This window comes from Papaver somniferum, chromosome 7, assembly GCF_003573695.1.
Source record: "Papaver somniferum cultivar HN1 chromosome 7, ASM357369v1, whole genome shotgun sequence".
NCBI lineage: Eukaryota > Viridiplantae > Streptophyta > Magnoliopsida > Ranunculales > Papaveraceae > Papaver > Papaver somniferum.
Genome location: NC_039364.1, coordinates 94,536,807 through 94,608,895, shown reverse-complemented (window position 1 = coordinate 94,608,895; position 72,089 = coordinate 94,536,807). Strand labels below are relative to the sequence as shown.

The following is a 72,089-nucleotide window of genomic DNA, read 5'->3' as shown; positions in this document are numbered from 1 at the left end:
ATTGGATTTCCAATTGATGATCACAAACGCAAAACCTATATTATTTCAATTATATAAAATATAATGCGAAAAAGAAATAACACAGACACCAGAAGCTTTTTTAACGAGGAAACCGCAAATGCAGAAAAACCCCGGAACCTAGTCCAGATTGAATACACATTGTATTAAGCCGCTACAGACACTAGACTACTGCAAACTAACTTCGGACTGGACTATAGTTGAACCCCTATCAATCTTCCACTGATACAAGGTACAATTGTAATCCTACGCCTCTGATCCCAGCAGGATACTGCGTACTTAATTCCCTTAGATGATCTCACCCACAACCAAGAGTTGTTGTAACCCAAAATCACAGACTTGATAATAAACAGATATGTCTCACACAGAAAAGTATATAAAAGGATAAATTTGTCTCCCACAGATAAACCCTAGGTTTTGTTCCGTTTTTAGATATAAAATCAAGGTAACATGAACCAATTGATAATCCGGTCTTATATTCCTGAAGAACAACCTAGATTAATCAATCACCTCTCTACAATCCTTCCTGACTACACAAGCAGATTGTCGAGGAATCACAAACAGTGAGACGAAGATGTTTATGACTTCTTTATATTGCCTATCGGAGAACTCTCACGATCTCAATCCAATCAATCGATTGTACTCGTACGATAGAAGATGCAAGATCAGATCACACAATTACGATAAAGTATTATCGGTCTGGCTTCACAATCCCAATGAAGTCTTTAAGTCGTTAACCTAATTTTAGAGAAGAAAATCAAAGGTTAATGGAGATTGACTCTAGCGGGCGCACTAGTAGAACACAGACGTGTAGGTATTAGTTTTGCAAAATGCTAGATGTCTCCTTTATATAGCCTTCAAATCAGGGTTTTGCCTTAGTTACAAAGCAATCCATATTCACCGTTAGATTAAAACCTGATTTAGATTCAAGCTAATATTTCTCAACCGTTAGATCGAAAACTAAACTTATCACACACATTTGGGTAAACGTTTACTGGGTTCGTGAAAAACATGCCCAAACGTGTTCGTGTATGTTGGTTCAACATAGTAACCCAAAAGGTTAACCATATGAGAATTTCATATTAACCTTGTTCTTCTTCACCATAACTAGTTCAATTGACTCAAATGAACTAGTTACAGAGTTGTTCAATTGCTATGAGATCTTATGTAACTACACAAGACACAATTGAAGCAAAGATGATTCGATTCGATTGATTCGGCTCATGAACATTATAGCCACGGTTTGCATAAAGCATTCCTTAGTAATTTAATGTTTCATGTTCAGAGCACATCTTTAGATCATAACCTCTTAAGTTCACAAACAAGTTCGCGGACTTAAGTTAATCGGTTGAGTTTTCCAAACTCATCAGAAATTCTCGGGATAAGAACTTCCGCCAGTTCGCGGACTGGGATCGCGGACTGAGTTCGCGGACTAAGCACACAAACGAGTATTTGGAAAATTCCAGCATAAATTCCGGTCGAGAACTTCCGACAATTCGCGGACTGAGTCTGCGAACTAGGTTCGCGGAATTGGCAAGCCAATTCCACAATCCTCCCGATTTCTCTTGATCAACAAAGTTCGAAAACTTCGGTTCAAGGAATACATGGTTATGTAATCTAAACTCTCATTTCAATCATTGAGACATTTTCAGAGGACGCTACGTAGCCGTTATTCATAGACCGATTCACGTCAGAGCAATTCTCAAAGTGAGTGAAACTTTTCATGACTTTCGTCACTAGGTGAAGATAAACTTGATCAAAGCGAAACGCTTTACCAACACACGGTTTCGAGATAAAAGATAAGCAATGAATGCTCAGCTCGAAATGTCAAATGTGTATGATATAGTCTATATAGCATATGACTTTTGTCTCATAAGAAGTAGGAGATAGAAGAGATAGACTTTTGAGTGAAAGATAAGTTCAAGTATCCACATACCTTTTTGTTGATGAAGTTCCACGGTTCCTTGTATAGATCTTCGTCGTTGTATGATGAATCACCATGAAGTCCTTGAGCTCAACTACACTTTTATATCCTAGTCCGAGACTTAAGTATGTAGGATAGAAATCAAGACTTATAGTTTTGATCACTAACATTGACAAACATGCTTGAGATATCAACGCATGCGAGGTTGACCGAGCTATGCTCTAACATTTGTTTTCTCTCTTCTCTGTGCGTTTGCATTTAGTGGTAAAACTTTCATTGATTAGTAGATGTTCTGGTGAATTTACCCTGGTTGTAAGTTGCCTGATGAATCTCAATGTTTGTTTGTGACTATTCTTTGGTCTCTATGTAGTAGTAGGAACAATTTAGTTTATCAAAACACTAAGGAATCCCATTTAGCTGTTCTGAATAAAGCTAGACCATGCTTCTAACTAGGAAACCTAAAATACACATTAGCACCTCTATTTGCATTGGTTTGTTTGATAAATGGATGCCTCTCCTGTTGGTTGGAAAAATGTAATACTGATGGTGCCTTTGATAATATCTCTTTGGATAGTGGAGCAGGCTATGTGATGAGAGACTTTACAAGTAAAACTTCCTTTTATGCTGTTGTGGTTTTTGAAGTCTAGTATGTTGTTGAAGCTGAAGCTAGAGCGATTTGGGTTGTGTTAAAGAAAGCGATGAAACAGAAATCTACTCATATTATTATTGAAAGTGATGCTCAAGATCTTATTAAACTTTTCTCCTCTGACCAGTTTGATGGTGATATTAGAACATACACGATCTTTAAAGACATTCAGTTATTTTCTTCTAAGTTAGAGGCTTACACTTTTACTTTTCAACCTAGATTATGTAATCATGTTGCCATAAGCTTGCTCAGTGGGCAAAAAAACATAAGTCTACTATGTCAAGCGTTGTTATCTCAAGCTTGTTGTCAAGTTTAGTTGTCAAAACTCTAAGTCTTAATTTCTAGTCTACTTATAGCTAAGTCTCGGATTAGGATAGAAAGTGTAGTTGAGCATTAGACTTCACGGCGTTCATCGATTGATGACGAAGAACTACTAAGGGGAGCTTGTGGAACTTCATCAACAAAAGGTATGTGGAGACTTGAACTCATCTATCACTCAAAAGTCTATCTAATTTATCTCATATCTGAGACAAAATTCATATAGTTATATAGACTTCAATTATACACATTTGATATTTCGAGTTGAGTTTAACTCGCTTACATATTTCTCGAAATATGTGTTGGCAAGCTCTTGCTTTAACCAAGTTAATCTTATATTCTTGACGAAAGTCAAAAGATGATCATGTGAAAATCGCCTTGTAACATCTTACATGATTTGTGTGAGACAGTCATTTGATGTAGACGCGGAATGTTTCGTATTGATCATTCGATCACTTGAAAATTGCTTTGAAGCTAATAGTTTATGTGAGACAGCTATTGTCATCTTCCAAGAATGTTTCAATGGTTTAAATGAGAGTTTAGAACAATTAAATATAAGCATAGTATGTGTACTTGCATATATGTAATCCAAGTCCGGGAACCATGGTATGCATACTCGTATGCGTACTGGTTGGTTTAGTGAAAGTACGGGAACCTTGTACGCATAACGTTACGCGTACTGGCATGAGGTTTAGTTCCGGGAATTTCTGCTGAGTTTGGAAGGTATGCGTACCAGTTTGCGTACTGGCGAACACAAACTTAGTCCGACCATTTAGGTACGCATACCCGTTTGCATACCTAAGCTGATAATGTTCTAAAATCGGTTTGTTCATGAACTAATACATTTATATAATAAGGAATGCAATCTTTTGCAAACCATGGCTATAATGTTCATGACTTGATTCGAGTGAATCAAAATCGATTTTGTTTCAATTGTGTCTTATATACTTATATGAGAATATAAACAATTGAACAACTCTAGACCTAGTTTCATTTGATTCATTTGAACTAGTTATAGTTAAGATGAATATGGTTGATATGAAAGTGTTCATATGGCTAACTTCGGTTAAATATTGTTAAGACAACAAAGGTGCGCACATTTAGGTACGGTTATTCATATCTAAATGAAGTCACTTTTTATTTGTGTAACAAGCTAAGTTTGATATAACAGTTGAAAGATATTACCTTGAATCTAATCAGGTTTTCATCTAATGGTGAATACTGAATTCTTTGTTACCAAGGTAACATTGATTGCAAACCCTTATTTGAAGACTATATAAAGAATAACTCTAGCAACTGGGAAACCTAATCCCCACACCTTATGTGTGATATTAGTTGCGACTAGAGTCGATTCTATTTTAACCTTAGTTTTTTCACGAAACCATGTAGGTTAACAACTTGAAGACTTCATTGGGTTTGTGAAGCCACACCCAACTATTTTCTCTGTAGTTGTGTGTTCTGATCTTGCTGTGTTTTATCGTGATTGAGTACTATCTTCTCTAAGATCTGCTTGAGATTTAATCTCCGATAGGCAAGATAAAAATTAGTCACAAATATCTTCGTCTCATTGTTTGTGATTCCATAATATCTTGTTTCGCTACCATACGATTAAGATTATTATGAGGTGATTTATATTTCTAGGTTGTTCTTCGGGAATATAGGTCCGGTATATCAATTGGTTCCTGTTCATCTTGATTTATCAAAAGACGAAACAAAACTCATAGGTTTATCTGTGGGAGATAGATTTATCTATTCTATATATTTTTCTGTGTGAGACAGATTTTTTATCAAGTCTTCGACTTTGGGTCGTATCATCTCTTAGTTTTGGGTGAGATCAGCTAAGGGAATCAAGTGCGTAGAGTTCTGCTGGGATTCAGAGACGTAAGGAGCGCAAATATACCTTGATTAGTGTGAGATTGGTTAGGGCTCAACTATATTCCAGTCCGAAGTTAACTTGGAGTAGGCTAGTGTCTGTAGCGGTTTAATACAGCGTGGTGTTCAAATCTGGACTAGGTCCCGGGGTTTTTCTGCATTTGCGGTTTCCTCGTTATAACAAAATTTCTGGTGTCTGTGTTATTTCTTTTCCGCATTATATTTGTTTATATAATTGAAATATCACAGGTTGTGCGTAAGTTCAATCAATTGTGAATCCAACCTTTGGTTGTTGATTACATTGATTGACACTTAAACATTGGTCTTTGGTACCTCTCAAGTTGTTTCACATAATAATCAGGCTCGCGGATTTCTATCTGTTTGATTTGCTGATTACATTGTGAAAAATAGATACAACTCTTGGATATATTTCCATTGATTGAGTTTGACTGTCTAGGTTATTCTCTTGGAATTATATTGGAGTTGTCCATACAGATTGCTAAGAGAAATATTGGGTGTGGTTGTTGGACCCCCGCTTTTTCAATTGGTATCAGAGCAGGCAAACACGTTTAAGACCTTATAAGTCTGTATTTGTGGCAATTTGATTTGTGTGGATAGTTGTGTATCTCAAACTCGCACGCATAAAAATGAGGTCTAAAAGTGTCTTGGTCTTTCCTCCAAGGATAACTCCTTTGTTGATTCTTCTGAATCCCGAGGTAGGAATTGTTTGCTATCAGATTCTGATAACATTCCCTCTGACGAGACATTTAGCTCCATGTCTAAAACTGAAATAGAACTCACCAGAAATAAATAAATTACTGCTGAGACTATTGTTTTTCAAGATGCTAAGATAAAATATATTGAAGAAAAACATGATCAGCTTATTGATGAACTTGAGAAGTCTCTCGGTCGAGAACGGGAACTTTATAGCATCATTGTGTCCTTCTCTAACAATATCGAAAAACTTGTTCAAGAAACTACTCTACAGCGTGAAAAGATTAGTACCCTTGAGGATATTGTTAGACAAGGATCAATCAGAGAAAAACGTTTGATCGAGACTCATTCATCTGATATGAACAACTTTCGTTTTGAAAAAGAGAAATTTGTTGCCTCCCTTCTTCTAGCCCAGGGACAGTGTAAATCCTTGAAAAAGGAAAACTCTGCTTCAATGAGAAAATCTTCTGTACCAACCTCTAATTCTCAGTCAGAGTTACAGTACATGAAGAAAAGTTCTCCAAAGGAATTCCCTGCTAAGAAATGTTTACATAACTTGCAGTCATCTAATAGGGCCATGAACTTACAGGTTCCTTCCATTGTTTTTCTTCCACAAACCTGTTCTTTCTGTGGGAAAAAGAATCACTTTGCTCAACATTTTTTTTTGCTAGAAAGAAACAGATTTCTGATCTTCAAAATCTACTTCTTTTTACAGTTAATAGAGTAAATTATCTGACGGCATCTACAATGGATTTCTTTCCTGCAGAAAACCAGAACTCTCATAAAAGGGACTTCAATGGTAACTCATCTCGAAATCTCTACGGGGATCGTGTTTCTCCTCATGGTGTAAACTCTTACACCACAAAAGTACGTTTCCCAGTGTTTAAGAGAATATGTCTGGTAGATCTAAGTCTAGAAGGTGGAGACCTCTTTCATCTAATCCTCTGGAACCGATTTCTAGAGTACCTAGACTTAATCCTCAGAAAATTCTCTCTAATGGATTTTCTAAAAAGGCTATGTCAAATTCTCCTGGAATAAGAAATATCCAAAGGAAGGTAAGGAATACTAGGTTCAAACTCTCAGATGGAATTCACATCTCATCTCTCAATACTCATGGTGGGATTACTCGTCACTTTACTACCCAGTTCTAGGTAATTTCATCCTTGTATCTAACTTGAGAGTTGCAAGGATGATATTTGCGAGATGCTCAAGTCTACTGTTGGTTACCATTTGTCTTGTGTTTGATTGTGTTGTTTTCCCTTTATGTAAAGGTTGAGTCCTTTTTTGACTCCTTGTTGCTCATGTATCTCTTCTACATGCTCTGATTAAATCCTTTAGTTATTGAGCCATGCTGATAAGAGATATTTGAAATTAGAGAGTATTTCTTTTTGGATCTTTTCTGATCCATTAGACCTCCACGTCTAGTCCATGAACGTCTGTGTCTTACTTGTTAATTTTAGGATTTTCTCAACAAGGGTGTCCCTCTCTTGTTTGTAAATACACACACACACAAACACACACACACATATATATATATTATATTGTTTTGCCTTCCCTAATATATAAAAAAAATGGGGGAATGGAGAACTCCTCAAGACCTCAAGAAGTGGTGAATCTTGAGATGGAAGAAGACATTAAAGGATGCGATTATGTTCAAGAATGTGTCTTGAAAAAGATGATTGAAAGGAAAGAGTACAACTCCTGGATTGGTGAATCTGTCAAGGATTTAATTCTTTTTCAGAATGACTCTAGGGTCGAATTTGCAAATTTACAAATACAAATAAATCAGCTTATTGATGGTCAGACCAAAATCCCTGATAAGCAAAAGATTTTGATCAGGAATCAGTATAAACTCATCATGGACTGTGTGAAAGCTAGGCATATGGCCCACATTGTTGATCGGAAAGTTAATGTTCTAACTCATGAACATGGAGTCTCAACGGTTAAAAGAATCAAGGATATCAGTGATACCTTTTATGATGGTCCCTTTCAAAGGTATGATGTTATCAAAGAAACTTGATTTTTGTCTAGGAAACTTCTTATGAGAATTTATTGTTGTGTTTTAAGAAGGATAACTAGGGTTTGGAATAGCCATTATTGTGAGTACACATAGCTATTTACAACGATTTTAATTTTGCAATGTTTTTAGATTTATTACTTTAAATTCTAAATTTTATTTGGAAGATGATTTTGCAGTATTAATCTTTATGGTTTCATATATTGCAACTTGTTATCGGATATGTTGGAGCATTTCTCAGTCAAACTCGCATGTGTTGCTATCTCAAGCATGTTTGTCAATGTTAGTGATCAAAACTATAAGTCTTGATTTCTAGTCTACTATAGCTAAGGTCTCGGACTAGGATAGAAAGTGTAGTTGAGCTCAAGGACTCCATGGCAATCATCATACAAGACGAAGGACTACTCAAGGAACCGGTGGATCTTCATCGACTAAAAGGTATGTGAAGACTTGAACTTATCTATCACTCAAAAGTATATTTATCTCCTATCTTGGGACAAAAGTCGTTTTGCTATATAGAATTAGATTATATACATTTGCTATTTCGAGCCGAGTTTAACTCGCCTATCTATTTCTCGAAATATGTGTTGGTAAGCTTTCGCTTTAGCCAAATTCATCTTTACCTAGTGACGAATGTCATGTTATGTTTCAATCACTTTGAAAATTGCTCTGACGAAAAATGGTCTGTGAATAACGAGTATATAACGTTCTCTGAGAATGTTTCAATGATTGAAATGAGAGTTTAGATTACATAGCCATTGGTAGGATATAAGCATTGTTGTGGAAACACATATAGGTATAAGTCCTTATTCCTTGAACTAAAGTTTGCGAACTTTTTTGATCAAGAGAAACGGCATGTGGCGTGAGCCAAGTCCGCGAACTCAGTCCGCGAATTGGCGGAAGTTCTCGACCCGAGAATTTCTGCTGGAGTTTGTGAACTCCTTCCGTGAGCTTAAGTCCGCGAACCAAGTCCGCGAACTTGAGTAGGTTATATCTAAAATCGGTTGTTCTTGAACTCATGTTTATATAAACTAAGGAATGCTTTTGAAAACCGTGGCTATGAAGTTCATGAACCGATTCGAGTGAATCAAACCGTTTTTGCTTTGATTGTGTCTTGTGTAGTTACATAAGATCTAAGCAATTGAACAACTCTCTAACTAGTTCATCTGAGTCATTTGAACTAGTTATGGTGAAGAAGAATATGGTTGATATGAAAGTGATCATATGGCTAACCATTTGGTTAACTATTGTTGAACCAACAAATGTACAAGTTTGGGTACGGATACACAAGCTTAGAAACGTGCATTTCATTTGTGTGTAACAGGCTAGTTTTTGATCTAACGGTTGAAAGATATTATCTTGAATCTAAATTAGGTTTTCATCTAACGATGAATATTGAATGATTTATTACCAAGCTAACATTGATTGCAAACCCTGATTTGAAAGACTACATAAGGGAGAACTCTAGCAACTGGGAAACCTAATCCCCACACCTTCTGTGTGATACTAGTTGTGCTAATCTAGAGTCGATTCTCCTTTAACCTTTGGTTTCTTCTTCTAAACCAGGTTAACGAATTAAAGATTTCATTGGGATTGTGAAGCCAGACCGATACTACTTTCTCGTAGTTGTGTGATCTGATCTTGCTGTTTCTATCATACGAGTATAATTATAATAATTGGCTTGAGATTGATATCTCCAATAGGCAAGATATAAAAGAAATCACAAACACTTCGTCTCATCGTTTGTGATTCCACAATATCTTTTTTCCCTGCGTCGATTAAGATTATTGTGAGGTGTTTGATAATATTAGACTGTTCTTCGGGAATATAAGTCCGGTTTATCAATTGGTTCATGTTCACCTTGATTTATCAAAAGACGGAACAAAACTCGTAGGTATATTCGTGGGAGACGGATTTATCTATTACCGTAGACTTTTCTGTGTGATACAGATTTGTTTATTAAAGTCTTCGACTTTCGGTCGTAGCAACTCTTAGTTGTGGGTGAGATCATCTAAGGGAATCAAGTACGTAGTATCCTGCTGAGATCAGAGATGTATGAGCATAATTGTACCTTGGATCAGTGTGAGATTGGTTGGGGTTCAACTATAGTCCAGACCGAAGTTAATTTGGAGTAGGCTGGTGTCTGTAGAGGCTTAATACAGTGTGTGTTCAATCTGGACTAGGTCCCGGGGTTTTTCTGCATTTGCGGTTTTCTCGTTAACAAAATTCTGGTGTTTGTGTTATTTCTTTTCCGCATCATATTTGTTATATAATTGAAATATCACAGGTTGTGCGTTGTTCAATCAATTAGAATATCCGACCTTTTGGTTGTTGATTTAAATTGATTGACACTTGGATATTGGTCTTTGGTACCATCCAAGCTATCTCTCTAGTATTTGATAAATACTCGCAGATTTCTATTTGCTTGAGTATATATCAAATCGAGAGATTGAGATATAAACTCTTTGATATACTTTTTATCTAGATTGAGTCTGACTGTCTAGTTAATTCTCTAGAAAGTATATTGGAGTTTTTCCATACAGATTTCTAAGCGAAATATTGGGTGTGGTTGTTATACCCCCGCTTTTTCAATTGGTATCAGAGCAGGAAAACACTCCAAACCTGATAAGTTTGTGTTTGTTCGTTCCTTAAAAAAAAATCCATGGGAAATTTATTTGGAAAACTTGCTCTTGGCATCTGTAACGCACGCCGGACGTCCTTAAAGATTGCTCAAGAATTATTATGGTTAAAACCTCCGGGTTCACATGATAATCTAATCTCATCTAAAAAGAAAAATTTAGATGATGAGAACCAATCTAAAAGAAAAAAATAAAAAGAAGGAAAAATTGAGGAAACATTCATCACGCTCAAGGATATGGACCCTCAACAAGTTAACTCTTGAACTCTTTGAGTAATATTATTGTAATGGATCAATTGATAAATATCTATTTAGAGCGTTTGAAGGCGTTTTTAGTTTCTTAGAAAAACTTAACTCTAAGAATCCTTCCAAAAAACGTTCTGTGCATGTTAAATCTTCAAATAATATTGTACAGCCTGGGAATCGGAAGAATTTTCCTTCTAGCCAGATCAAACGAAGGATAGGAAGCTCTGACTTCCCTGATTATCATCATTACGTTGATTATATCACGGGGACTGTTCACACATATCAACCAGAAATGTTGCATGAGAATTCCTCTGCACATTATGCCTCTTGGTAACATTCCTGGCACTACCCCATTTGTATATATCTTGGAATGGGGCAAGAAATGTTTGAGTTGTGTACAGTTTTGTTATTCTCTCTTAGAATATCAAATAAAGATTTCTACTGCATCCATCGTCTCTCACAAAAGTGTGTTGTCACGGGATGCATAACCTTTGATGTGCAAATGGATAAGAAAATACCATCTTCCTTGTGTGGGTCGTGGTTCACAAACGGGTCCAAGCCCATTTTTGGTCTTATAAAGAAGAAGTTCGCGTACCCTCTTCTCCATCACCCGTCTGCGTACGTGAACCTCTAGGGTTTTGTGTGCTTCCTCCAGTGAAGCCTTCTTGAAGAAATTGAAAGAAAGGGTGTTTAAGATTCACTCCAAGTAAGTAAATTCCTCTTGTTCCTTTCAATTTCTTAGATCTCATGATGAATTCTAAGATCTCAAAAAGAAGCTCCAAAATCTCAAATACCTCTAGCATGCATTCTCCTTGTGACCAAAACTCTCTTAGGATTAGGTTTGTGGATGATTCTTGTGCTAGAATTTTTGAAAAGATTTCATCTAAAGGTTTCATCCTAGAAAACAAATTGGATCTCTCTAGTGGGCATGAAGAGGATTTAGCTTGCTTCACAAAATTCAAGCTTGGAAATATCTCTGATGGTCATGGTCAAGGATTTGATTCTCTCACAAGAATTTTCTATGCCAACATTCATGATGTTGATATTAATAATATGGAATTCAAATCCATGATAAATAGAAAAAAGATTTCTTGTTGATAGAGAATTAATTTCAAAGATTACCAACATTCCGTTGGGAAACGTGCGTCTTCCTAGACCAGATGATGAACGACCATCATGTGATGAAATCTCTCTTGGGCTTTGTGGCAAGAAGGTAGCTTGGAATCAAAGAATGTTTCCTACCAATGATCTTAGTATTGCGTTGATGGCATTTGGAAAACTTGTATCTCAAATCTTTGTCCCTCCACAATTGAGAATTCTTGGTGGAGTCATGAGTTTGCGGAATTGGTCTATTTCCTTGAATCAGGTGTTCAAAGTCTCGATATTTGTAGTTTTATCATCGTTCAAATGACTTCGATGACTTCACCTATCAAGATGTTAGGTTACCCTTGCTTGATTGGTCAAATTTTCCATGATCGTGGTTTTGATACAATTGGAAAGTCTCTCGGGGTTCCCAAACCGGTTCGTCTTTGTACCTTCAGACGCATAAGGGAGAATGTGTGCAAAAGACAAAGATATGCTTCACTTAACGACTGTGATCCTACCACCTTGAGATTTCTTCAAAAAATCCACAAGGGCGTGTGTAAGGTCGATTCAAAGGTGAAGTGTGTGCAAGAACAATTGTCGTTGGTTGCAATTAAGTTTCCCGAGCTCAAGGAAGAGTTGAAAACAATTCAAGCATCTTGGAGTATTTCCGATGAGGAAGACAATGAGTAAAAAGGTGATTTTATTTTCCTAGTAAATCTTCTATTTTCTTGTTTTTGTTAGAAGAATAACTAGAGTTTGAAATAGCCATTATTGTGTTTACACATAGCTATGTCCAGTGTTTTCATCTTCATGTTTTTAGATTTATTGGTTTAAATTCTAAATTTGTTTGGAAGATGATTTTTGCAGTATTAATCTTTATGGTTTTATATATTGCAATTGTTTATGGGACATGTGTGTTTGCGTCCATGAACTATGATTGTCTCATACCGTAAAGTCTTTCGTATATCGATATGCATGTATTGATAAAAGAATGAATAGAATTTTGACAAAATACAAAAGTTAAGCCTATTATGTCAATTATTGATGGAAGATAGGTTAAAATCTTTTGTTTGCAAGGATTATGTCTATTGAATGTCGTTATGCGAATAGTGATGGAAAATAGAATGAATCCTTGTGTATTCCGCAGTATTGATCTTCCCTGATCCATATTTTATGTATTAATGTGAGGCTCCGTAAAGTGTCTTACGTTGAGCATTGAACGACCAAGTTGATTATTTTTATGATTAGATATGTTGTTGTTCCGTGAGGTACTTTATGTCGAGCATATTCAACTAAATTAATCATCTTGTTTGGTTATTTAGTTGTTGCTCCGTAAGTTTTCTTATGTCGAGCATGACCAATTAAATTGATTACTTTTGTGATTAGTTTGGTTGTGTATTTCGATTAGATTAATTATGGGTTCTCTTGTGATTAATCTAATTGTATGTTTTTAAGTCTCCATAAGTTCACTTATGTTGAGCATTTGTCGATTAAATTAGTCATGGGTTCTCTTGTGGTTAGTTTAATTGAATATTTTTGGATTCAAATTCATACTTGTATGTGATTTGTTATGTCCAATGAAATCCTTCTTTTCTTTCGAAATTAAGGTCGCTCTTGTTGTTCTTTCGGGAATGACATTTTATGGGGGAGAGTTCCTTTTAAACTTGCGCTTAATTGCCAAATCTTTGTGGGGAGTGCGGCTGTGGAATATTATAGGGGTTATCTTGTATCTTTACAAACTCCTTGATGAATGCATTTAGCTTCGGCTTTATGATTGCATCTAAATAAGATGATATATTTTTTGCTTTCTTTTGGTCAAGAAGTGTCTCTTTCAGAAATTTCATTAGGATCCCATTCTTGTACCTTTGCCAATTTTATTGACAAAAGGGGGGAGAATTAATATGTAGTTCACACTACAAATACATATGGTTTTTCGGATCATTATGTAAGGGGGGAGTGGTTTCCATGTGAGATGGAGTATTGACTAAGGGGGAGTGATACATATCACCATAGTATTGTTGTTGAAGTTGTGATACAATTGAACTTTGACGCTATGTAATGATAGTATGACACTGTATAACAATGATTGAGAACTCTTGTTTTCTCGTTGTTATAGCTATGGATTTTCAACGACGATGATGATGAACTTACAACATTTGGGATCATTAGAGTACTTGGAAGTGACGAAGATTTCAAGTAATGTTGAAGATTAGGCGTATGGAATAGGAGCTACAAAAGTTAATTTATTTATTTTTTGTATTCCATATGTATTGATAGTTTTGTCACTAAAGTTGACAAAGGGGGAGATTATTAGAGCATTGCTCGGTCGAACTCGCATGCGTTGCTATCTCAAGCATGTTTGTCAATGTTAGTGGTCAAAACTATGAGTCTTGATTTCTAGTCTACTATAGCTAAGGTCTCGGACTAGGATAGAAAGTGTAGTTGATCTCAATAACTCCATGGCAATCATCATACAAGACGAAAGACTACTCAAGGAACCGGTGGATCTTCATCGACTAAAAGGTATGTGAAGACTTGAACTTATCTATCACTCAAAAATATATTTATCTCCTATCTTGAGACAAAAGTCGTTTTGCTATATATACTTAGATTATACACATTTTCTATTTCGAGCCGAGTTTAACTCGCCTATCTATTTCTCGAAATATGTGTTGGCAAGCTTTCGCTTTAGCCAAATTCATATTTACCTAGTGACGAATGTCATGTTATGTTTCAATCACTTTGAAAATTGCTCTGACGAAAAATGGTATGTGAACAACGACTATATAACGTTCTCTGAGAATGTTCCAGTGATTGAAATGAGAGTTTAGATTACATAACCATTGGTAGGATATAAGCATTGTTGTGGAAACACATATATGTATAATTTCTTATTCCTTGAACCAAAGTTTGCGAACTTTGTTGATCAAGAGAAACGGAATGTGGCGTGAGCCAAGTCCGCGAACTGGCGGAAGTTCTCGACCCTAGAATTTCTGCTGGAGTTTGTGAACTCCTTTCGTGAGCTTAAGTCCGCGAACTTGAGTAGGTTATATCTAAAATCGGTTGTTCTTGAACTCATGTTTATATAAACTAAGGAATGCTTTTGTAAACCGTGGATATAAAGTTCATGAACCGATTTGAGTGAATCAAACAATTTTTGCTTCGATTGTGTCTTGTGTAGTTACATAAGATCTAAGCAATTGAACAACTCTCTAACTAGTTCATCTGAGTCATTTGAACTAGTTATGGTGAAGAAGAATATGGTTGATATGAAAGTGATCATATGGTTAACCATTTGGTTAACTATTGTTGAACCAACAAATGTACAAGTTTGGGTACGGTTACACAAGCCTAGAAACGTGCATTTCATTTGTGTGTAACAAGCTAGTTTTCGATATAACGGTTGAAAGATATTAGCTTGAATCTAAATCAGGTTTTCATCTAACGGCGAATATTGAATGCTTTGTTACCAAGCTAACATTGATTGCAAACCCTGATTTGAAAGACTATATAAGGGAGAACTCTAGCAACTGGGAAACCTATTCCCCACACCTTCTGTGTGATACTTTGTGCTAAGCTAGAGTCTATTCTCCTTTAACCTTTGGTTTCTTCTTCTAAACCAGGTTAACGACTTAAAAACTTTATTGGGATTGTGAAGCCAGACCGATACTACTTTCTCGTAGTTGTGTGATCTGATCTTGCTGTTTCTATCGTATGAGTATAATTGTAATAATTGGATTGAGACTGATATCTCCGATAGGCAAGATATAAAAGAAATCACAAACACTTCGTCTCATCGTTTGTGATTCCACAATATCTTTTTTCGCTGTGTCGATTAAGATTATTGTGAGGTGATTGATAATACTAGGCTGTTCTTCGGGAATATAAGTCCGGTTTATCAATTGGTTCCTGTTCACCTTAATTTATCAAAAGATGGAACAAAACTCGTAGGTATATTCGTGGGAGACGGATTTATCTATTACCGTAGACTTTTCTGTGTGATACAGATTTGTTTATTAAAGTCTTCGACTTTCTGTCGTAGCAACTCTTAGTTGTGGGTGAGATCAGCTAAGGGAATCAAGTACGTAGTATCCTGCTGGGATCATAGACGTAGGAGCATAAATGTACCTTGGATCATTGTGAGATTGGTTGGGGTTCAACTACAGTCCAGACCGAAGTTAATTTGGAGTAGGCTAGTGTTTGTAGCGGCTTAATACAGTGTGTGTTCAATCTGGACTAGGTCCCGAGGTTTTTCTGCATTTTCGGTTTCCTCGTTAACAAAATTCTTGTGTCTGTGTTATTTATTTTCCGCATCATATTTGTTATATAATTGAATTATCACATGTTGTGCGTTGTTCAATCAATTAGAATATCCGACCTTTTGGTTGTTGATTTAAATTGATTGACACTTGGATATTGGTCTTTGGTACCATCCAAGCTATCTCTCTCGTATTTGATAAAGACTCGCAGATTTCTATTTGCTTGAGTATATATCAAATCGAGAGATTGAGATATAAACTCTTTGATATACTTTTTATCTAGATTGAGTCTGACTGTCTAGTTAATTCTCTAGAAAGTATATTGGGAGTTTTTCCATACATATTTCTAAGCGAAATATTGGGTGTGGTTGTTATACCCCCGCTTTTTCAATTGGTATCAGAGCAGGCAAACACTCCAAACCTGATAAATTTGTGTTTGTTCGTTCCTTAAAAAAATTTCCATGGGAAATTTATTTGGAAAACTTGCTCATGGCATCTGTAACGCACGCCGGAAGTCCTTAAAGATTGCTCAAGAATTATTATGGTTAAAACCTCCAGGTTCAATCTAGCCTACATAGCTAAGTCTCGGACTAGGATAGAAAAGTGTAGTTGAGCTCAAGGACTTCATGGCGATTCATCATACAATGACGAAGATCTATACAAGGAACCGTGGAACTTCATCAACAAAAAGGTATGTGGAGACTTGAACTTATCTATCACTCAAAAGTCTATCTCTTCTATCTCCTACTTCTTATGAGACAAAAGTCGTATGCTATATAGACTAGATCATACAATTTGACATTTCGAGCTGAGCATTCATTGCGTATCTTTTATCTCGAAATCATGTGTTGGTAAAGCGTTTCGCTTTGATCAAGTTTATCTCCACCTAGTGACGAAAGTCATGAAAAGTTTCAATCACTTTGAGAATTGTTCTGACGTGAATCGGTCTGTGAATAACGGCTACATAGCGTCCTCTGAGAATGTCTCAATGATTGAAATGGGAGTTTATATTACATAACCATGTATTCCTTGAACCGCAGTTTTCGAACTTTGTTGATCAAGAGAAATCGGGAGGATTGTGGAATTGGCTTGCCAAGTCCGCGAACTGTCGGAAGTTCTCGACCGAGAATTTCTGCGGGGATTTTCCAAATACTCGTTTGTGTCCTAAGTCCGCGAACCCAGTCCGCGAACTAGCGGAAGTTCTCTTTCCGAGAATTTCTGCTAAGTTTGGAAAACTCAACCGATTAACTTAAGTCCGAGAACTTGTTTGTGAACTTAAGAGGTTATGATCTAAATATGTGCTCTGAACATGAAACATTAAATTTCAAAGGAATGCTTTACGCAAACCGTGGCTATAATGTTCATGAGCCGATTCAATCTAATCGAATCATCTTTTCTTCAATTGTGTCTTGTGTAGTTACATAAGATCTCATAGCAATTGAACAACTATGTAACTAGTTCATTTGAGTCAATTGAAATAGTTATGGTGAAGAAGAACAAGGTTAATATGAAATGCTCATATGGTTAACCTTTTGGGTTACTATGTTGAACCAACATACACGTACACGTTTGGGCATGGTTTTCACGAACCCAGTAAACTTCTTTCCAAGTGTGTATGACAAGCTAAGTTTTCGATCTAACGGTTGATAAATATTAGCTTGAATCTAAATCAGGTTTTCATCTAACGGTGAATAAGGATTGCTTTGTAACTAAGGAAAAAACCTGATTTGAAGGCTATATAAAGGAGACATATAGCATTGTGCAAAACTAATCCCCACATGTTTGTGTGCTACTAGTGTGCCTCCTAGAGTCGATCTCCATTAACCTTTGATTTTCTTCTCTAAAATCAGGTTAACGACTTAAAGACTTCATTGGGATTGTGAAGCCAGACTGTTACTACTTTATCGTAGTTGTGTGATCTGATCTTGTATCTTCTATCGTATGAGTACAATCGATTGATTGGCTTGATATCGTGAGAGTTCTCCGATAGGCAAGATAAATAAGTCACAAACATCTTCGTCTTACTGTTTGTGATTCCTCGACAATCCGCTTGTGTAGTCAGGAAGGATTGTAGAGAGGTGATTGATTAATCTAGGATGTTCTTCGGGAATATAAGACCGGATTATCAATTGGTTCCTGTTACCTTGATTTTAAATCTAAAGACGGAACAAAACCTAGGGTTTATCTGTGGGAGATAGACTTATCCTTTTATAGACTTTTCTGTGTGAGACAGATCTGTTTATTATCAAGTCTGTGATTTTGGGTTACAACAACTCTTGGTTCTGGGTGAGATCAGCTAAGGGAATCAAGTGCACATTATCCTGCTGGGATCAGAGGCGTAGGAGTACAACTGTACCTTGTATCAGTGGGAGATTGATAGGGGTTCAACTATAGTTCAGTCCGAAGTTAGTTTGCAGTAGGCTAGTGTCTGTAGCGGCTTAATACAGTGTGTATTCAACCTGGACTAGGTCCCGGGGTTTTTCTGCATTTGCGGTTTCCTCGTTACCAAAATTCTGGGGTCTGTGTTATTTCATTTTTCGAATTATATTGTTTATCTTTATAATTGAAATAATACTGGTTGTGCATTAAAGTTTAATCGATTAGAGATCCGACCTTGTGGTTGTTGATTTCATTGATTAACACTTGGACATTGGTCTTTGGTACCGTCCAAGTTATTCCTTGTATTTGATAAAGACTCGATATTGTTTTTAGCTTGAGTAAAAATCAAATCAAGAGAGAGATATTAACTCCTTGAGATACTTTTATCTAGATTGAGTCTGACTGTCTAGTTGATTCTCTAGCAAAGTATTTCGGAGTTAGTCCATACAGATTGCTGAGCAAAATATTGGGTGGTGTTGTTAGACCCCCGCTTTTTCAATTGGTATCAGAACAGGCAAACACATTAAAGACCTTACAAGTCTGTGTTTGTAGCGATCTGATTATGGATGAGTCTATCTCTAATAACGTACCAGTTCAGAAATTACCAGATGATTCTAAAAGATTGGATTCACCTGAGAGAACTGTCACATCTAAGTCAATATCTAAACATTCACTTGATGTAAAAACTGTTAATTGGGAAACTCTCCTAGAAGAACAGTTGGATAAACTTTCTGATGAAGGTGATTCAGATATTGATAGAGATGTTGATAAGGAAGTCTCAGAGTATGTTAAGTTTTTGGATTCGTTGAAGATGAAGAAGATTACAACTTCTCATGTCTCACCTCTTCTGATTCCTCTATGTTGAGAAAACAAGAAATTGAGAAGATGTTACGCAGGTGTTTATTTTTCGAATCGTTCTTGTGAATCGATCCTCAAGGATTCTTAGGAAAACCTACGTATGAAGTCACTTGAATGTGATAATCTTTATCAAAAGTACTTTTTGTTGGAAGAGAAACTTGACGAATTTGAAGCAAGGTTTAACTCTCAGCAAACATGTTTTGATGACAGAGAAAGCGCTTATCTCGCTCTAGAAAAACGCATTGAGGCTGATTTAGCTGCTGCTCTTGATAAAATCAAGATGTTGGAAGATCACTTAAAAAAGTTCAATACTAGTTCAAGCAAATTAACCACTATGCTAGAAGCAAGTAAAAATCATCGTGATACACGAGGATTGGGCTATAAGGGAATAGATGCTCCAAGTATTAGCAAAGAGGTAAAATTTGTCAAGGCTAGTGATTCTTCTCAACAAAAGGTTTCCACTGATGGCAAAGGTGAAATACTTTCACCGAAATTTAATGTTCAAAAGAGCAAAGTATATCAACCTCCAAAACCAGCACACATGAATCCGGGTAAGAACGTTCCTTATATTTGTCATTATTGTGGAAACAAAGGTCACCTGGAAAGGAGATGTCGTTTTCGTATAAGGAACGAAAAACTTCATGATATTCTTGTTTGGGTGTCAAAAGAAGTTATTAAACCGGGATCATATGTTAAGGCTAACACTCTTGACATTACGGGTTGTAAACATCCAACCTTTAGGCAAAGGAATCAGTGCTGTGATAATCCTAGATTTTCCTATAAACGTCATACGAAGCCTTTTCACAATCGTAATCGTTATCAAAAGGATAACTTCTTAAAGACGAAGACAGGATCTGATGCTCCCAATTGGAGAAAGACTAACTTGCAAAATAATAGTCAATCCAATTCTCTTTCGGAAAATCTTGAAGAGAGTAATGGGAAGAAGGTTTCGGTCGTTCCTAAACGCACTCAAAAGTGGATACCAAAGAAAGTCAATGATGTTTTGAGTGTGAAAAGGAATGATCTCCCAGAAAGTTCCATGACTATGGAGAAAGCAGTATCCATGATGCTGAAACTTAAAGAGTTCTTTGGGAAGATGTATTTGGATGTGAAAGGTTCTAAAAGTGATCTCCTTCATGATAATCCAAAAGTCACTTGTGGTGAGCAAGACTTTGTTCACCCCAACGCAACTTGATTGTGTTGGAAGTGCATCCTCACCAAGGAATGCCCTGCTTTGTATACTATGAGGGAAGAATAAGAATTGAGGCACACAGATTATATTCGCTAAGGAGGTAGAATTCGATTGGATTCATCTAAAAAGGTATGTCTATAAACTTGAGCAAGATTTGTACTTTTATTTGCTTAGAATACTTATAATAATCTTGCTTATCGTTCATTTCTACCTAACTTGATCTGTGTTTAAGGTTCTTAAATGTTTAGGTTTGAAAATAATAGTTCGGGATGTTTGGACTACATGGTACACATTCCAAGTATGCATAACAACATTCAAAATCAAAGTCCAGGGGTTGAAGTTCGCAAACCCGTATGCATACTTGACGTCGATATTCGGTAAACTTGTTTTGGACGTAATTTCTTCGTACGAACTAGGATTTACCTCATTGATTTTGCATTCTCTTCCTTATTGAATTCCCTTCAAAATGGAGTTGAGAATTGTTGAATTTGGATGAGTTAATATTGGACTTTGTCCTGTCTCTTGTTTTTTAGTGTTTGCTCCGTTTCGTTGCACTTGTTCTATTCTCTTGGACTTGGGCACTGGGATTCTTGGAGAAATCCTATTCTAAGCTATTTTGTGGCTGTTACAAGAGTGATGTTGGTGAATCACAAAGAAGGAAGTTCGAGAATGGGTAGTAGTTCACATTGCTATATATTCTTGAGTGTTCACAATCATCTCATGTGAACTATGGTGCATAGTCGTCAATGACTTTGTATGTTCTTCTTTGTTAAGGAAATCTTTTTATACGCTTTTGGTAACCACTCTTGGTATAAATCCGTGCGAAAAAGATTGATTCTACCTTCTAAAGGCAAAGATTGTTATTGCAGTATTAATCTTTTTGATTTTGAAGTATTGCAATATTTTTATGGGATATGTATTGTTTGCGTTCGTGAATTTGAAGGTCCCATATGTTGTGAAAAGTAAAGTCGTTCATAAATCGGTATTCATATTGATGAAAGGACGATTGGACTTTTGACAATTACAAAAGTTATGCATATGCAATCATTTATTTGATGGAAAATGGGATAAAATCTTTTGTTTGAAAAGGATATAGTCTATTATGTCGTTATGATGGAAAATAGAATATATCCTTGTATGTTATCCACGGTATTGATCTTCATTGATCCATTTTTTTATGCTTAACGTCAAGGCTCCATTGTGTGTTTTATGTTGAGCACGATACAACTAAGTCGATTATTCTTATTGGATTTGTTGGTTGTTCCATAAGATGCTATATGTTGAGCATTATGAACTAAATTAATCATCTTGGTTGGTTATTTAGTTATTCGCTCCGAAAGTATTCTTTTGTCGAGCACATCCTTTGACAATTAAATTGATTACTTTTGTGATTAGTTTGGTTGTTTGTATTCCAATTAGATTAATTATAAGTTCTCTTGTAATTAGTCTAGTTGATTTTTCATATATTCCACAAGTTCTTGTGTTGAGTATATGAACGGCTATATAAATCATGTTCTATTGGTTAATATAGTCGTATATTCCGTAAGGTTTTTCCATATGTTGAGTATGTGAACGATTAAGTTAGTCATCTCCGTGTGATTGACTTAGTCGTAGCTCCGTGAGTTTACTTATGTTTAGCACTTTCAATTAAATTGGTCACTTTTGTGGTTTGATTTAGTTGCGTATTCCAATTGAATTGATCATGAGTTTACTTGTGATTAATTTGGTTGAGCTTTGGATATAGAAAATCATTCCTATGGTTTTTGGTGTCCAATAAAAATCCTTCTTTTCTTTCAAAATTAAAGTCGCTCTTATTGTTCTCTCGGGAATGACATCAAATGAGGGAGAGTTCTTTTGAACTTGTGCTTAATGGTAATATCTCGCCGGGAGTGCGGTTGTGGAATTTTATAGGGGTTATCTTGTATCTCAAAACTCCTTGATGAATGTTGTTAGCTTCGGCTATTCGATTGCATCTAAATTAAGTTGGTATGTAATTTTCTTTTGGTCATGAAATGTCTCTTGTGGAAATTTCATTATGATTCCATTCTTGTACCTTTGCCAATTTTATTGACAAAAAGGGGGAGAAATATTGTAATTCACACTACAAATACATATGGTTTTCGGATCATTGTATAAGGGGGGGTGGTTTCCATGATCGAGATGGAGTATTGAGTAAGGGGGAGTGATACATATCACAGTAGTATTATTGTTAAAGTCGTGATATGTTGTAATATTAATTTTGCGGTAAATAGGAATTCGTTGCTCGGACTTGTAAAGATTTAAAAATAAAGATATATACAGAAAATGTGTCACAAGATCAAGAGGAACCAGGACTCAGGATTCCAATGTGTTTCATATTCAAGTGGCTCAGAAAATAATCCTAGGCGATTATAGCTCAAAATAAAACAAATATTAACTCTATCTTTGCCAAATTAGATTCCATAAAATATTACTTGTATATTATAAGCATGGCACATCAAGAATCCCTAGGACTAAGCATGTTCCATCAAACAAAATCACAAGTAATTAATTGAAATCATAAATCAATTAAAATCGGTGCAAAAAGTGAATTAAGAATTATTTAAATAACCACATGACTGAAAAACAGCTTCCTCCATCATCCCAGTATTGGGGTTTAGCTACTCATAATAATCATGTTCTCAAAATACATACTTGATGCTCAAAATATGATTAAAAGAGTGAAAAATATAAAACAGTGAAACTACGACCCTCTATAAGCGTCCAGGGAAGAACGATACCAGGAAACTGTAGTATAATAACGACACCTCGATGCTGCTGTTGATGCTGCGAAAAATAAGACTGCTCTGTGCAGTCTGTTCTTCGTGTTCTTCAAGGTCCTCTAATGGCAGCAGCAGCAGCAGGTGGGAGTTGCTGCTAATCCTTCTTCTTCGCTCCTCTGCGTCCCAAACCTTCCCCAAACTCTTGATAAACTTCTCTAAGACTCGAACAACTCTTTTTATACCATCCAGGGACACCAAATCTTCCCCAATCTTCCGTTTATTCTCTCTCAAAGTCACGGCTTTTTCTTTTCCTTTTTTTTTTCTGTTTTGTTACGCGTTAACATAGAGTTCCAGTGTTTGAAAACTCTTTCCAGAGATAGCAGCATATCATCCTATCCGTTAATAGACTTTCCCAGATATCACGTAATCTCCTAAACCCACAAAAGAATCCCGAGTATTTTGCGTCTCTGTTTCGTGAACTTGAGATAAAATCTCTTTCTCTTAACTCAACCAAGCCCACCACTTCTCCTACACGATCAAACCAAGCCCAAACCAACTTGGTCCGATGAAAATCCAAGAGGAAATCACGTCCAAAATCATTCAGAGAAATTCATGCAGACGTGAACCAGTTTCCCGCCAAAATCGATTATTTGAACGTGAAGAAGGGTGTCCCCTTAACCAGACTGGGAGTTCCTTTAGCATATGCCTTGAAATGGGGTGCCCCTTATCCAAATGAGGGGTTCCTTTAGCAGTTCCTCTTGGGTGTCTTTAGCGATTTTTCTGGGGTGTTTCTGGGGTACTTCCGGTACACTGTCAACGGAGCTCCAAACGCCGCATTTTCAGCCGATTTCGCCGCAAAACCTTATTCTTCTAAAAACACCTACAAATAAATAAAATAACCAAATAAGTATAGAATCGAGCACTAACACTATATACAATTGAGATATATTAGACACATAAATGCGTCTATCATGATACAATTGTACTTTGATGTTATATAATAATACTATGACACTGTATAATAATGATCGATAATCTCGATTTCTCTCATTGCTATAGCTACGGATCTTCAACAACGATGGTGCTAAACTTACAATCTTTGGGATCATTGGAGTACTAGGAAGGACGAAGATTTCAAGGAACGTTGAAGATTAGACTATGGAATAGGAGCCACTAAAGTTTATCTTTTTTGTATTCCATATGTATTAATAGTTTTGTCACTAAAATTGACAAAGGGGGAGATTGTTAGAGCATAGCTCGGTCAACATCGCATGCATTGCTATCTCAAACATGTTTTTCAATGTTAGTGATCAAAACTATAAGTCTTGATTTCTAGCCTACATAGCTAAGTCTCGGACTAGGATATAAAAGTGTAGTTGAGCTCAAGGACTTCATGGCGATTCATCATACAACGACGAAGATCTATACAAGGAACCGTGGAACTTCATCAACAAAAAGGTATGTGGAGACTTGAACTTATCTATCACTCAAAAGTCTATCTCTTTTATCTCCTACTTCTTATGAGACAAAAGTCGTATGCTATATAGACTAGATCATACACATTTGACATTTCGAGCTGAGCATTCATTGCGTATCTTTTATCTCGAAATCATGTGTTGGTAAAGCGTTTCGCTTTGATCAAGTTTATCTTCACCTAGTGACGAAAGTCATGAAAAGTTTCAATCACTTTGAGAATTGCTCTGACGTGAATCGGTCTGTGAATAACGGCTACATAGCGTCCTCTAAGAATGTCTCAATGATTGAAATGAGAGTTTAAATTACATAACCATGTATTCCTTGAACCAAAGTTTTCGAACTTTGTTGATCAAGATAAATCGGGAGGATTGTGGAATTGGCTTGCCAAGTCCGCGAACCTAGTTCACAGACTTAGTCCGCGAACTTTCGGAAGTTCTCGACCGAGAATTTCTGGTGGGATTTTCCAAATACTCGTTTGTCTGCTAAGTCCGCGAACTCAGTCCGCGAACCCAGTCCACGAACTGGCGGAAGTTCTCTTTCCGAGAATTTCTGATGAGTTTGGAAAACTCAACCGATTAACTTAAGTCCGCGAACTTGTTTGTGAACTTAAGAGGTTATGATCTAAACATGTTCTCTGAACATGAAACATTATTTGGTACCGTCCAAGTATGCGTTGTATTTGATAAAGACTCGCTATTGTTTTTAGCTTGAGTAAAAATCAAATTAAGAGAGAGATATTAACTCCTTGAGATACTTTTATCTAGATTGAGTCTGACTGTCTAGTTGATTCTCTAGCAAAGATTTCGAAGTTAATCCATATAGATTGCTGAGCGAAATATTGGGTGGTGTTGTTAGACCCCCGCTTTTTCACCCACACCTTCTGTGTGATACTAGTTGCGACTAGAGTCGATTTTCCTTTAACCTTAGGTTTTTCACGAAACCCTGTAGGTTAACGACTTGAAGAATTCATTGGGATTGTGAATCCAGATCCAACTATTTTCTCTGTAGTTGCATGGTCTGATCTTGCTGTTTTCTATCATGATTGAGTACTATCTTCTATAAGATTTGCTCGAGATTTAATCTCCGATAGGAAAGATAAAAAGTAGTCACAAACATCTTCGTCTCATCGTTTGTGATTCCACAATATCTTGTGTCGCTACCATACGATTAAGATTATTGTGAGGTGATTGATATTTCTAGGTTGTTCTTCGGGAATATAAGTCTGGTATATCAATTGGTTCCTGTTCACCTTGATTTATCAAAAGACGGAACAAAACTCATAGGTTTATATGTGGGAGACAGATTTATCTATTCAATAGATTTTTCTGTGTGAGACGAATTTGTTTGTCAACTTCGACTTTGGGTCGTAGCAACTCTTAGTTTTGGGTGAGATCAGCTAAGGGAATCAAGTGTGTAGAGTCCTGCTGGGATTCAGAGAGTAAGGAGCGCAATTGTACCTTGATCATTGTGAGATTGGTTAGGGCTCAACTACATTCCAGTCCGAAGTTACTTGGAGTAGGCTAGTGTCTGTAACGGCTTAATACAGTGTGGTGTTCAAATCTGGACTAGGTCCCGAGATTTTTCTGCATTTGCAGTTTCCTCGTTAACAAAATTTCTGGTGTCTGTGTTATTTATTTTCCGCATTATATTTGTTTATATAATTGAAATATCACAGGTTGTGCGTCAGTTCAATCAATTGTGAATCCAACCTTTGGTTGTTGATTACATTGATTTACACTTAAACATTGGTCTTTGGTACCTCTCAAGTTGTTTCACATAATAATCAGGCTCGCGTATTTCTATCTGTTTGATTTGCTGATTACATTGTGAAAAATAGATACAACTCTTGGATATATTTCCATTGATTGAGTCTGACTGTCTAGGTTATTCTCTTGGAATTATATTGGAGTTGTCCATACAGATTGCTAAGCGAAATATTGGGTGTGGTTGTTAGACCCCCGCTTTTTCACCTCCAATCCGGCTCTTTCCAGTTATTGAGGGGATCATTAGCCTTATTGAAGGCCTTCATCTATTTATATATATATATATATATATATCCAGTGATAATTCAGAGTATGAAACAGATGTTGAAGAGATGGAAGTACAGAAAGTGAAGACTTTAATTGTTAAATTTAATAAGAAGACAAAACCAATCGAGGAAGTCTCCCAAAGAAGACCTCTTAGTGATGTTGAACGGCTAAACAAGATATTGCAGTTCACTAGTCATGCGTTTTAAATGACAAACCTGGTGAGTACAAACATATTCTTAAATGCACTGTAAAAGATTATAACAATTTGGGCTCTAAAGCTGAGTATGAGCAAGCAAAAATCTTTTAGCCTAGTGTCTCATGCGATGAAGATTTGGGCAGGGGAAAGAGAACGCCTGCAAAGAAAAAGAAATAGTATGTTTGTAGTTTCAGCAAGGTGTATAAATTCTCTAGTGTATCCTAACTTTGTTTTTGGGTTGCTTTCCCTCTAGTTTGGGTTGTTATTGCTCCACCGTTGTTGTTTTTCTGGTTGTGGGTTGTTGGTCTTCCCATTTGTATGCGCCTAGGCGCCTTCTTCTCTTGTAATTCTTATTCTCTTTTTTTCTTTATCAATAAAAATTGTACCCCTTTATAACATATATGTGGTCATAACAAAGAAAATCTCTTTTTCTTCTTCTTTTTAAGTGTGATCATTAAGGTCAAGGAAAATGGTTGTGCATTTTCCTTATAGTTTAACTGAAGCTAAGCTAGCTGAATGCGTAAGAAGTGCACCTTATTATAGATGGACATCCCTTAGCTTAATCTCACGGAAACTGAGTTTCCATGTAAATAGTGCCAAAAGTTTTCGTTTTTTTTTTCTCCAAATTTTATTTAAATCAGTTTAGATAAATATTATTTATCCATTAAAAAAAACAGAGAAAAAATGGCGATATAATAGGGAAAAAATAAAATAAAAGAGTTAAAAGTGAAAAATTAGGAGTAAAACTGAAAATTTAGAAATGAAACTAGGTATCCGTTCAAAATCTCACGGAAACGTTTCCATAAAGTGAATGTTTCAAGTTTCCTTGTGGTTTCTCTTAGGTTAAAGGGGATGAGATCTGATCAATTTTTTATGAGTAGCGAAGGATTTTGCATATTAAAGTGAAACGAAAGACCATAGATGATGGATTCCACTGCAATTAAGCGACATTGAAGTGGAATCCAACACCATTGTGCTTGGACTAAAAGGCATTATGTAGAAAAACTTATGTAAATTTATCTTCCAATGAGAGAAAAGTTCCATGGATTTAAACCTTTTTCGAACAAATCATCGGGAAAATTAATTGATGGAATATTTTCTGAACTTTTTCATTATGAAAATCTAGGTTATCAACATTATTTTATCAATATAAGTGGTTTTATGACAATAATCCATTATAAACAACTTAATTAATGTCTAGAAATCATGAAGAAACAAAAAACAAGAAGAAAACTAAATCGAAATAACACCTGAATTGATGAAATTAGCGTTCGAAAAATAAGATATGAAAAATAAATTCACTGAATCGTCTCCCGATCCTCAGACACTCTCTCACCATATCCTGAAAAAGATGATCCACATTTGGTATCACTACCTAATAACTCTATTTTGTCTCTATCAACAACCCTATAAGTTTGGGTATGTCTCAAAATATGATTCTTTTAAAAAAGAAATGGGAGTACCAATCAGGCTCGAAGACCTAGAGGTTTCATAAATTTAAGCACACCGCCGACCTACCTTCACAAGACTTTAGATAATTCATAGTTTTCATTTTTCAGCATCATATATAAGTATAACATCAAGAAACATGTCCATAAAAAGTACAGCTATACCATCAATCAAGCTCTTATGGACTTTGCAATGTCCATCAAAAATACAGTTTTTCTTGTGGAAAGCATTGAACGAAGGCCTTCCGACCTTCGACTCCAACATCTCCTCCCGATGCAACTCTGATTTAAAGACCGTTGATTGCGTTCTGTTCCATTGTTTTGGTTTTTTAGAATTTTGGCATATCACTCCAAATGTAACTGATAAATATCTGGGTATCATATACCCTAGTGTAACTGCTCCGTCTAAGTAGTTTAATAATATTCATGCTTCAAAAAAAATAATTAAGAAACATGTTACTTCTTCTGATTCTAAAAAAGAGATGCTATCGGTTTTTCAATTTAGTCTAAAATAAGCCAATTGAAAAAGCGGTAGTAGTGTCTCTTTTTCAAAAACGGAAAGAGTATTAAACACCACGGGTGTTAATGGGGGTACCAGTTTATTGGGGAGAGTACCAAAACCCATATAAGACAAAATAAAAAATCCTCTGTCTTATATGGATTTTGATATTTTCCCCGGTAACTTGGCACCCACATGAATTTCTACACCACTATTGCGAGAAAAAATGATTTTTAAGAAGGTTATAAGTGTGATCCTTACCTTCTAGCTAGAGACCTGAATCATAGAGATGCAGGAATAATCTCCCCCTTTTAATGAGAGCAAGCCTCAACTGAAAACACTAAGCATTTTGGTGTACCGCCGTATCTTTCGTACACCAAACGTACTTTTCTAGTTAACGCGTTTTTTCATCAGCCATTGGATTGTCTCCATCTCTAGCCACAGCCGTTCAGTTTATTTCTTTTTATTTCGTTTTTTTTTTCTTTTGGTATCCTAATTTTCCCTTCTTTCGTTTTCGTCGTGCTTGCCTCTCTTTCTCTTATAATACACAGCCATTGGATTCATCGCTGCAATTGAATCTTCACCCAGATTTCAAGCAATTTCCAGACAATCAATGAGGGAGATGAAGAATTGCAGTGGTTGTATTTCACTTCCTCGATTGTTTGATTTTTGAAATATGAAATTCTAGGTTTTCTGTAAATTATTTTGGGTTTATTCTTTGAGATTTTGTAACTTAGTACCTTGGAATTTAAGGCTTTTAGTACTAACAACAGTACCATTTGATGTGGTTGAACTTTGATTCAAGTTAATTTCTTCTTTTAATCTATTAAATAAGAACAAATTTCATTTACTTACGAAATGGTGGTACTTGCTCAAAGAGTATTTGCTGGTATAAGGTAGATTAATGAATTAGACCGTCATGATGTGTTACCCATTATTTTTTATATAGTTTGATGTGAGAATTTGGATTTGTTTCATTTTATCTGATTAGCAGAATGAGCAAGCATTTGCTATTTTGTTCTCAAAACTTTGCAAAAAGGAGCTAATGTAAAAATGAAATTACTTAACTAAATTTTGTACTGTTTAGTCCAGGTATAGAAAGGAATTGGGACCAACGAATGAGGCGAAACATGTAACTGTTATGGAAGCAGTCACATCAATTCAACCAAATAGAATTTGCTCCCTCCTGTATCGTTATCATCCAACTCTCCTTGAAACCTAGGTCAGGTACCTTAAACATCTTTAAGTGAATGGAAGTTTTTTTGGACTAGACTGTGAGATCAGATTCAAAGTTTATGACCTGACCATTGATTAATTTTCATGTTTTTGTACACTACCAGCTTCACGCTCTCTTTCTGGCTGCAAGAAAATCACAAGTCAGAAATTCTGGAGACCCCCATAGTTATAGTACAAGTGAGTTTTTTTTTCCGACCTTAGCCTATATCCAATATTAATGGAAGCAAAGGACTATGTATTTTGTGTTACTCTCGACTGCCGTTAGTCTAATAAATCACAATTTGTTGGATGACATCACAAAGATCGACTAATATGGTTCAGTTGTTTAATTATTGGATTAAGTGTTTGAATTAAGATTTGATGATATGTGAAGTTAACTTCTATATGAGATGAAACCTACGTCCAAATTCTTAAATTCATACTTTACACTTTCCAAATAGTTTACAATAAGTGATTTTGTTAGTTACGGACAGTAGTGATCTATTTTACGGTATCATTGTTGTTGTGCTTCGTCTGTTAGTTTGTTAGTCACGGTAGTGACTGCTAGAGTGACACAAGGAAATATGGATGGTGGATTAAAATTTGTAGTCTGGTAGTTTGTTAATCACGGTACTGCTAGAGTGAGACGAGGAAATATGGATGCTGGATTAGGAAATGTAGTATGCATTTGACAATTTCCAATACGTGTTAGTAATTTGGGTTGATCAAATTGAAAATTTACTGTTTTCTTTTTAGGTTTAGATTATACCTGTCTACGGGTGTTTTCACCATTATTTTCTTTCTCTTTTGCCCATGAACTTTGAAATATAATGGTTTGCCCTCATGAAAGTCCTTGAATTGTAAATGGCGCAGCTATCAGGTTAACTCTTGCAGGTGTGCAGATTTCATCATGGCTGTCCAAGCATTCACAAGTAGTGGGGTGTTTCATACTTTTCTTTGCTGCTTATACTTGCATCTTTATTTTCATACAATTTACTCTTATTCTTTGCCTGATATTGCGGAGTTGTTTGCAGGTTTTTAGTGATTTTTTCTTGGACAAAAGATAGAGATATACTGAAGAAGAAGCAGTCAGAAAGTAAGCAAATTACAACAATCCAAAAGCAGAAAGGAGTTAGCTACAGAACAGCCTCAAGAGTCAAGACCCCCCAAAAACCAAAAACGTTTATAATTCTAGGAACACTTGATAACAAAAGATCTCAGCCCCAAATGTTTTTTGGAGTGGTATTTTTGATTTATTATCTTCTAAATGAAATTGTTTGAATGTCCATATTTTTCGGAAAATGAAAATGAAAAATGCATATGACAGAGATATTTGTTTGCCGACGTGTACTCCACTTGTGATTTTTAAGAAGGTTATGAATGTGATCCAGCCAGAGGCCCGGATCATAGAGATGCATGAAAAATGTGAATGTGATTTTTAAGAAGGTTACGAATCTAACTCCTCTAAAATCCTAAGTTCATAAGGCTCCACGTTGAACGGTGACCCTCACCAACTCACATAATTGCTCGTTTCACTTTTCCTCAAAGAAGAGAAAAACAAGGATTTTTCTTCACAAAATAAAGAAATTTTTATATTTATCACACACAAAATATAAAAACGGAAAACAAAAAAAATCTTAGAAGAAACCCTAGGAACAAACTTAGGTTTTCTTCCCTACGAAAAAAATCATCATTAACGATGATACAAAAATTCGTTCTCTTATTCTCCTTCCGATTTTTCCCTGAACGAGAAGAGTAACTGAAATGGAATAAATCTCGACTAAACCTAAAACAAAGCTTCCGCCTCCACCTTCTTTTCCACCATCTACACATCTGTATCATCATGATATATTCACCTCTCCTCTTTTGTTCGTTGATTTACTATCATGTATCATATCTGTCTATGTGATGGATTTTATTATTTTGATCAACTAGGGTTTTTTTATCTGTGATCAATTATCCTTCCAACTTTTAGGTCGACAAAGATCACAAGTCCAAATCAGTTGTTAGATCTATTTTATTTCAGAAGAAATCAGTTAGATTTTTGACGTTTAGTTTTGTGCTGGAAGCTTTGTAAATGGAGTTGGTTAATTATTGCGGTTTGCGGAAGCAGTTCAATAGCCCGACTCGACCTAATATGAAGAGATGCGGCGTATTAAGTTTGACAACCATTTCGAGTGGTATACAAGACCAGGTAAATTATTTTCCATGAATGATTTTTGCAATCAGAAATCTCTCACTCCTTTGTTTTTTGTGTCTTTGTTTCTCTGAATCAATAAACCCTAACCCTTATTTTTTTTAATTTTACAGGTACTATTTTGTCCAAAATAAGTTTCGGAGAAACCCTAATAGCCATTCAAGAAAAGATCTCACAATTCTGGTGATTTTTATATGCATCTTACTTATTCTAATTACTGATATATCATAAATCCATATTTTTAACTTTCAAAATTATGTGTGCTGATTCCATTTCTCATGCCAATGGAAAAATTCAAATCTAATTCTGCTACACTAATCCAGTATTGGGTTTTCTTCAACATTTGGATTTTTCTTTAAAAAAAACTTATTTATCAGATTGATTATAGATTGTACAAACTCAATGTATACTGTGTTTCTGAGATCATCCAAACAAATTCTATCAAAATGAAGATAATGCAACATGGGGCTCCTTTGATTTGTACTTGCAAGTAAGTTAGTGATTTTTTTTCTTTGGGAGTTTAAGCTTTCTGTTAATTGTATCTTCATTGCACTCCGCTTGCTTAAATTTATCTTTATTGTTTTTGTTGTTAATGATTTAGATTTTTTTAATGTTGTTTAGGTTTTTTTTTGGTGAGAAGATAGTTATTTGGGATTTGTCAATTCACAGAGAATTGGTGTTTCCATAGAAATACTTTGTTCAGCCTTGCAATGTTTAACCATTTGGTCTGGGAGAGGCGCTCCCAGAAGACTATGTTGCAGGATACTACTGTTACATGTGGAGAAGAAGACACACATATACTGATTCATTGTGTATCCTACAACAATATAATGACAACCTGACCATTGAGTAAATGATTATGACTTAATTGCTTACTTAATCATTGGTGTTCAATATCATTTCAAACTTGAGTATTGTTCAACATTTTTGTTCCATACCAGGACCTTTGTCGTTGATCGACCACTTTCTTGCAATTAAAATTTTCCAGTAGTTTTTTGTTGACAGACAAGATATCAGTGACATCTTCAATAATTAATCAACACAAAGTTTAATTTCACTATTTGTAAGAAATATATGATTATTAGGCACGAGAAGTAATTGTTTTATGCTTTAGATATTGGAGGCAAGAATTTCTACTACATAGATAATATAGAACGTGCAACCAGTATTCTCATTTCTTTAAGGCTAAAAAAATTGGGGTTGATTATTTTTCTATCGATTGGGATGTGTAAGTTTCATCCAGATGTATCCCTATGTTTCATAGAGATCCGCAGAGATATAGTTTATGATTTTCTTAGCAATATCCATTTTAGGTTGTAATATACGTTTAACTTTCCTGTTTTACTGTTTCAAACTATATCCTAAGATTAAAGATTGATTGTTTGTTGCATTTAGTTAATTTATGTTTGTGTTGTAGACAAGAATCGTTAATGCCTCAGTAGATACAACTAGGAAATTGAAGCGAGTATCTATACCCTATCAGCGATGGATTCAGATCTTTATAGGAGGAGATGAAGGTAAGATTGATCGGTACTTAATTGTACGTTATTCTATCTTTCTTAAGTTTTTGAAAAATGGCTTAGATGTACCTTTTATGATGTTGAAGTTTCGTGACAAAATAGAATTAGTTAGTGTTGAATTAGCACTTGATTTTTTCATATGGTATTGTCAATGTCTTCTTAATGACTTAGTAAATTTGTCGTAATGGTTGAGCGACCTTGATGTTACTCAATCTTCATTTAACTTTTAATCCTCAGCATGTGCATTTATTTGGCTAAACTATACCTAATTATGTGTCAAAGATATAACTGTCAATTTTTTCTCTAACCTGAGGGAAAATTTGGGTCCATTCTGTTTTGGAAGTTGCTTAGTGAAGGTAGCATCTGATCTAACTTGCATTTCCGCGTGGCGCAAGTATACCGTGGCTGGATTGCATCTGAAATGCACATGCTTATCCAAAGAAATGTACATTTCTCATCGTCCGTGTGGCATAAGTATCCGTGGATGGATTCCTTCTGTTAGATGGTTATGCCATTTATTCTAACTTGCATTTCCGTGTTTTCTTTGCCTTCAATGGAACGAGTTTCAATCCATCGTATTTTTTCTTCAGGTGCAGCTAAGTTCTCCATTTGTTAAGCCAAAATCATTTGAAAATGGTTACAAGGCCTCCTCTTGCTGTTTTGAGAGGGCAGAAAGATTACATCTGTTAAGGATGAAGCAAATGAATTTTAGGAATTCAATCACTTTCTCTAGAGTGCAACATCTGACTCAAGAATAATAGCAAAACCTGCTACAGGAATTTGGAACTCATCATGGGCTCATACGACGTGGATGTTGAGGCAGACGCATAGTTTAGTATTTCCGTTCATCTATTTTGTAACTACGTGAGAATGGGAAGTCTATTCTTGAGGTACAATTTTGAGTTGGTATGTACCTGATTAGGAATTGCTTAGGCGTTTGTCTATAACCGTCGTAGCTTTCCATTTTGAACATTCCATATCAAATACTAGCTCAGGTAACAATCTTTTCTTTAAATTCTTTTTCTTCTATATTGATTACTTGTTATCTTAGCTCAAATGGAAGAGCACATGGTTTTCAACCATGTAGATGTGCGGTTCACCTCCCACAAATGGTATTCTTATTTGAGTAGGCTAAAATGTTACATGATTCCGGCATCATATATATCATTTTTGGTCACTTAATGATCTGGCAGTCACGTAGTGTATCGAGCGTTCTATTATTCAGATTTACATAATGAGCCTTGGCCAAAAAATTAAGGGTAGCAATTTTATGTTTTTGTATGGTTGAAATGTCTTAGCTAATAATTAGTTAATCATCACTAATTTGCCTACATGTTTTATTGTATATAACAACAAAAGTGTTAACATCATGATACATGTAGGAAGACAAAGCATGCAATACATGAAGGATCAACTTAAGTAGAGAAGAGTAGTCTGCTCGAATAAAAATGTCATCAAGCAGTTGTACCTATGTATGTAAATCCTGTCTTTCAGCTCCACCATTATCAGCAGGTTAATGTTGTCCAACTCAAAAATAAACGACGGGGCGAGGCGAAGCCGAGCCAAACCAAATCAAAAATACTAAGGGACAGGACGAGGCGAAGCCGAGCCACACCCAATCACAAATTTAACACAAAATCAAAAATACACGACGAGACGAGGCGAAGCCACATCACACCTCATACTATATGGTTAAAAAAAAGATGCCCGGTGTGTAGCACAGGCACAAAATCTAGTGTGGTTGGAATGTCCGAATGCCGAAAGGTGGAACTCACCGTGGAATCCAAGCTTAAGTGTGAAGTCTCTTTGGCACAATAAGGCAGCAGTTGGGTTTTTCCATAACCGAAGTCACACTGTAATAGACCCCCTGAAACCACACTTTATTATGTGGCAAATCTCGAAGTGCTGATTTTCCAATGATGCAGTGTCTTTGATAATAACTAGATTTTGAGGTCGGGCGGACCAGAAAACCATCTATCATATTTTTTTTTACTTTTAACCATATTTTTGGTTTGGTGTGATGTGACTTCGCCTCGCCCGTCGTGCATTTTTATTTGGTGTCGAGGGGCTTCGCCACTCCCCGTGGCTTAGGATTTTTGATTAGGTGTGGCTCGGCTTCGCCTCGCCCCGTCCCAATGCATGCTTAGGATTTTTGATTTAGTGTGATTCGGCTTCGCCTTCCCCAGTCCCAATGCATGCTTGGCTCGGCTTCTCCTCGCCCCGTCCCAATGCATGCTTGGTTTGACTTCGCCTCGCCTCGTCCCAATACATGCTTAGAATATTTGATTTGGTAAGTCGCACGTTGCACGCTTAGGATTTTTGATTTGGTGTGGCTCGACTTCGCCTCGTCCCGATGCATGCATAGGATTTTTGATTTGGGGTAACTATTTCTTTTAGAATTGTATATATTTTGGGTATTTATGTAATCATCGAATTATAAATTTGTTTCTCCAAAATAAGATAAAACAAAATCAATCAATAACCTTACCAAAATATAACGAACTCATGAAACAAATCGAGTGAATTAAAAAAGAGAAAAGCACCAACCAATAACCTTATCAAAACATAATGAACTCATGGAAGAAATCGAGTAAATGAAAATGAGAAAAAAAAAAAGAATATTCAAGGACATGTAAACAATATTCTTGGGTTATATTGTGACTCTTTACAAAATTTGACAGAATCCATGTCTTTGTCATCAGAGGATGGAATCGATAGAGAATCCTTAGACCTCAAACCATCATCAGAATATGAAAGAGAAGCATCGCGATGATGGAGATTCTTTAATTTACCTGTTTTGTGACTCCTACTACCTTTCTTAACCTAAACAACCCGATACAATTACATGATTTAGACGAGGACAACTACGGAAAGCCCAAAAAACCTAAAATTCATGGTATAATAACATGAGAGTTGATGTTTTTCGACACCAAAAAATTAGATAGGTCAATAGATGACATACACATCCGGGGAGTGGAAGAGAAAGAGCATAATGAAAACATGATCAGGGTTTTAACCACATTCAGAAAATCCAACCAAATGTCTTTACGGTATTCATAATGCATCCTTGTCCCGAACACACCGTCTAATAAAAAATCATCGTAAAGCCTTCTTATGACATGATAAACCTGTTTATGGAATTGTCGCGTGGCATCCATACTGCAAAGATATATAAAAATCGTACCTGCAAAAAACAAATACAAAAATATTAATTTTACGATCAATCGTAAACAAAGATATATATAAGTCATAGAAAAATAGGAAGAAGAAGAGCTTGTGCATCTTCCTATGGTTTGATTAGATCTGCAGCAAAATTAATAGGCTCAAAGAGTAAAGAATCAACGTATATTTAACAGGCTCAAAGAGTTCTTTCATGTGCATTAGAAAAGGAAAAGGGTATGCTAAAGAGAGAAGACGACAATAATGGTTTTAGGTTTAATCTGTTGCTACCCTAGAGGGGAAGGTTTAAGATGAACAGATATCAATATAGGTTTAAGATTTAGGTTTAGGTTTATTGTAAGTTATAACCGTAAATCATATTTCAGCAAGAATTATCGTGGTAAATTGCTCACCGTTTTTTTGTGGCTGGTGACTTACAGTAAGCCCGCGAAGGTCACTTCAAGCTCAAATCAACATATACCCAAAACTAAGAACGCTCACCTGAGCCTTAGTTCACATTCAGGGAAAGGTAGCTACTTTAGTTTATCAGATGCAGCACAGAGTATAAGCCCCTCTTTCTCAAAATGCATGTCATCTCTTCCGCTAGAAAACTTAGCATCACCCCAAATCAGACTATCACAATCAAGGGGGAAGTAAATTTGCAACCTATAAACACTATACTGATAAACACACTCCTAATAGTAGGCTTGTGACCTTTCTCCATCCCTTCAAATTTGCTGGCCTAGCATCTTCAAGGAACTTGACCTGAAATTGCAACAACACAAAAGTTAGTTATATCAAAAAAAAAAGATTATATGCAGAAGTAGGCCTGGTCTGGACCCTCACTTTCATTTCTAGGCCACTTTTTTTATTTCTTGCAAAACTAGGCAAGTTAAACGGATTCCATCCACTTTAACCATCTCGATCAATTTATCGCGTTGACTTGTCAATATCTCGCCAAAATATCATATAGAGAGATCTCATACATGTGGTAAGATTACTGAAATGTCCTTCACACGTGTGTGTCAGTCACGTGTTCGATCTCATTCATTCTTCTTCTTCTTATCTTCTTCTTCTTTGTTTTCTTCTCCTTCCGTTTTCTTTCTTCTGCTCAAATTAGTGAAGAGAGGATTTGGAATTAAATTAGGGTTTCACTGAAAAGATTTGTAGGAAGAAATTGATGATGGTTCTGAAATTTATTGAACATGGGAATTCGAGAAAAAGGGCTTGATAGAAATTGAGAAGCAAAGTAGATTAAGGTTCAGTTTTTGAAGAAAGTATTGATGGTGTTTGAATCTAATCTGAGGAGAATCAGAGACGGGTTTCTTCTATAATTGAGTATTAGATCGATGCGATTGAAGAGAGAAACCAACATGAACTGATGGAGATTCCATTGGTCGGAGATGTGATTTGTTGTTGTGCTCGAATTATCAAGAAGAAGAGGTTTTGAAGATGGGTACTGGTAGAGATTATGAGATGGTAATGGTGGTGAATTGAGCAAGGTTGAACTGTGAACAAGAGATGCGAACAGAAATAGAAGAAATGATTAAGCTGTGGTGATTCAGAGTTAGGGTTTCCTTTGGTTTTGCTGCTGCTGGGTGAGGAATCGAAGCTTTGTAATGAAGCAATCATCAGTTGTGTTGATGAATAGAGATGGGTATGACTCATCTGGTGAATGGGTTTTAGCTCGATGGGAATTCAGGTGGGGTTCTTGTTGGATTAATTACGGCATCAGAAGAAGAAGATGGTGGTGCTACTAATTCACAGTTCGTGATGGCATGGATGGAGAGATGGGTGCTGTGTATAATTTCGCAGAAGATTGAAACCGAAAATTGCAGGAATTAAGAAGATTGGGTTGCTCCTAGATTTGATTTTGGTTTGTGTGTGACTGAGTTCTGATGGTAATTGGTGCTGGTAGTTTCATGTGAGCAAGAACAACACATGGTATGAGTTGCTGCTGTCGAGATATGCAGGGGTTGCACTCCAAGAATGGTTGCAGTCTCAGATGGTGCTGGTACTTAGAATTACAGGTGGTATTGAGCTATTGTTGGTGGTTGTAGCTCATGACAGTGAGGCATGAGGCGAGTAACAGAGCAAAATGTGCAATTGGTGTTGAATGAGCAGATGGGTTCTTGAGTTGGTAGGTGGTTTGCAGCGGAGTGATGCCGTGGTGAGATGAACTAACAAGAGCTGAGGGCAAGCTGTAATTGCAGGGTTGTAACTGAAGTTGAAGCTGCGGAAATGATGAGATTACAAGGCTGTAGAAGGTAGTGAAGGTTGTTGAAGGTAGTGAATTTGATGTGGTGATAGTTGGTTGAGGTGTTGCAGCTGGTAGAGATTGAAGACTGTATGTGTTTTCCATTCTAGGAGTTGCTTCTCTTGAGCTTTGTTCGGGCGCAATACAAGGATGATATGTACCCCACTTGAAGTGTCCAAGGTAAAGAAATACTAAAACTGTGTTGATATTGTTTTTTCAAAGTCTGTCTTCATGACCAGTCAACTAGTGATAAACAACGATTATATTTTGTTGTGGTTGAAATTTTGTTGTTTAGACTGTATGGCTTGTGCAAGAATAGCAATACTGTTTTAGAGGAGATTTCTAAGTAAATGAGATATAATATTTCAGACACTAAGTGTGAATGTTGTAAATTCACATTAGACATTTGATGCCAAACTGACTAGAAAGGACACCTTTGTCTTGTGCTTGCTTAATTGGAATGTATGGAGATCAGGCTGGTAGATTAATAAGATTTCGTTGGTGTCTTGGGATTGCTAATGCTCGTCAGTGTTTGAGCGCATTTCTTTGTTTCATTGGGGACTGTTGATGGTTGGTTGTTGTTGAAGTAGGCTTAAAAGATGGTTGCAATGGAACTATGGGATTTGTATTTGGCAGAAAAGGGTGAAACTGGTGTTGATGAAGGAATATAGGCTTGCAGTGGATTTGTTGCACAAGTATGGTTAGATTGCAGCTGTGGGCTGAGTTGTTGCCATGATTAGATGTATGTCTAGGATACAGGGCTGGTACAGCAGGTGTTTTTGTTGAAGCTGGTTTGCAGTGGAGATTATGTTATTGTTGAAGCTGGTTTGCAGGTGTTTTTGTGGCTGTGGCAGAGTGCAGTTGGCAATGGTTGTGAAAGAAGTACAGTTAAGAGCATGACAAGGAGTTGTTGCTGCTAGAATCAGGTGGAGAGCAGGAGCAGTTGGTGGAAGCTGAGCTGCAAATGGTTTATGGAAATCTAAAATGGCAGCTCAGCTTAGTTGAATTTCTGGTGTAAATCTGAAATTGGGGTTTACATGGATTGATTTTGAATTGAAGGAGATTGGGCCAACTAATGGAACTGTGAATGGTAATATGTACAAATTTTTCCCGTGACATGATTCCCACGTAATCAGTTCACATGGCATATCCGAGCCCACGCAAGCAATCCACATGGCATATCGGAGCCCAGTGTACAGTTTTCATGTTGATTTAACTCAGGTAAATCAATGATATAACATTAAATCAGTGATACAAAGGACTTTTAGGTCTTTTTAGTTACACCTAACGGTGCTAACTTTCCATCCATCACTTTTGGTCAAAACTTGCCTAGTCTAGCAATAAATAAAAAAAGTGACCTAAATTTGAAAAGCACCAAAAAAAACAGGTCTATTTTTGTAAAAAATCCAAAAAAAAAAAAAAAAAAAAAAAACAGGGCACTAAGATTTACTCTTGTTAAATTACATAAGACCAATGATACCCAACAAGTATCCCGAGAAGTTCTGTCCAGCGAATACGCCAAGAACTCTTTTACAGTTGTTTGCAAGATCTGAATTTATCCATGTCGCCTAGATTTCAACAATTTCACGAACATATGGTACATTCATGCACACCCACATGTCCTAAAGCCCATTACTTGTGATCAGATTATAATTACATACTCTATTGGTCCACCGACGAAGGTCTTGAAGGCATGTGGATTGACATAAGTCTAGCATTAGCTCGTGATCTTGACTGATTTTACATGTTTAAGTTAATTTGCTGGCAAACCTGACATCACCCAATATCAGCCTATTATTATCCCGAAAAAAGTAAAGTTCGCAAGCGTAAACGTAATACTAATACAATGATACAATGATGCTCCTACAAACAAAACCAAGAAATTATATTAACCGCTTGGTGGAAACATGAAATTTTCTTCAGTCCTAATTAATTCCCAAAATTGAACATTCAGAAACTCACCTGATTTACAATCTTCCGCCTTACTTCCCATAACCATATACACAATTCAAAAAATACAGGATTAAGTTGATCAATATCTTACCTAATGCAATAAAAACAAAAACAAAATAAAAAAGTGAACCCTAATAACATTAATCAAAATAGAGATGATGATGATAACGAAAAATAAAAATCAAAAACTTTTACCAAACCATTGATTTATTATTGATCTGCTCTTTAAAAAGTAAATACGAAAAAATAATGAAAATTAGAGAAAAATCAGTAATTAAAATAAGATTAAGATAGAAAATAAAAGACAATGAAATACTAGAATACCGTGCCACTATGGGGAGGGCCGACCGAAGAAAAACAAAACACTCTTAATTGCATAGCGAGTTATATATCATTTTTTTGCCGGAATGTTATTTTTGAGGTATAAGTGAAAATATCATTTTTCTTGAAACGGAGTGAGTACATCGTTTTATTAGTTGCAACGGAGAATTAGTTGATGAATAAACCAAAATATGGCTACATAAAGTACTATGTATCTTTTGTGGTGGTTTGTATAATGGATATACATTTAATTTTCTAAAATTGTGCCTAAAATGATAAACACCTACGATTTTTTCGTAAAAACTCTAAATTTGATATTGTTGTTTGTACTCAATGCGTAGATTTTTTTATAACCTTTCCAACGAGATAAAATTTGTAAAATTCCAAGACACGGATTTTTAGATATGTTATATTAAAGTTTGTTTTCCAATTATACCCCTAAGAGCGACTGCAATGGTACGACTAAACTCAAAGATCAAAGACCAAAAAAAAAGACTAAATATGAGTTTAATTTGTATTGTGACGTTATGGGGAGAAGACCAAATTTGGTCGCGCGTAAAACAATTTTACGCATGAAGACGGGCGGAAGTATTAGTTACGTTTCATTTCTGCGCGGAATTATAAATTACGTTTCAAACGGGCGTAAATATAAATCACGTCTGTTATCGAGCGTAAATATAAATTACGTTTCGTATGGGGCGGAATCTTAAATTCCGCCCGATTATCAGACGGATTCCAAATGACCGCTCGAAGAAACGTAAAAATAAATTCCGCCCGAGTTAAACACGGTCACACAGCACGTGTGAGATCAGACGGGCGAACATCTGGTGTCCGCGTGATGAATTGTACGGACGGACATCTGCTGTCCGCGTGATGAATTTGTCAGGCGTAAAATATTTTTACGCCTTAGACGGGCGTATCCAAAATTTCCGCCCATTAGGTTTTCATTAGGGCGTACTCTTCCCCTGTCCGTCGGATGAAATCGGGCGTACTCTTAAGCAACCGCCCCTTCCACAAATACCGCCTCTCCTTCCCAACCACAACCCATCTCTTCTACACGAGCCTTCTTCTTCTCAGTTCATATTCTTCCACAGTTCATATTCTTCTTCTCTTCACCGCCCCTCTTCAGTTCATATTCTTCTTCTCCATTCCCATCTACCAACCGCACAAAAACCCTAAAAACTTCACAAAAACCCTAAAAACTCCATTATAAGGTATGTATTTTCTACTTTCTTTATTCAATTTGTGTAATAATAATATCATGTATTGTATTTTTTGTTCGAATTTATTTAGGGTTTTTACGTTGAAAATTGAATCAGACTTTATTACTAATTGGATATTCATATTGGGTTAATCAAATCTTATTAAAATTGGGTTAATCACATCTTAATCCAATAGTATGTTAATGTTAATGTTATTACTTTTGTTACTGTTTCGTAATTTAATTTAATTTTTTGTTTTATTTAATAGTTATAAATATTAATAATTGGATAATTATTTTTTGTTAATTTAGTTACGTGATTTAATTTAATATATTTTTTTGTTAATTTAATTTCGTAATTTAATTTATTTTTTGTTAATTATAAATAGTTATAAATAGTTAATTGGATAATTATTTTTAATTTAGTTACGTGATTTAATTTAATTTATCTTTTTGTTAATTTTTTCGTTTTTTTGAATTTTTTTGTTTTATAGTTATAAATATAGTTAATTGGATAATTATTTTTTTGGTTTTTATGTTTATGGAATTTTGATGTTGAATTTTGTTCGGTTAAATTTATGTCTATTATGGTTCGTGGATTGGTCTTTTTATGAAATTGTATTTAACATGTTTGTGCGTAGAATGAACAAGTTTATATCGAGGTTTAGTGGTCGCCAAAAGACCAACAAGAGACAAAAATCTACCGAAGCTGATTACAACTTAATCTCTACCGGTCAAATTGAGGAGGTCGACGTCCCGGGTTAGGGAGGTTTCCTATAGTGGAAGATGATAAGCCGCACGCTACTGAAGACATTACATTTTCAGACGCACCAACATTTAAGTTTAAACATCGTGGATGTCTGGCATCGGTAATTCATTATTATAAATTTATTTCAATACATTGTCCTAGAGTTAAATATTTGATTGAAAAAGCGGGGTGGGAAAAATTGTTGAACATAGAGTGTAGCACCCAACATGCCGTTGTTGATTATATTGTTGAGAGGTTTTGGGATACAACCAACACGTTCCATTTTCCATTTGGTGAGATGGGGTTCACGCCATTAGATTGGGTCATGTTAACTGGACTGAGTATCGGTGATGGTTATGTAGTTCCGTATGATTCGAGCCTATACCAATTTGACTATGTCCGTGAGAAGATTTTTCCGGATATCACACAGGGAACAAGAGGCGCGTCGTGGATATCAAACTCAATTACAATTACATATTTAAGCTCATACTTCAAAGAAGATAAGTTGGTGGCGGCTAATGAAGATTCTCTCCTCGCCCATAGAATAGCAATTGCCTTTTTTATGTATGTTTTGGGTCAATTTTTCTTTCCTAATGCAAAGAACTATATTGATGCTGGATGGTTAGCTGCTTTCGAAGAAATTGATAAAATACAAGACCTTGACTGGGGCGGTAGTGCCTTTTCGAGATTGTATGCAGGTCTCCGACAAGCTTGTAGGAAACAACAGAAGGCACTAAGCGGGCCCTTCCAAATATTAGAGGTATTTTGGTAATCGATTTTATTTTAATTTTCAACGTAAAGTATATTTTCATTTAAGTTTATTTCCTTGGATATATTAATTTGATTCATTAATTTTATGGACTAGTTTTGGGGGTATGAATACCTAGGCATATGTCGACCAGACATCTCAATGACCGGTAATGAACAGAAATGGCCTGTAATTTCCAGATGGAATGGAAGGAGGTGTCAGAATGATATTATTCGTTGTAGGATTTTACTGAATCAGCTGACGATTGACCAAGTGACATGGCACCCATGGGAATCATACACCGACGTCCTCAGTTCTGAGATGGGAAAGTCTGCTAGGAAGCTGTCGGACTCGAGATGGATATTTTCTTGGAATGGCGTTGTGAGTTAGACATGATTTTTTATATTATATCATTAATATTAATCGTCAATAACATAGTTTTTTATTTTTCGTTATTTATCTAATTAATAACGTACTCACTACAATTATATTCCCTTTTTGGTTATACAGCATAATGTTTATTTAGGAGAAAGATGTTGGAGGCAAAACCATCCCTCGTTTGCTGTTCCCATGAAACTACATGTAATTATTGGGCATTTGGGTGATGACCAAGCAAAACTCCTGCTAGCGGACGGTTTTGTTGATGCAACCGAGGTGGTGCAAGTTGTGCAGTATGAAGTATATTTAGAGTATTGGAAAAAGGTTACTAATTTCAGAAAATATGTGACACATCCTGATTGGGAGGTCCAAACATTTGGGTACAGCGGTGACTTCTATTCTACCGAACTTGGAAAACCAGATGAACATGTTCTTATTCCACCGCAACAACAATTATCGCCCGTAAGTGTTCGTTCAACTTTACATTGCTAATTCCAAAAAAAAAAAAACTCATCTATCTCATTTTTTCATGACAGGGCGATAGTTATGCATTATTCCAAGAATATGCTGATTTTACTAAACAATTTCGAGATTTTACATTACGAGAAACGAAAGATAGGATGGAGTGTCTATTAGCGAAAGATGAACTTATAGGAAACCAGAATAATAAGATCACGGAATTGGAGTATCAACTGTCTCTTTTCCGAACGCCACACACCATCCAACCTTCCATTGGATTCGGCGCCTTTTCCCCCACATTGCCACCACAAGTGTGGAGTTCTATGAGTCAAGGATCATCTTCAACGTCCTCGGTCAGGCCCATTCCGAGAACGGCTTTTATCCCACCGCGATCGGCGCCTCCGGATACGGGAAATGTTTAGCCTGTGATGACTATTTATATGGTTTAGCTTTGAATTTATTATGTTATTTATCTTTGTTATGTGTAGTCATACTAGACATTTATTATGTTATTTATCTTTGTTATGTGTAGTCAGCGAGTAGTCATTTCAATACTCAATCAAATTTCTATCAAATTTCAGCGAGTGGTTATTTGAATCCTTTATCAAATTTCAGCGAGTAGTCATTTCAATAGGCAATCAAATTTCAGCGAGTAGTCATTTCAATAGGCAATCAAATTTCAGCGAGTAGTCAGTTCAATACTTTATCAAATTTCTATCAAATTTCAGCGAGTAGTTATTTGAATACTTTCAAATTTCACCGACTAGTCATTTCAATACGACAAACACCTCACTGACAAACAGTTTACAAAATTTGTCAAATACTTTATGTTATTTTATTTATTAATCCTGATGGAAAATGGAAGCATGTGATCTCCGTCACTCACTCTATAAATACCAACACACCTCTTTTTACAATCACACACTTATTCTGATTCGGATAGAATATGGAAGCATATGAGAATACCGCTCACTATTGTTCTTCTGTTTCATCTTCTTCTTCTTCTTCTAATAGTAGTTTTTATTCCTCGGATGATGATTCAATAGCAATTATGCAAAATAACATGGCCGTTAGTATGGGAGTCCTTGTTACCAATTCTAAATGGCCTCAAACTCGTATCAAAATACCAAGAGATCGTGAGACTGGTGCTGAACTTCTGTGGAACGACTATTTTTCTCCGTATCCAAACCAACCACCTAATGTTTTTCGCAGAAGATTCAGGATGCGTCGACAATTGTTTAACAGAATAGTGGAAGGTGTTACAGCCGAAGACAGATATTTTGTGCAAAGGCCCGATGCGTGTGGAGTTTTAGGATTAAACCCTCATCAAAAAGTAACTGCAGCGGTGCGAATGTTAGCTTATGGATGTGCGGCAGATGCAATAGACGAGTACTTACGCATAGGCGAAACCACGGTGTTGGAAGCAACTCGGAGGTTCTGCAAGTCGATTGTCAATGTGTATGGGAAAGAATATTTGCGTGAACCTACGGCTGGTGATGTTGAGTTGTTGCTCAACCAAAACAAAGATAGAGGATTTCCAGGGATGATAGGTAGCCTAGATTGCATGCATTGGAAATGGGATAAATGTCCATCTGCCGAATCAGGGGCTTACACCGCGTATAAAGGGAGCGAAAGTATCGTGTTGGAGGCGGTGGTGTCGTATGATCTATGGTTTTGGCATGCATTTTTTGGTATGCCAGGCTCTAACAACGATATTAATGTGATGAACCGTTCATATGTTTTTCGAAGTCTGGTCACGGGAAAAGCACCACCGGTGAACTATGTGGTAAACGGTCATTCTTATGACATGCCGTATTATCTAGGTGATGGAATATATCCAGAAATTGCTACTATTATTATGGCGTTTAAACATCCGCTTGGTAGGAAAAAAGAGATATTTTCAGCGATGCAAGAGGGTGCAAGAAAAGACGTAGAGCGGGGATTTGGTGTACTTCAACAACAGTTTGGAATCATCAAACAACCTGCTAGAATGTGGAATCCAGATGTGCTTGCCTATATCATGAAAACGTGTATTATCTTACATAATATGATAGTCGAGGATGAGCGTCTACCCGGTGAATGGCCACATGTTTATGATCATCGTAGCAACCCGACACCGGTTAATATATTAAGAGGCAACAGTGAGGAGTTTTCCCAAATTAGAGCTGAGCAACGCCGACGTCATATGCGCAGCAAAGATAGGCATATTCGCTTGCGCGATGACTTAATCGAACATATATGGGCAGAATATGGGAATTAAAAGGTTGGAGACGAGGACAAAATATTGGAATTAAATGTTGTTTCCCATATGAAAAAATTATGTGATTTTATTTTAACGAATAATTTTATTGAAATGTATTAACTCTATTTCATATACTCATCACTTGGTAAATTAAAGTAAGATGTTACAAAATAAGTTAAAGTTGATTAAATTAAATGAAGATAAAATTAAATCCCAAATATTACATAATAATACGACTAATGACAAAATTAATACATATTAAAACGTAAATAAACTACTAAAACTATTATCACTTATTATTAGACTTAATACTTAAGGTTCGAACTATCCCGTTTTGACGATTATAATTGGCTCCTTTTGTCCCGTACTATTAAAGCCTTTCGAAGTTCGAAGTACTCCTTTTGTACATGATCCAATTTGGAAAGATCCATCATCATGATGCGAAATTCATCGTCTGCGACCTCCTTGGCTATTTTAGCCGCATGCTCAGCTTGTTTTTGTGCAAACTCGGCCTTTTTTTGTTCCATCTTGAATCTTGATTGTTCCCGGTAATGAGAATTGAAATTTTCTTGCTGTGTAATAATTATTCCCATCAATTCCTCTTGGCTGTTGGATTTCTCTCGCCCGGTTTTCTTCAGTCGTTTAGCTGCTTTTTTTCCCATCTGACGAAGGTATGTATTCTCTATGTCTCCTTTATCTGTGTCGTTACCGGACTCGACTTGAGTGCCATCTTCCTCGGTATTCACGCTACTATCCAAATCGTGCGTCGTATCAAAAACAAAAGTCGATCGACGATTATATTTTATATTTTCTATGACAATTGGGTAGCACTCTTCGTGCCTAAATTTTCTTCCATGATTGCATTCCTTAAACCGTTTGTTTACTTCTTCGAGCTGTTAATGTTTTTAAAAACAATTAGGTTCATGGGCATCTCAATATTAGAAAATAATTGTTTCAAAACAGAGAGAATACTCACGGTCATTTCCGGACCCCATCCCGTATGATATTCACCTTCCACTTCCGCCTGTTTTGCCGAAAACAACGCCACTTCTTTACTTATTCCCTGAAATCGTTTTTGCCAGGAACTCCAAGACCGCTCTGGTTTATCCGGTAAATGAGCTTCAATATCATCCTTGATACGAGTCCACAACGCAATCTCTGATTGATCGGCTCCAACGCCGGGATCTTGAGATATTGATAAATGAATTTTACACATCGTGACATCTTCGATTGTCGTAAAATTTGGACCTCTTGCTATTCGTGGTGTTGACATTAAAAACGATTCGATGAAAATTTTCAAAATGATTTGAAATATGGAAAACTATTTTTTCTTCCTGATACTATTTTTTTCTTGCCGAATACAAACGAATGATATGAAAATGTTAAAGGAATTCATCTGGTATATATATGTATAAAATAAACCCGTTATTAACATTCAATTTCAAACGTTCGAAAGATATAAATATCTTACCAACGGTCAAAAATCTGCTACGCAATCTCCAACGCCAACGTTCGAAAAATTTATCATCCTAACGTTCGAAAATTTTCATTTCATGTTTCATAATTTTTCTGATAAGGCGTAAAAAAAAAGTCCGTTTGAGAGGGGCGGAATTTTGGTGTCCGCCTGTCAACGCGCGGAATTCTTCTGTCCGTCTCATCAGGCGTAAATTTATGTTACGCCCGCAACAAACGTAAATTTAAATTCCGCCCCACCAACATACGTAAATTTGGTTTACGCCCGTTAACAAGCGTACTTTAAATTTACGCCCAGCAACAAGCGTACTTTAAATTTACGCCCGACTATATTAGAATTTGGGATTTGGTCGCGACCATATTTGGTCTGGAATTTGATCTTTGGTTGGGATTTGATCTTTACTCCGTCCCACTGTGTTACGATCTCATCCCAAATTTTTGGTTATACTCGCCCACTGTGGATGCTCTAAAAGAATAGGATACATAAGGAGTTATTGTAATTGGACTAAAAGGGAGGGATATTTTAGTATTATCAAGTGCACACTACCAAAATCTTTTTATCAAGTTGCAAATTTATGTGAGGTTTCATTTTACAAAAAAGTGGCCATAAAAGGGACTCCCTCCCTTCGGGTCCTTCGGGCCGGTCGGTCGGCCCAATTATGTATCTTTTGTGGTGGTTTGTATAATGGGTATACATTTAATTTTCTAAAATTGTGCCTAAACTGAAAAATGCCTACGATTTTTTCGTAAACACTCTAAATTTGATATTGTTGTTTGTACTCAATGCGTAGATTTTTTTTATAACCTTTCCAACGAGATAAAATTTGTAAAATTCCAAGGCACGAAATTTTAGATATGGTATATTAAAGTTTGCTTTACAATTATACCCCTAAAGGAATGGGATGCATAAGGAATTATTGTAATTGGACTAAAAGGGAGGGATATTTTGGTATTATCAAGTGCACACTACCAAAATCTTTTTATCAAATTGCAAATTTATGTGAAGTAGTGTGAAAGATAGAAAAATAGAGAGAGAAGGAGAATTCTTATTAATGTGTGTAACAAGAAGGGAGAATACATCCTCTATTTATATAGGCTAGACACAAGGGCATCTAAGTAAATAAACGTAGAACCCTAGATATTCCCTATATTACAACCCGTGCAATACACGTTTATAACACTCCCCCTGATGACCACTGTGTCTAAGTCACAAAATATATCAGGAAAATCAAGAGAGAAAAAACCTGAAATGTGTGAGACTCAGAACAGTGTTGGACACGCATATACTGCCTCATTAAAACCTTGACAAGTAAACCCAGTGGGACAAACCTTGACGAAGGAAAGAGTACAACGCGTTTAAGTCCTAATGATTCTCCCCCTGATGGATACTTCAGCGAAATCTTGGCCTACAAATCTTTAAGTCGACGCATTCCAATCTTGTGAACTAATTTCTTGAATGTAGAAGTTCGTAATGCCTTAGTGAAGAGGTCTGCTAGATTGTGATCTGAACGTACTTGTTGGACATCAATCACATCATCATTTTGTAGATCATGTGAGAAAAAGAACTTCAGACTGATGTGCTTTATTCGACCACCTTTGATAAATCCTTCCTTTAGTTGTGCAATGCAAGCAGTATTGTCTTCGTATAATATTGTTGGTGAATCTTTAGTTGAAGGAAGTCCACATGATTCTTGAATATGATGTATTACTGACCTTAACCAGACGCTCTCACGGCTTGCTTCGTGGTTTGCTATTAGTTCAGAATGATTTGTAGATGTAGATGAAATTGTTTGCTTTACTGACCGCCAAGATATAGTTGTGTCTCCATAAGTAAACAAATACCCAGTTTGTGATCGTCATTTGTGTGGATCTGAAAGATAACCTGCATCTGCGTACCCAATTATTTTTGACTTAGATTCATAAGGGTAAAATAAACCTAAATCAATAGTGCCACTAAGATAACGTAATAAGTGCTTGATTCCATTCCAGTGTCTTCGAGTTGGAGCAGAACTGTATCTAGCTAACAGATTAACTGAAAAAGCAATATCTGGCCTTGTGCAATTTGCAAGATACATAAGAGCACCAATTGCACTTAGATATGGCACTTCCGGACCAAGAAGTTCTTCACCATCTTCTTTAGGTCGAAATGGGTCTTTATTCACGTCAAGTGATCTCACAACCATAGGGGAACTCAGTGGATGTGCTTTGTCCATATAAAACCGTTTTAAGACTTTTTCGGTATAAGTAGATTGATGGAAAAATATCCCATTTGAGACATGCTCAATTTGTAAACCAAGACAATACTTAGTTTTACCAAGATCTTTCATCTCAAATTCCTTCTGCAAGTAAACAGCGGTTTCAGCGAGTTCTTTTAAAGTTCCCACAAGATTTAGATCGTCAACGTATACTGCAATAATAGCAAACCCAGGATTGGATTTCTTAATGAAAACACATGGACAAATAGCATTATTATCTTTCAGTAAATATTCACTAAGGCGATTATACCACATTCTTCCAGATTGCTTTAGTCCAAATAGAGCTCTTTGATGTTTTATTGAGTATACACTACGATCTTTGGACTTGTCTGCTTCAGGCATACTAAATCCCTCAGGAAGTTTCATATAAATGTCACTATCAAGTGACCCATAAAGATAAGCTGTAACTACATCCATAAGACGCATTTCAAGCTTTTATGAAGCTGCCAAACTAATAAGAAACCGGGATGTGATGGCATCAATCACTGGAGAATAAGTTTCTTGATAATCAATATCCGGTCTTTGTGAAAAACCTTGTGCAACGAGTCGAGCTTTATATCTCACAATTTCATTTTTCTCGTTACGTTTCCGTACGAATACCCATTTGTATCCGACAACTTTTACATTTCCAGGAGTTACAACAATAGGACCAAGAAATCCACGTCTTACTAATGAGTTGTACTCTGCTTAGATTGCAACCTCCCACTTAGGCCAATCTTTTCTATGACGACATTCTTCGATAGATTGTGGTTCAGGATCATCAATATTTTCAATGATATCCAAAGCAACTGTAAAAGAAAATTTACTATAAGGAACAATTGTATTCATATCCCAGTTTTGTCTTGTACCAACATAGTTTATAGAGATCTCATTATTTTGAGGTACATGTGCCTCTTCAGGTGCAACTTGTGTATCAGTATTTGATTGATCAATCAATGTTTCAGAGAGAATGGCTTTTTCCGGAACGCCAACTACTGATCTCTTTTTCCGCGGAACTAAATCCTTTGCACCAAGAGGTCTTCCACGTTTTAAGCGTATTGTGGACTGATTATCATGATGTCCTTCTGGGATACTTACTCTCGCAGGAGTATTTGCAGCAGGTATATGTGATTTTGTTACCTTACTTGTATCAGTAAATGCATCAGGCATTTGGTTTGTAATATTTTGCAAATGTATGACTCTTTGAACCTCAAGTTCACATTGTTTTGTAGGAGGATCAAAGTGGGCTAATGATGGTGTATTCCATGAAATTTCACGGTGTTCCTCAAGTTTTGGCTTATCTCCCCCTAACGACGGAAAATTTGATTCATCAAATTGGCAATCAACAAATCTTTCTTTAAAAACATCTCATGTTTGAGGTTCTAAATACCGAATGATAGATGGAGAGTCATAGCCAACATATATACCGAGTATACGTTGAGGACCCATTTTCGCTCTCTATGGTGGAGCAATGGGAACATACACAGCACAACCAAAAGTTCGAAGATGAGATATATTTGGTTGATGCCCATATACGAGTTGAACAGGTGAATATTTTTGATAGCTGGTTGGTCTTATACGGACCAGTGCTGCAACATGTAATATTGCATGACCCCATGCTGAAAATCGCAATTTAGACCTTAAGATTAATGGTCGGGAATCAATTGTAAGCGCTTAATAAATGATTCCGCTAAGCCATTTTGAGTGCGCACGTGAGCGATGGAGTGTTCAACATCAATGCCAATTGACATGCAATAATCATTAAATGTTTTAGAGGTAAATTCACCAGCATTATCAAGACGAATAGTTTTAATAGGAAAATCTGGAAACTGAGCTCGTAACTTAATAATTTGTGCAAGAAGTCTTGCAAATGCAACAGTATTAGTCGAAAGTAAGCAAACATGTGATCATCGTGTTGAAGCATCAATAAGAACCATAAAATAACGAAATGGTCCACACGAAGGGTGAATTGGTCCACATATATCACCTTGAATTCGTTGCAGAAAATTAGGTGATTCGATGCCAACTTTCATCAATGATGGCCTAATAATCAATTTTCCTTGATTACAAGTGATGCATGGACAATCATTAAATGATAAGACTTTAAGTCTATTTAGAGGATGTCCATATGAGTTTTCAATAACTCAACGCATCATAGTTGATCCCGGATGACCCAAACGGTCATGCCAAAGTTTAAAAACACCGGGATCAGAAGTCTTAGAATGACTCACAAGATGTGATTCAATTAGGAAAGTGTGATATAATCCAGAAGATATAGATGAAAGCTTTTCTAGGACTTGTTTCTTACATGAGACAATGTCAGTAATGCATAGATACTCTTTGTTAGCTTCGTTTGTTGTCCCAATATGATACCCATTAAGACGAATGTCTTTAAAACTCAACAAGTTGCGTTTAGACCTTGTTGAAAATAAGGCATCTTGGACATGGATTTTTGTACATTAGGGAGCATTATCGATGCTTTTCCATGTCCCTCAACAAGATTAGAAGTCCCTGAAATTATAGTAACATTGGTCGTAGATAACGTTAAATGGGAGAAAAACCTTTTGTTACGAAAAATTGTGTGTGTTGTTGCACTGTCAACAAGACATGTATCTTCGTCACTTGTTTTCGGCTTTCCATTAGCAATATCCATATCCCTTTAGAAAAATAAAGACAATAATATAAGTTATGGAGAATAAATACTAAGAAAATAATTTCATTACTAAAGAGAATTTCAATAATTAATACATTAAAATCAACTTCCTAAAAGAAAAACAATCTCTAAAAAAAATATGACAAAACATTGTCACTTATTCAAACCAAACTACTACTTAATCTACTAAAAAGAACTGATCATAAGACAAATAAACTCACATATCCTTGAAAATGGAATCCATGTCTTCAATCTCATTTCCATCATTCTTGGAGTCAGAAATATCAAGATGAGCAATATCCATTGGTATGTCATGTTGGGAAAAATTGGTTTCAGCCTTCTTTTCCTTTACCTTAATAGACGCCTGATAAAGATCAACAAGGTGCCTTGCAGTACGACAAACATTTGCCCAGTGCCCTGGTGAACCACAACGGTGACAGACAGATTCATGGTGCTTTGAGTGGCTTTGCGAGCTTTTTCCTTTGTGTTGGGAACACATTCTTCTTCCCCTTCTGTGATGAGGATTATTACCAGCCTTCTTTTTGTTGTTGGGATTTTTAGGGCCTAACCAACGTCCGTGTCCTTTCCCACGGCTTTCAGGGGCATTGCCACGACTTTCTGTAGCGTTCACCTCTAGAGCAACTGTTGAACCTGCTGGGTGACTTTGATGGTTCTTGAGTAGCACCTCATTATTCTGCTCAACTACTAGAAGGCAAGAGATAAGCTCGGAGTATTTCTTAAACTACCTTTCACGGTATTGCTGTTGAAGCAAAATGTTTGAAGCATGAAAGGTGGAGTAAGTCTTTTCCAAAAGATCAGCATCAGTAATTGTTTCTCCACATAGCTTTAAACGAGAGATAATCTGAAATAAAGCCGAGTTATATTCACTTACGCTTTTAAAATCTTGTAAGCGAAGGTGCATCCACTCATATCTAGCTCTTGGAAGGATGACCGTTTTTTGACGGTCAAACCTATCCTTCAGCTCTGTCCACTGAGCATACGGGTCTTTCACCGTAAGATAATGGGACTTCAAAGATTCGTCCAAGTGATGACGAATAAAAATTAGTGCTTTAGAGCGATCTTCTTGGGACTCCTTATTGTCCTTAGTAATAGTCTTATCAAGTGAGCTAGCACCCAGATGTATCTCTGCATCTAGAACCTAAGACAAATAGTTCTTGCCCGATATGTCAAGGATTTTGAAGTTCACCTTTGATAGAGACATGATCTGAATATTAATAAAATAAAAGATGATCAATAATTTATAAAATTAGTGTAGCTACAAAAAATAAAACTCCTAATACAGTATACAGGAGAAAAATAAAGAAATAACTATTGGTTAGACGGCATAGCCAAACATGACCAATAGGAAAAATAAAATAAAATAATGATTGATTAGACGGCATAGACATGACCATTTAAAGTGCTTATTACAAACAATAACGATTTATAGAAGCTATTTTAAAAAGAAAAAAAATATACATACGTAAGTCCTTCACAGATCCAGAGTTTATGGCCATTCGTATACCAACCCCTCTCAATAGTTGTGAAAGCATAGGTATACAGGAGGTTAAAAATAAAAAGATGTAGCCAGTCATGATTAATAAGAACCGTATAGGCTTCTCAGTAGATTAAATCTCGTACCAAAGAAACTAAAGAGGATCCATGGCATGTGCAACCACAGTCATATGAGACAAAGAAGCATACTGAGTAACAGATGAAAGAAAATATCTAATGAGTTTCAATTGGTTTGCAAACATTAAAGTACTCTGTTGACCTAATCAAAATAATAAAACAAACTGGAAATAATTAAAATTCATAAATCTTTGTCCCATATACAAAGGTTAGGTACACAGTCAGTTTAGGTAAGAGACCCAACGACCCGTCATCAGTACAATTAGTACTTCTAGGTCTAATAATGAGAAGTAAATCTTTTTCATGTCCAAATCAGGCTTTCTGTATAACGATAGCATGAGTTATCCGAAAGATTTAGTGATAGCTCGTCTTGCGACTCATTGATATCAAACACGGGCATCAAATACCCTCACAAAAAGAAAAGGAAAACCTAAAAAAAAATAAACCGTAAACAATTGTACTGTTTTTATTTCTTTTATGAGAACAAATAATGAAACGAAATGAAAATCAATCAATCATCACGCAGTACATGGATGTTATTGCTGATTACGTAGTGTGAAAGATAGAAAAATAGAGAGGAGAATTCTTATTAATGTGTAACAAGAGTGAAGAATACAACCTCTATTTATATAGGCTAGACACAAGGGCATCTAAGTAAATAAACGTAAAACCCTAAATATTCCCTATATTACAACCTTGCAATACACGTTTATAACATGAAGTTTCATTTTACAAAAAAATGGTCATAAAATGGACTCCCTCCCTTCGGATCCTTCGGACCCTCCGGTCGGTCGGCCGAATTAACTTTAGGGGAAAGAATTCTAGGGTTCGGAGAGATTCAATTGATGATGAACTTTATGTATGAGCTTTCTTTATGATTGAGTACAACAGTAGAAACGGTATAGAGAGGAGAAAGTTACCCTGTTGATGATGATCGAAGAAGACATGACTACATCCATTTTGATCGAAGGAGAAGGGAAAGAGGCGAGAGATGGAGTCACTGGCAGAGAAGAATGATAACATCATAAAGGGTTTACGTGTGTTCCTGGGAATGACAGAGTATAAGATAGAGAAACTCAAGAGAAAGAGAACAGAGAGAGGAAGAGGTGCGGCAGAAGATTAGGGTTGTAAAACCATTATTGAAGGTTTAGACCAATAGAGTCTCGCCAAGTGTCCTTTCCAGGTCGATCATAAATACTCTCTTCTAAGCGAACGGTAACACTCACCGTTCAACGTGGGGCACATATGAGATAGGATTTTAAAGGAGTTAGATATGCATGTTGCTTATAATGTTGCCACAAATAAATCTTTGTACTAGCTCTATAATGACTAACTAAACTAAGATAACATAAGTACTAACATAAGTGATAACAAGCAGGAGATCAGTAATGGCAATTTAAATCTTCACATTAGATTTACGATTCAAAACCTATTGTTACTGGTGAGTATACTTGACTGCAAAAAGAAAGTTTAGAGAAAGCTGCAGCATTGACATTTCAAGAGGCTAATTTTCTTTAGCTCCCAGGAAATAGCCTTTTCTGGACTGATTGTACACACAATAACTCCGAAAATGGTTTTGTAAAGTGGCAAACAACTGGATTACAATTACATGCTTAACTCCTTTGACCTATCTCCACAGCCCGGACTAGGTTCATACATAAGTACAATAAACAAACACATTTAAGGCCTGCTGCTGATGATACGAACACAATAACGTAAAAATAACTTGGCATTCAAATCCATAAAAGGAGTGGTAACAAAAATTGTTAATCTTGCTAATCAACTGGAACTTCAACCTCCATTTTTAAGCCAGAGCTACCCAGAATCTGCAAACACAGTGAACCAGAATCACACATAAAGCTCCGCCATCATAAAATTATACCAGCATGGAAAAGGACACATGAAAAGAATCAAAAGATTAATTTTTGGAAAACTAACTGTATCCTGGTCATACAAGGCCTACTACATCAGAGTGACATCCAACCCAATACTTGTACAAAAATTGCAAACCCTCTGAGAACTTGATATCAACCGCATAGCAAGAATCCAACATGGCCTGTTTCTTATTTATTGTCATGTCCCGATGTAAATAATAACAGTACAAGAGAGCAAAATACAAGTGTCTGTTTAGTTTCCTTTGGGTACTTAATCTCAATCGTCTACCAACTGCTTCAAAGTATCATCACTGGATTCTCACTATACTAGAATCTGTCACGAAGACACCACATGCTTAACAACTTCTTCTACCTCTAACGTGTTCTATAACAGCCAACTGAAAGTGTCCACACAATTTTTTTTAGAGGTGCTTTAAAATTAAATCCTAGTAACCCCATGGCGAAATGCAAAAACGAACATCAGATCTTGAGCAAGACCTAACCTAGACACGTCTGTCATCATTGTTTGGCAGATCAGAAGTGATCAGTGGATTAATATAGTAATTAGTACTCACCTAACAATAACATCGAAATACTCATACAAACATGACGTAGTAACATCATTACCTTCACAAAATCTGCTAAAACAAATAAAGAATCCTTTGTGTAGCCTGCTTCTTCAAGGACATGGGTCAGAACTTGCTGCTCAAAAAAACATTAGTTAGTAAAGTTGAACTATAAATTATTGCTCAGCTCTATCTCAAGCCATTATCTCATCAAAATCCAAAGTTGGTGTCGGTAATTCTAATGAAGCATGAATCACTAAGTTAGCCTTGACATGGAGTATAATCTTCCTAAACAATAACAAGAATCAATGTCATCATCAAGGTCAGGCAGTATAAGTATTTTTAGAACCCTTGAACAGTAACTACAAGATAAGCACGAGAGAAATTAAGATTGTTTGTAGAAGGGGCAAAAATTTTAAATACTGAATTATGTGTCACATGTCATTGAACAGGTGATGATGACAACTTGGAAAAGATATAGCAAAGTCCATCCTTTACCAGCCTAGAGGGTGGTTCAAGAATGGATATGTAGATGAAGTATTATTTAGGCTATGCTCCGTAAATAAAATTCAATTTCTTTTAATATGTTTATAATTTCTCAAGCTAATGTAAACGAGTGTAACAAGAACTCAAACATCCAACAAGACCATATGAGTAAGCATAATGGGGAAGCTACAATCTATGATGATTCATATACGTGACCACCCTTACAGCCGTGCTTGTGGAGCATTAGCCTTTCTTCAAACTTGTTAAGTTCTAAGAACTTACCAAAGTCATCTTTTTTGTGATATATGATCATTAAAATCACAACTCATACATACAAGAATTAGTATAGCTAATTCAAACTATCAGATCTCAACAGCTTCATTATCGTATTTTCAACAAAAATACATAGTTAAATACTACATTATGCTCCTGTAAATTATTGTATACCCCGAATTTTGATCTTTATCTGAATTCTGTGCTTATTTATGCTTAATGCCTATGTATGTTATTCAGCTGAAAATTGGTGATAGTTAATAATCTGTGTTTATAATGTGGGAACTGACAAAACTATGCTATTCTTTTTTTATTGTATGAATCTAAGTAATCTCTACACCATAAATGGAGCAGTCCCTGTGTGTTTGCCATAGGGCTCTGATTTAAAAACCTTTCACCGAACCAAATGATGAGGTGCCCACGAAGAAACACACCCAAATCTCTTGAATCTTGGTGTCAGTAAATGGATCTAGCTTTGAAATGATTTCTCCTGGACTTTAGGGACTATCATATGGAGAACTGAAAACTTAATATATACATGTAAAACTCCTATCTACTTTTCCCCGTAAGGATTTTCATCACACAAAAAGTGTCCTTTTCCAATAACATCATGCCATGGATCTCAAATGTGCAAAGTACATACTTAAAGCACAAACTCGGTGCAGGTACTAAACACTCACTATTCTTTGTCTGTTCATGCAATATCAGAATTGATAAAACGAAGTCATCACTAAGTAACCTTACTTAGTTTTACTAATTTGATGTGAATAAGCTTAGCTTTTAACCACAAATGATTCTCCAATTAGTACAAGTTGCAAGAATTTACTATGGTTCAAACTCACGGTCTACGCTTCTATAAACAAGGAAATGACAATGTTGTTTAGTTGCAATATATTCTTTGTACCAGGAAAGTGATACATACACCTCTTATGCTTCAAAAAAGTAAATAATATTATGTAGCTCTTAAAGGAAATCAGAATGTCTACAACCTTGTAAGTACACATCCTAGTTTTCAAGGTTTTCCGGATTAAAATGTAAAATAAGAAAGTTAAGATGGCAGCCTGTTAGAAACTGACCTGCCTTTGCTGCTCAGAGATATATGTTCCAGTTAAATCACGCAACATATCCATTATATCATTGAAGGTAACCTTCCCATTGCAGTCCAAATCATATACCTTGAAGATGACTATTAGCAAAAAAGAAGAAGAAAAAACAGAATTACAACAGGGAAGGAGTTTTCCATTCGTCAACCAATAAGAAACCAAAGGGTTGTGCATCTAAAATTAGCTACTTCAGTCTAATGTGAGCACAAACCACAATATTTCTGGAAAAATTAATACCACGCCTTTTCAAAATTCAAGAATGCCATTTCAATACATTGTTGCACTTGTGAAAAAGATCTTGAACTTTTTGACAGCATATACCAAAACTGTATCTATATAAATAAAGCTGGGCAGACCATATGTTATTTCAATCTACGCAAGCATTTATCATCTGCGGGTAAGTCTGCCCCTGTGATATAGCACAGGTTACACGTAGTGTAGCTAAAAGACTAAAACCAAGAGATTACTTACACTCAATTTTCTGATCAGGAGTGGCACGAGAACTAAAAGCCGACAAGAAAGCTACAAACTCTTTGAAATTCAAACCATCAATCATCCTTAACAATCTCTGCAAATAAAAAAAATGAAATTCAGCTGAATGAAAAAAAAAAAATATTTTCAACGGAGAAGTAAAAATACGTCACCTGAGAAAGAGGATTAACAGCAAATTCAGGTACAGACAAGAACTCATCTGCAGAAATAAATCCTCCACCACTTCGATCTAACTGACAGAATCTTTGGTATAAGGAAACAATCTCTTGTTGTGAAACTGCAGATGTCACCATAATCAGTAAAAACCCTAAAATCAAAACGGAAAAAACAAATAACAAAAGATACTTACAAGTGTTGTTACAGTGTTCTTGAACTTCTTCAATGTCGTACTGTGTTAACATTGATGAAGTATTCCCCATGGTTTTTCTTCTCTAGCCCACGACTAGTAAAGAGAAAATGCTCAAGGTGATCTTGCCTTGATCGCAGATATCTTTCAACTTTGTTGGTTTTACCGAGGAAAAGAACATAAGGTGAAGCGCACGTGCGCAAGTAACGCAAAAAGGGTATCTTAATTATATGTCCCTAGTTTTAACACCCTACAATATGTCCTTATATAACAATAAATATGTCCCATTTTTTAATAACCTTATTCATTTAAAATTAGATTCCCTTAATACCCTCACTCATATAATATTTTTCTTTATTTCAAATGCAACAAATTTCTTCCTCTACCACTTCACCACCACCACTAGCACCACCACCACCAACATTCAACTATCATTCCACCACCACGGTTCAACAACCACCACCTACCAACCGTCACCACTCCTTCACCACCACCATTACACCACCACCACTAGTCCGCCGCCGCCACCGTCACCGCCGCCGCCGCCACCATCACTGGTTCAGATATTTTTGTATCAATAACAGTAGTTGATCCAAATAAAAATAGAACCAACAGTAGAGGTTGATCCAATTTAGGGGATCAACAATGGTAGTTGATCCACTAAAATTGGATCAATAATGAAAGTTGATCCATGTAAATGGAGTGAACTTGGCGTGAGTCGAACACGCATCATCTGACATGGAGTCAGTCATGATACCATTGCACCACAAGTTCAACATTGGAAGAAATTTACATGATTTAAACTACGAGAATGATTATACTAATCCAAGAAAATGTTGTTGAAAGGATCAACAACAGTGGTAGATCCATTAAAAAATTGGATCAACAACAGGAGTTGATCCCATAAATGGATCAACAACAATAATTGATCCATTACAAAATTGGATCAACAACAGGAGTTGATCCCATAAATGGATCAACAACAGTTGTTGATCCCATAAAAAATTGGGTCAACAACAACAATTGATCCCGTAAAAAACATATAAACAACAACAATTTATCATCACCTGTAGCCTCATAAACAACAACAGATTCAAGACCATATTCACCACCACCACCACCACCACCACCATAAAAAAACCAAATCCACCACTATCTTCATCAACAATTTTAATACTCCAACCTCACCACAACCATCATTCCACCAGAACCACCACAATATCCATCATCAATTACATCGTTTTAACCTTCTTCCATCTACATCATCAAATACAACCAGAACCATCGCAAAAATCTAATTCGCTTTAAACCTCTATTACCATTCATTAAGTTAAGTTAATCAAACTATTAAAAACTGAAATCTGAGAGAAAACACGAACCTCAACAAGCAGATCCACGACAGGGAAACTCATTAGTTAAATCACCCTCAAACATATCAGCGATATAATCTTCCTTAATCCAGTTGAAATCGAAATAAATCTAAGCTCTGAAATTAGGTTTACACGCATCGTTTGTCACTAGATTTATATTTGTAGCTGAAGCAAGTAGCAATCGATCTAAATCGACTGTTTAGGAGGAGATGGTGGTGGGATTATGTTAATTTTTGATGGTGATATAGGTGGAGACGAGATTGAGATATGGTGGTGGAGTCTCGTTCAATAGATTTTTCGTGATGGAAGACGGTGATGGTGGAGCTGGAGGAGGAGAGTGGAATTTTTTCAGATCTGAAACTGAGAAGAAACGATGAATTGCTTATTATATAGGGAGGGTAAATAAGGAAAAAAGAAAAACGTTGATGGACCCCTAATGGGCTTATAGATGGAGAGGGACATTTTTATGAAGGCTGTTATTGGGGCGTCACACTCCTTTAAAAGGGCGTCACTTGGATATCTGGTGACCAAAAATCTGGTTAAGGGATACTTTTGATTCAATAGCAATTTTTCCAAAATGACCCTTCAATTAAAACTAATAAAAACAGATGAGGAATAAGCAAACTGATCCTAGTGATGGTAATCAACATCTCAATCAACCTCAACTTCATCCTCAACTCATTCCACCGATTCAATCAATTGAAGAATGAATTTTTGAAACTCCTCAACAACAACCCATGGTGTATGTAAGGTAATAATCGAACAAACCCATCTTTTTGTACTCGTTTTTGTGCTTAAATCGAATGAAATCAAAGTAAAATTAGGATTTTATTTACTTTCTGCTAGTGTTACGCCTGAGTACGGTACTAGATTTTTCAATCGTAATTTAGTTTTTGAAGAACTTACGCCTAGGTTTAGTTCAATTCAAGCGTAAACTTTGATTTACATGTTGTTCACGTCTAGGTTTAGTTGATTTCCAGGCGTAATTCCAATTTACGCCTAGGTTTAGTTGATATCCAGGCGTAATTCCAATTTTACGCCTAGGTTTAGTTGATTTCCAGGAGTAATTCCAATTTTACGTTTAGGTTTAGTTGATTTTCAGGCGTAATTCCAATTTTACGCCTAGATTTAGTTGATTTCCAAGTGTAATTCCAATTTTACGCCTAGGTTTGCTATATGTCCAACCTAGGCTTAATTAATTAAACTAAATTAAAATTAGCCAAACAAGAATTGTTTGGTCATCACAATATTATATAAGATAAGGGGTTTTTGATATTACTTATGGATGACCCGTTTTTGTCTTATTAGGTGACGCCCCAATAACAGTCTTCATTTTATTGTGTGATAAGGATATTTGTATAGGGCATCAAAAATAGGGACAAATATTCGATTACCACGGCAAAAAACCTCGAACTTAAACCCCAATTGTTGTGCGCTGAAGACTCTCTCCTGAGGCAAGCACTAATCGAACGGAGACAGGTAAACCAATTTGCTTGCTAATGTTCGAATGAAATTTCAAGATGAAAACCCTAATTACTTACTTACTCGTTCATGAGCTGATGAATTCTTCTGTTGCTTTGTGGCTGATTGATCGATAAGAAAGTGAAGACAAGAGTTTTTTCTTTACATCTCGTGCTCGCTGTGGGAAACTTAAGCATGGTATGTGATTACTTCTTCTTCGTTAGTATCTTTGGTTTCTCAATAGTTATATAACAAGTCTGTAAGAATCTTATTTTATTTTTATTTTTTTTATGAAATCAAACTTTTCTACTTACATCCAAGTCAAATTTATATTTATTGAAGCCTAGAGCTGTGAAATTTAGCTGATCAGATATTAACTAATGACCGGTCAGACTGGTTATCTTTCTCTTGAACACAAGTATAAAGAAAAAAAACTAGTTTCTAGTTTATTTTCTGGAGAAAACTTACTTTGATTTGTTTCCATATCCAGAATTCAAAAGAACAAGCTCCAGCCTTGGAAGATTGCTTGAAACTTTTGAAAGGTGAAAGAGATGAACAAAGGCTAGCTGGTCTTCTTCTAGCCACTAAATTCTGTACCGGAGATGACCACACCTCAATTCGTAGGATTTATGATGCTGTTGGAGATCGGTTTCTTGATAGGCTTTTGATGAGTGGTACCTTTTTTCAAGTTTGGTTTTTGTCTAGAAAATTGTTTTTTTTTTTTTTTTCATTTCTATTTCTTGCATTTTCCAACTGTTTGCATCTTTTATTTCTAAGGGACGGGGAAAGCTACAGCTGGGGTTAAGGAAGTTGATAATCAAGATGCATACTTACAGCTTTCGGTTACTATTCTTGCTGCAATCTGCCGTGTCGCCGAGATTGCTTCGTCGATATATATGATCTCAAAGGTTCCAGTTATCCTTGAAATATTATCGAAAGGGTAATTTCTCTTGTCAGACTTACTCCTGTGGTGAACTGTGATTTTGAAAAATCTTTGTTTTGTTTTCTGATGTTCATTGTTAGGGTTTTGGATCAAAATTTGATCCCTGGTCTGATTCCCTTGCAAATTACTCCGCTTATTTCTAATTCTTTGAAATGGAATACGACAAAAGAGAGGTTCGTAACTTTAGATCCTACAGAGGCTGTTGAAGAGGAACGGTTTAAAGAATTCCGACAAAGTGTTGTTAGAATTAAATTTACAAGTTGACTAAGTGATTTATTTCTCTTTGATCTTATGGACTAATTTGTAGGCATCATTATGGGAGTGAGATCCAATAGTGTGGCTGATGTGTACAAATATATTTGTAAAGAACCGACATCATACATGGCTAAGGAACCATTGAGTAACTAGGGAAGCAAATGTTATAGGTTTAGTCTGTGTATTGCCAGATTATTCTTTGATTATTAATAGCAGATATTTCGCTCATTCTTTTTAATGTAACACTAACCATATAATGTATGATGCATGCAGAGTGGGACCTACTATATACGATGAATGCTATGAATTCTTGTTTCTAGTTTCAACTGCTTCTGAAGGGGGTCTTACTAAACTCTACGACTCTGGGTGCATCAATGTACTTGCTTCTAGCATGTATTCCTTGCCAAACGGTAATTCCCCAACTTAAATAATTCATTAATTTAAAACACTTTTATTTCTAAATACTCAGATGCTTGGGGACTCTAGATATAATTTTCACTATATTGATACATGGCTGTTCAGAAAAAGCCTTTGTTGACTTCTCTACCTTTAACAATTTACAATTGTTAAGCTGGCCTTGCGGTTCAACTCTGACCCTGACTAGATTGCTGGTATGGTCGAGAAACAAATAACTAGTCAGAGTTAAGGTTGATCATCAAATGACATGTCAACCTTGCGAGGGTTGAATTGAACTAACCCATTGGCAGGTGGAAATAGAGTAATTACGTGCTACTCTCATTTTTTTGACGAATATGAAGTTTGAAAAGGCGTCATATGAAACGCTTCACTGTTGAAAATTATGTGCAGGTTCTCATTCATTTGAGCTTGCTCTGAGAGTTCTGCAACTGGTGCTGACAAAGCTCCCTCTAGAAACTATCTGTACGAAATATCCTTCCGAGCTTACGTGCATGGTTAGTACCTATATTATTTTACGTGGGTTCTGCAGTTGCTTTTTAGGTTCGAGAATTCTTAAGTTTGTTCCTATCATTACAGGTGGCCGTGATAGCTAAACAGTTCGCTTTATTGCATAACGCCCTCAAGTTTGAAGTGCTTCACCTACTGACCGTCATTCTGTCCTCGAACTATGCTGTATGTGACTAGCCTATCTTATCAATTACAGAAAATATGTGATGCACCTTATACACATTTGTAAAAAATGAGCAGTAGCATGTTCTTGTTTTACATTTTCATCTATTAGTTAAAGCTAGTTTGAGCATCTAATAACTTCCACATCTATTTTCTCCTCTCTTAGTAATGGGCCTGTTGGAGTCCAAGTTTAAATGAGTAAGAAAAGAAAAATGAAGCTCTTAATATACTGGAAATAACCAATTAGAACTTTGAATCTCTGGTGATGGACTTCATAGGATTTTGGGAACATTAAACATCTTGTTACAAGCAAATGGTAAAAATAAAAGCTGTACTAAACAGATGAGAATTTTTGATCTCCTCTAGAGTCTAGGCTGCCCCTCCCTCCCTCTCACACATCTTAGCCTATGTTCTCCGATTCCAAAATCAAATGAAGGATACTGAAGTGAACGCTAGATGAAGGTCTTCTGCTGGTTATAAGATTGACTGTCAAAAGGCTTGCATGAGATTAATACAGAAATGAAAAGGTCAATGATAGTACTGGAGTCAGTATTGGGGTCCCGGTGGTGCTGATTTAGTGTTTCAATTAGTAATGTAGTGTGAAAAGGTGCATGATCTTGTGTTTGTTAAACCAAATATAGGTAAGCTAGTCCCTAGGTTAGATGGTTCAACGTTATTTCATGTTGAGCATGTTGCTTACATCGCCTTTAGTGAATATATTTTCCGTAATGAATGCTATTGAATACACTAAAGTCTAAACCCCTTCAAATCGCTCTTCCGATACTTATCCATTTAGAATTCATTCGCGTACCATTTCTCCAAAATTGAAGTGTTCTATTTTGCTTTAAGTTGCCAGGTAGCATATGATGTTCCCGTCAAGCCGTCAGTTTTCTTTTCTCTTCAGGTTTTTCGTTTTGTATTATTATAGATTCTGACTTGTGAACATTCTATATATTTGCTAATTGCTGAATTGTTTTTAAGGTCAAGAAGATTTTGAAGAACTATGCTGTATTGAAATTTGAGAACTAAATAAAAAAACAAATTCCTTCATTTGATTAGAACTAATGTTGCTGGTACTACGTATACCTGTATCAGTACTATTCTGCTATCTAGTGCATTTGATTATTACCGAAATTCACAATTAAATCTAACACCCAAGTAGAGTCTTATAAGTATATAAGTCTACTGTACAGAAACTGTTAGGCTGGTGTACCACCACACAGGGGAACTTGTCTTGCGTATCAGAACATATCAGGTTGCAGGTTACACTGTTTCTAATAATTTCTCCAAATTGGATTTTTTTTTCCTTTTTCGTCAGCATGTTATCCACTATATTTTCATTTGATTGCTCGTGTAGTGTGTTTATGCTAGCACCGTTTTTATGATGCAATTTTTGAATTGCTTATGGTGTTTTTTCTAAACATCCAGGTGCCAGTGCACAATTCTCTTCGTTTGATGTTAAACAATAGCTGGACTACCTATATGCGTGTTGGTATTGTTGCAGTCTTACAGAATCGCGTTGGTGTGTCTGATGTTTGGATTGCTTTCCCTTTGCACATGACTCTACTTATTATCTTGATTGCATAAATAACCTTAAATTTGTTTCTATTTTTGTGCCACCAAATCTACAGTGTCAGCTGAAAAGCTTCAGGCTCTTATTTTGGCTGAGTCTATAATATCTATTGTTGGAGAAAATTGGTTGATTGATCAGAAGCAATTACCCAATGACAGGGAAATTGAGCCTATTCCAGCTGATAGGTAAAACTATGAATACATTGCAAATGACTCTCTTTAACTTATCTGTATATTAATGTGGTTTGATTTTTTGTCAACGTTTATCAGATGTCTATTGCTTGTCCTGGAATCATCTAGGGTTGAAGTTGCTGTTCTTCTTAATGAGATTGCCTACATGAAATATGAAGAGAATCAATCAATAAGAGGGGAGGTTATTAGTTTGAAGCATCGGAACCTTGCTGTTGCATTTTCGTTAATAGAGAAAACTATCAAACTGATATCTGGTGTATGTGGCAATGAAGGTATAATTAATTTAATTACGTAACTTAAAAGTATTTGTGGCTATAGCATGATACTATGTTTAACATTTCAGCTTGAGTTTTGCATTAGCTATGATGTTCCTCGAAATTAGTCCAATAATCTTGTGATTTATCACTACATAGGCTGTAATGCCGCATCAAATGGTTCAACAACTGCAAGTCTCCAGCCACTCTGTTTTACCATATTTTCTTACTTATCAAAAACATGTTGTAGGGTCCCAGATACAGATGATCCAAGACCATCCTAGACTTTCTCACGATATGAGCACCTGAGTGATTTGCAGACCCCTATTTTCTAGTTCACCTTAAAACCATCTTTTGTGAGTTAGAGGTTTTAGATTGGGGTGTTCTCTCTTGTGGATGTACAGCATGAGTATATGTTGACTTATTGTAAAATCATGTCTCATTCCTTTGTTCCATCTTTTCTATGTCTCCTTTAATATGTATATTTGAGAATACTAATACAAGGCCAATTATCTCATCAAAAATTGTCTACCAATTGTGGCTTACAATTGTCCACGTCTTATGCCTTGTGCCTTACAGAACCTTTTAATTTATCTTTTTGCAGAAGCAAATGCAGGGAGCCCTATCAGTGAACGTACCTTGGCAAAGGTCTTTGCTGGGCTGACTGAGACAATTGGTGTGGTTTTGGAATTTCTACAAGATGCAAAGGTAATTATTTTTTATATTTGTTTTTAGGTTAAAAATATTGCAACTTGGCAAATTCTTGATTTACCATAATTATATTGAAGGATCATGGACAAAGGAAAGGAGACGATCTTCTTGCATCAGTAAGAGTTATTGGAAGGTATGCAAATTTGATCATCTCCTAGGGAACTGCTTTATACTGGTCTACCTGTACATTTTTTTATGTCACAACGGATAACTTTAGTTTATGTCACAACGGATAACTTTAGTTACATTTGTTGCGTCTAGTTTTTCTTATCTATTTTATTGCATTATGCTTTTTTTTATGTCAACAATACCGTCTCAAGCATCATCCCGAGTTATATACATGCAAATTGTTTTTTCTTTGTAACACTTGCTTTAAAAGGGTGGTGGATAGATTTATGTGTGTCTGCATGGATATATTCGTACTAATTCTGGTTGAGGTGCATGTACTCGTACATCTCGTCATCTCATCAAGAAAAATTGCACAGCAGTTTTTCTTCATTTTTAGGTTCCAGCACCTAATTGGTGTTTCCCAGCTTTCGTTTTCTTGTATTTCACATGAATATATTCTTGGTTATTCTACTCATGGCTGATATTGTATTCTTCTACTCTGTTTTGAGTGACGTTCTTTGTTTTGTTGGCTTCTCCAACCTAGTTATCACACATGAGTAGTAAAAATAATCTTATGCTGTCTGAGTTGGGAAGTAGTAAAATGGGCAGTGATATTACTTTCTGCAAAGGTTTCTCATTGGCCTTCTTCCCAGAATTCTGAATTTCATGTTGAAAAACATTCTTCCATAAACATTGTTGCAGCTATTTGGCGGAAACACCCTTTGCCTGCAAGGAGAAGATTGACGATCTTTTGGAGTACATGCTCTCAGTTGAGGGTGAAGATGAACCAAGGTTTCTGACAAACCCATCATTTACTGATGTAGTTTGCTTGATCTTTGACAGTTTTACCAGCTTACATATATATAGACTACTGATTGCTTGAATTTTGGTCATGAATTGACAGCCCTTTCTTCTCTACATGCTTTTTGCTTCCAATGCTGTGCCAAGTAACAGTGAAGATTGAAGGATGTAAGATGTTGGCATCATTTGGAGGACATAATTCTGTAAGTCTATTTAGTTGGTTTCATGATTTAAGGTTCTGATTTCTTTTACATCCAAACGCATACACTGTTGCATCCTGGTACTATCAACTTAAAATGAAAAGCTTGTTGGCACCACCATCTATGTATTTGTCCTACTACCTGTGCATATCCATTCTCCTGGCAGTTAAATATTCTGTCAATTAATTCTTTTTCATGCTAGATCATCCTGTTCTGTTATCTGGACCAGCTTTGCCTTGTCAAATCTTCAGTATAGTGGTATACCTATCTGTTAAGTGCCTACAGCGAGCATTATCTTTGTAACCACTTAAAGTGAAATTCTGGTGAGAATAACCTGCATTAATGGTAAACTGGCCATGGATTTGACTCGGGTGGGCTCTTAACCTCTAAAAGATTTAGTTACATGGCCCTTATTGTCGAGTTTGTGGTAGAGAAGAAACCCTTTATTGTTATCCTTATTAAGCTACTTTAGATAATGGGTTTTCTTTTTTCAGAAGAAAACATTTAAGTTGAAAGTTATCTATTGTCTTGTATATAAGGTATTGGAATATAGTCGGTGCCTGTAAGTGAACCTCATACTTACTGTTCTTTTAATGAAAAAAACGGACCACAGCGGCTCTATCTATCGGTTTCTTCACTTTTGTTGTTTATAGATATAAATATTATTAGTTTTGCTTTTTAATATTACTTTGAGTTTACAGGTTATGGAGTGCCTTGTCAAATTGATTGGCCTTAACAGTATGGGTATGGATAGCAGTACCATATTCATGGCTTGTGATACCATGATGAACCTTCTTCTAAGGGTAAAGTATCACTGATAGTTGTTGCACTCGAAGCATGTAACTTCTTTTATTCTTTTACTTTTTATCGTTTTTTTTCTTCTTCGTAATGCATTCATATATTCTTCTTCTTGTCTAACTAGAGAGAAGATATCCGAGTTCAATTTGATGGCTCTATTCAAATTCATCTCTTAACAGCATTGGCATCTTGGGCAGGTAGTTTTACCTGTCATATTTTGTGTCTTGTCTCCAAGAGTGATGTATAAGTAGAGTATAAAGTGACCTCCATCTTTTATCTACTGTGCTGGGGCCTACATGGAAATGTCACACATATTATACAGTGTGTCGTTGAAATTGTATTCTGATTGATGTGTTGGTTCCAGAAAGTCAGAGTGTCTTAGAAGCATGTCACTGTTCTAATTGAAACTTTTCCTCCTGTTGTTTCAGAGAATATAAATGATCAATCTATCATCATGATGGCTTCAACCCTCTGCTCTCTCATCTTTGACTCAACATCTGAGGAAGCTCTTGTGAATCATCCTAATGTTGGCCATATCATTCTTAATAAACTGTCTCAGCTTATTATGAGAAGTTTGGCAACATACGGGCAGGTAAATTTGGCAATTTTTCTTTCATAATGGTTAATAATCTATGCTGGCATTGTCCAAAGGTTCAAAATAGGCTGCAAAATCCAACTCTTTTGACTGTTAGATAATTTATACAAGGATAGATTTTTGTGCAATGTTTGTACTAGCTGTGTGGTGGTTTGTTTATAGATTTCCTCAGGCCCAAATTGATGTTTGTAGAATGGCATTTGGAAAAAAAGATTCCCATGCCATGTGTCTCATTCTCACCAAAAATGGTATTGTTCCAAAACATCATGATCGAATAGTTCTGCCTAATTAGGGACCGTCAACGAAGTTACTAGGTTAGATGCTTAGAGCATGGATCAACTATCAATAATCACCAGCACCAAGTCTATGTTCTCTTTAGTCACCTACTCTCCTATGCTGTTCCCTACTCATGACAGCTTCCATATTCCCCATCTGTGTTCCCCTAAAATGGGTTCCTTCTTTCAACCACTTCTTTTACCTGCTCCACTAAATTTATGCAGGATATGTTTGATAATGGTAAAGCAGATGTCGATCTTCACCAGATTATTAGCAGAGGTATGTATACGTATTTGTTATCTAGTTTGTATTTATATTTAGTTCTGTTCTTTTTATTTAAATTACTAATCAGCAATGTTCATCTTCTAGAGGCCTTGTTTTGCAGTTTGACCCATTTTAGAGTGACTTTCTTTACTAAAAATATGCTGCACCCACCTTTCAAAGTCTTGAAATATGTTATTAACATGTTTGAGAGGTCGTGCATCCCCACTACTTGTTGTGCCGAGAGGTTCATATTGTTCGTCAAGGCATTTCAGGATCCGGCATCAGAAACAAAAACTAAACATTCAACGGAAGCTAATGCACATAGAACACATAAGACACGGAGATTTACGTGGTTCGGCAATGGCCTACGTCCATGGGCAGCAAAAATTCATTTTATTCATATATCAGAGAATACACAATGCACATGACATTCAACACCCGTTCTTCTTCTTCACATTCTCAACTCACCTTCAAATCTCCCCCAACTCTCCCAGTCCCAAAGCCATGAGAGGATCTACATCTTGCTAATGGAGAGATTACTTCTCTTCTTTGTGAGGAGATGTCTACAACCTAAGGGTTTAGACAAGATTTATGTAGATGATGTAGATGCCTATAACCTAGAGGTTATGCCTTTATTTATAGGCTTACAGTACTTCAATTAGGAAACCAAGCTTTACTCTAATTTAGGTTTAGGAAACATAAACTAACTAAGATAGGAACCCTTGTTTAGAATCAAGTCTAAACATAATTCTAAAAATCAGTCAAAACTGATTTAAGAAATCACACTGATGTTTCCTAAAATCGAACCAATATCCAACAATTCTCCACCTTGGCAAGATTTTTAGGACAACTTCAACTTCACCATTCTCTGATTTCTCCACCTTGGCATGAAATCTCGACATTCACCTTCCACGCCTTCATACTCTACTGCCTTCAATCACCCAAAGGGGCCAATCATCCGTAGATGCTTCAATTCCACTAAAGGACTTCAATACTTCACTCACCCATAGGTGCCAATCATCCGAAGATGTTTCAATCCCTCAAAGGGCTTCAGTTCTCCAATCATCTAATGATGTTGTCATACTTCGATCATCCCAAGATGCTACAATGGTACAA

At 36.1% G+C, this 72,089-nt stretch overlaps 2 protein-coding genes and 1 long non-coding RNA gene across 6 annotated transcripts in view; 2 read left to right on the top strand and 1 right to left on the bottom strand.

Annotated features, from left to right (window-relative positions):
* Positions 1-29,059: 29,059 nt before the first annotated feature.
* LOC113292833 lies at positions 29,060-31,182 on the top strand. 2 transcript variants are annotated; one of them, XR_003331894.1, is made up of 4 exons: positions 29,060-29,195; positions 29,650-29,779; positions 29,898-29,970; positions 30,807-31,182. It is a non-coding gene; the product is annotated as an uncharacterized LOC113292833 (long non-coding RNA). The 2 variants fall into 2 exon arrangements; XR_003331895.1 differs by having other exon boundaries at positions 29,069-29,195; positions 29,645-29,779.
* A 25,152-nt stretch (positions 31,183-56,334) lies between these two features.
* Positions 56,335-60,165, bottom strand: LOC113297892 (calcineurin subunit B-like). The gene is made up of 6 exons (XM_026546465.1): positions 60,091-60,165; positions 59,894-60,018; positions 59,721-59,817; positions 59,223-59,332; positions 57,449-57,523; positions 56,335-56,773 (listed from the first exon to the last, which is right to left on the bottom strand). The coding sequence occupies exons 1-6, from the start codon at positions 60,158-60,160 to the stop codon at positions 56,723-56,725; spliced, it is 528 nt and encodes a 175-aa protein (XP_026402250.1). The 5' UTR covers positions 60,161-60,165; the 3' UTR covers positions 56,335-56,722.
* Positions 60,166-62,812: 2,647 nt separating this feature from the next.
* LOC113297891 (neurochondrin-like) overlaps positions 62,813-72,089 on the top strand; it is a 13,686-nt gene continuing 4,409 nt past the window's right edge. Inside the window, exons 1-18 of one of the 3 annotated variants that reach the window (XM_026546464.1) lie at positions 62,813-62,936; positions 63,057-63,116; positions 63,409-63,592; positions 63,696-63,858; positions 64,390-64,526; positions 64,924-65,027; positions 65,110-65,205; positions 66,631-66,724; positions 66,834-66,960; positions 67,045-67,238; positions 67,825-67,928; positions 68,009-68,064; positions 68,742-68,831; positions 68,944-69,043; positions 69,742-69,843; positions 69,963-70,035; positions 70,267-70,430; positions 70,934-70,988. In XM_026546464.1, the coding sequence (XP_026402249.1) occupies positions 63,114-63,116; positions 63,409-63,592; positions 63,696-63,858; positions 64,390-64,526; positions 64,924-65,027; positions 65,110-65,205; positions 66,631-66,724; positions 66,834-66,960; positions 67,045-67,238; positions 67,825-67,928; positions 68,009-68,064; positions 68,742-68,831; positions 68,944-69,043; positions 69,742-69,843; positions 69,963-70,035; positions 70,267-70,430; positions 70,934-70,988 (1,846 nt within the window). In that variant the 5' untranslated portion in view covers positions 62,813-62,936; positions 63,057-63,113. The remainder of the gene's footprint in view (positions 62,937-63,056; positions 63,117-63,408; positions 63,593-63,695; positions 63,859-64,389; positions 64,527-64,923; positions 65,028-65,109; positions 65,206-66,630; positions 66,725-66,833; positions 66,961-67,044; positions 67,239-67,824; positions 67,929-68,008; positions 68,065-68,741; positions 68,832-68,943; positions 69,044-69,741; positions 69,844-69,962; positions 70,036-70,266; positions 70,431-70,933; positions 70,989-72,089) is intronic. The other 2 variants (XM_026546461.1, XM_026546462.1) reach the window with 2 other exon arrangements.

Excerpts from the sequence above, each read along its gene's own strand:
- LOC113297892 (XM_026546465.1), bottom strand. The coding sequence starts at position 60,160 with ATGGGGAATACTTCATCAATGTTAACACAGTACGACATTGAAGAAGTT. Across the intron at positions 59,333-59,720 it reads TCCTGATCAGAAAATTGAGT|TCATCTTCAAGGTATATGAT; the intron begins GTAAGTAATCTC and ends TTTTGCTAATAG. Across the intron at positions 57,524-59,222 it reads TCTCTGAGCAGCAAAGGCAG|CAAGTTCTGACCCATGTCCT; the intron begins GTCAGTTTCTAA and ends TTTTTTGAGCAG.